The sequence below is a fragment of the Salminus brasiliensis genome, chromosome 3, assembly GCF_030463535.1.
Source record: "Salminus brasiliensis chromosome 3, fSalBra1.hap2, whole genome shotgun sequence".
Lineage (NCBI taxonomy): Eukaryota > Metazoa > Chordata > Actinopteri > Characiformes > Bryconidae > Salminus > Salminus brasiliensis.
This window is the reverse complement of record NC_132880.1, coordinates 32,413,470-32,485,558: the sequence shown is the minus strand read 5'-3', so window position 1 is coordinate 32,485,558 and position 72,089 is coordinate 32,413,470. Positions and strand designations below refer to the sequence as shown.

General features: G+C 40.7%; 1 long non-coding RNA gene across 1 annotated transcript; it reads left to right on the top strand.

The window, feature by feature from the left end:
• The first annotated feature begins 37,378 nt into the window (after positions 1-37,378).
• On the top strand, positions 37,379-71,264 carry LOC140552015 (uncharacterized). Its single transcript, XR_011979294.1, has 3 exons — positions 37,379-37,434; positions 55,236-55,379; positions 71,199-71,264. It is a non-coding gene; the product is annotated as an uncharacterized lncRNA (long non-coding RNA).
• The last annotated feature ends 825 nt before the right edge of the window (positions 71,265-72,089 follow it).

Genomic DNA, 72,089 nt, shown 5'->3' with positions numbered 1-72,089 from the left:
CCAGAGACCACCACACACCTTCAAAGGTCTTGTGAAGTCCATGCCTCGAATGGAAGATGCCGCTGCATGAGCATGATCAAGCTATAAAAACCTGTGGGGTGTGCAACAGGATTTATAGATTGAGAAGAGGTGGTACAGTGCAGTGAATGTCTGTGTTGGATGTGTGAAAATGTGTTGAGCTCTCTCTGAACTTCAGAGTGATTGCATTTGGGTAGACTGGGATTTCTGCCACTGCTGGTAGACCTGTATAACCATACTCTTAATACACCTGCAAATTCAGCTACTTTCTTCACACTATGGCCTTTGGCACGCCCAATCTGTGGATACACCCCACAGGTATTTACAGCCCTGTCATCTTCGTGCAGGCGCCTACCACCTTAAACATACACATTACTACCACCTTAAACATACTAGTAACAGATGGTGCATAACAGTGTATTTTTCTATGGCAGCATGCACATGAGAGTTCCTGTGTGTGTGAGGACATTATTATAATATAATTAGTTTGTGTGAGCATTACTATGACTATGTGCATGTGTATTGTGTATTGTGTGTGTGTATGTGTGTGTGTGTGTGTGTGTGTGTGTGTAAGGGTCTCAAAAGGGCAATGGATTTCATTGTATTTTATGGTCCTGTTTCTCACCCAGTAATTAAAGTGGAGTGCTTCTAATGGGAAACACAATTTAGTGGAGAGTTAATGCATAAGAATGCACATGCTCTCTGCATACACACACACGCACACACATGCCTGCGGGCTTCCTTCCTGGAGCTGCACTGACCTCTCAGCCATATGGCAGGAATTAATATGTGGAGATGTATTTCATCTCCCCTTCACACTGTAGGACAGGCCAGGGTGGGCAGCACATGTTGAACTTCACCGCTGTCGTTCAAGACCTTGAAGAAAGCAGAAAGGGGGGCTTCAACACAGTTTTCCCACAAAACTTTAAACCACCTGTATCCATGCATCCATGTTTTTATGGTCCAGTATATAAACAGCATGGTATTGAAGTCCACCATGTTGTATAAAGGCTAAACAAAGCTGCCATGTAAAGGAATGGCTTGGTGAAAAATCTCATTTAGATCATTTTATACTTACCCCAGACAAAACTGATCAGTCAAGACATGTCTGATGTCCAGGTTTTGCTTCTTTAGCTTTAACCTGAAGCTGGGAGGCTAACACTAGGCACTTTCCTAAAACAACATGCCAAGACTTGCTTAAATGATGTATTCAACAATGTCCCACATGTGTAGTGTTCTAATGCTTGCTACTCTACTTTAGCCCTGGAGTTAAAGGCTAATGCAGCGAACAAACAGTAGAAGATAATAGTCACCCAAAGTCATTTCCATAAATACAAGACCACACACACTTGTTCTAACCAGCTCAAACTGCTGGTTTGCTCATTAAGGTTGCACAGACTTGTAAGTGTGGTTTAGGGTGAAGTATGAATTACAGTGAACGCTTAAAATGAGCAAAACGTATAAAAGCTAATGTGAAAACAGCTAGTTAGTTGTTGTTTACCTCCTTACTGTGATATCTCTAGGATGTAATTATTCCCATCTGGGCCTTTTAAGCTGTGAGTAGGCCTCCACTAAAATGCAATTCTGGCTACGCCCTGCTCTGAGTATCTTACTACGACTGTGTGGATGAATGTGCCTACATGCACAAAACAACACAAACTATTGGTATGATGTGATAATATATGATGAGACCTAGTTGCTTTGTTTAACATTCCCTAGTTTGGGCAAAAATTGTGTTGCTCTAACACACTTTTTGAATTTGCAATCACTTGCCAGATTTAAATCATGTAAATTTGAAGTTTAAAAAGCACAACAACACGTACATGATTTCCAATTTACATCCTGTCAACAAAGGTTTTTTATTGAAATTGTCCTGCTCCGGGAGACAGTTTCAGTATACAGTGTAGGTAACTGTAGAGGTTCTGCAATAGTGAGGAACAATAGATTCCTGTTCTTGCATTCCTCTAATGACTCTATAAGAAAATGCTACTGACAACTTAACCCCTCAAATTGACCCCTAATAATAAAGAATAACCCCACCAGCCTGTACAGTTTGCTGTAGAGTATACTAGCCAACATGGCTGTCTATTAGCTAATGTAACAGAATTAGCAGCTTGTATTCTCCTCCTAGCATTTTGAGCTTTCCGATGACGTTGCATAAGCAATAGTTCATAAAGATATGATGCCACTTCACATTCTAGCCTTCACCCTCAGAGCACTGGTACCATGATGCGATGGTTAGAGTCCTAGATAGTTGGTGAGAATTGGAAAATAACTAAATTTGATGAAAAAACTGGGGAAAATCTATTTTTATTGTGTTTCCCACAGAGAGCATTTCCAGTGGTCACAGACAATGACATCTAGTTATACAACCAGGGTTTATTCAGTCTTGTGGCCATGTTTGACTAGCCATGTGTGCACACTGTCTTATGGCTGGAGAACGGCTAGGCTAATAACGGTTCTGATGATAACTGCGTTTGAGAAAAATGAATGTAAAATCTGATTAACCAGAAATGTATTTTTATGGTTTACCAAACATGAACAATGCTGTGAATGATGAAGATCACAATGTAAACATTTTTATTTAATGTCATAATTAGCATAATTTGGATAATTTAATTCCTTTCATGCTACAGTAAGCTAATTCAAATATTCAGACACATATACATACACCCCTCCCCCCTATGCACATTATTGACTTTTCATTTCCTTATGTAAGTCTTTGACGACATATTACAATACATTTCATTTTCAATTATTCAACCCTTCATTAAAAAGCCTTTATTCTCATAAGGGTCAGTCAGCCCCTCAACAATGGCAAAATTTTACATTCATGCACATGTCCAGTTGATACACCCAGCTTCTTTGAACAGGCAGTCTATATAAATGCACCATTAGTCCAGCCGAGTTGCCCGAGGCTGTAGCTGTGTGTAGTGTGATGCTGAATGGAATGAGTGGAGATCCAGGCTGGAGTTAGCCGCATTTCTATCAATAGCTGATGTAGGGCAATGTAGGGCAATCCATCACTCACTATATGGATCTAATGGACAGCTCTAATGTACAGCTGAATGGAGCCGTTCTACCAGACTGTGAGTGACCTGATGCTCTAAATGGCACTAAATGGTCTGACAATGGCCACCTTCAAAGACCACTCTGCATTTAAAAGGAAATTCCAAATGCATTGTTGGGGAGAAAGCAAGCGAGTAGATACAACCTACACACACATGCCTGTTTTTTACTAACACTGTCACCCTCGGGTAGCTCATTATGGACTAGGATTTCTTAAGAAGCCTGCGGTGTAAAAACATCATTGCAAGACTGAGTTGCTGTACATCCCTGAAACTACTGGCCTTCACCGGGATCTTGCCATCTCCTTTGAGGACTCCCTGGTCACTCCATCTGCAGAAGCCTTTGTGTAGATGTGGATGAATAGCTATCATGCTTGAATCATGTTGCAAAACTTACTCTGTCATGCAGATGTTTTCTCTACAAGAGTTGAAAAAGTCTTCCACTTACTGGAGAGGTCACGAGATACCTGTTCAGTCCCTCCTGATTTCAAAACTTGACTAATGCAATTCCCTCCTGACTAGTCTTCCATTGCATACCATCAGGCCCCTGCAACTGGTCCAGATCACGGCATCACAACTTGTCTTCAATCTTTCAAAGTTCAGTCATGTAATTCCTGCTGTGTTCTCTTCACTGGCTTCCTGTATCTGCCCACATCAGATTCAAAATCGCTGGCCTACAAAGCAAAAAATGTTCCCTCCATACCTGATGGTAAAGAAAAAAAAAAATTGACCTGCCTTCCTTCAAGATGGAGAACAAGTGTCTAGACTCTTCTGTTCTTGTGGTTAAACAAACTTTTCTTGGATGTCTGAACGGCCATTTGCTGACACTTTTTGTTTTGGTGAAGTAACTGTCTCTACTGTCCAGGGAAAGCTTGCTGTGAAAATCTGATTGCATTCAAGAATGTTGGATGATCACTCATCCCAACTCTCCAACCCAGAAATGTTTAATGGAGCACCATCATTCCAGAGAACACTCCACTGAAAAATCCATTGCTCCACAGCTCAATGCTGGGGGCTATATTCCCCTCTATGCCAACAGGTTCATGTTTGACAGTACTTCTTTACCAGGACTAGACAGGCTGTGTATGTGCATTTGCACTTCTGATTCAGGAATGGGTGAAATGCATTCGTTAGAAGGGATGTTAGAGGGGCAAAGTGTTGTAGATGTCGAATAGTATGGAATTCATAATACATTGGTATCTCTCCTAATCCTCCAAATTCATCTTTTAGCATACTCACACTAGATAGGGATTCATTCAGCAAACAGTAAACTGTTAAAATTGTTCCAAACCTTTAATTAAGCTCATATTAATAGAAAGAAATTTTATTCCAAAAATGGCTGTTTGGAAATATGGAGCATTTTTATTGGTCCGTTCATCTTGAAATGTTCCCACAATGTAAAGAAGAGATAGTTTGGTCAAACAATGTAGAATTCTATCTACTGTGTGGATTTGTTCCTATCTTTGCTAAAAACATAAATCTCCAATATTGTGCCTTTACAGGAGAAGGCAAACATGTTCTTAACTCTGAATGGACGTTAATGTGAAATAAGTGTTTATTCCAGAGCATTTAGAGCATTTATATGTCCATTCATCCAGAATTATTTACACAGTGTAAAGAGCAGCTACAGGGCTTAAGAAAACTAAAAACGGCCAAAAATGGAGATACATTTTTTTTCATTGGACAGCAGCAATATGCAGTTGTACTGGGGATTGGGTGGAAATACTTTCAAGGAGAGCTTCGGAAAAGGTTAATAATGATAAGAATGATACTGTGCCTCTATTGTAAAACCCTTTTCTTCAGATAACCCAGCTTAGAGTCATGCTACAGCACTTCTGGAGCACATTGGGTTAAAGGGCCTTGCTCAAGGGCCCAACAGTGGCAGCTTAGAGAACCTGGGTATCGAACCCTGTTTCCATGTGATCAATAACCCAGCACTCTAACCACTGAGCCACCACTACTACACAGTGTGTTAAGCTATCAGACCACAATTGATTGTTTATTTGTGTTTGTTTGTTTTTTACTGCTTGTGTTTTTAAATACCACATACATACAGTGTATATTTCTCACTCTAAAGATAGATATAAGCACATGTTCTGCAGCTCTTTTTTTATACACATAAAACACACACCAGCCTCACGTGCACATACACACTATACTCAGATATGTACATGTGCCACACATCCACTGCTTTCAGCATTTGCTCATGTTTTATTCTCTCTCTCTCTGGTATAATATCATTAATGGAAAAATGCTGGAAGCTAAAGCCTCCTGCAGCACGCATCCTCGCTACATGTCCCTAAGACTGGAAAGAATTCAGTTCCAGTAGCCCGGGAGGAAAAGAGTGCTTCTAAATACACTCCGGATCTGAAGCCATGTATCCATCTCTCTCTCTCTCTCTCTCTCTCTCTCTCTCTCTCTCTCTCTCACGCACACATACATACACACAGGATTACTAACGATCAATATCTCTCTCAGGGTGATCGTGTGGATGCCAATCCGCCTCCGTTTTCTCATACCACAAGCTCCCGTCTACAGCAGAATAATCTACCAGGCTCCAACGCCATGCATCAGCTGTTGCCATGGCCACCAGTGAACGTTCCGGAGGTTGCCAGAGCAACTAATCAGGAGTCACATTGCATCCGCCGTCACCTGGCAGATTTTGACAGAGGCAGAAAAAAAAGACAGATAGAGAAATGGAGAAGAAATAAAAATAAGGGATAGCGGGCAGGGAGATATGCACAGCGCCTCGCAACTGTGAAACCAACACAAGAGGAGCCTGTTTACAAACCAACTCTCACTCCAGCAACGCACACACACACAAATGTTGGACGACAAATGCTTGAAATATAGTGTGGCGTGTGTGAATTAGCAATGAGTAAACACTTCAGCAGTACAACATGCACACAGAATCAGTCATAGCTGCACTAGTGGACCACAATGCCAGTCACTACCGCATATTAGCACATAGACTGTTACAACTGCATATTAACTACATAGACTGTTACAACTGCTTATAACCACATAGACTGTTACAACTGCTTATAACCACATAGACTGTTACAACTGCATATTAACTACATAGACTGTTACAACTGCTTATAACCACATAGACTGTTACAACTGCTTATTAACTACATAGACTGTTACAACTGCTTATAACCACATAGACTGTTACAACCGCTTATTAGCATAGACTGCTACAACTGCATATTAGCACATAGACTGTTACAACTGAATATTAGCACATAGACTGTTACAACTGAATATTAGCACATAGACTGTTACAACTGCTTATTAGCATAGACTGTTACAACTGCATATTAACTACCTAGACTGTTACAACTGCATATTAACTACATAGACTGTTACAACTGCATATTAGCACATAGACTGTTACAACTGTGTATTAACACATAGACTGTTACAACTGTGTATTAACTACCTAGACTGTTACAACTGCATATTAACTACATAGACTGTTACAACTGCATATTAGCACATAGACTGTTACAACTGTGTATTAACACATAGACTGTTACAACTCTGTATTAACTACCTAGACTGTCACAACTGCATATAAGCACATATACTGTTACAATTGGGTATTACTACATAGACTGTTACAACTGCATATTAACACATAGACAGTTACAACTGCTTATTAGCATAGACTGTTACAACTGCATATTTACACATACACTATAATGACAGTATATTAATATATACATCTTTATAAATGCATATTAGCATATATACTGCTACAACAGTGTAATAATATATACATAGTCAAGTCATAGTCAAGTTGAACTGACAATCATTTAGTAGTTTAGTAGTTCAACACGAGGCAACATCTGCCTGAAAAATCATGTGTATCCGGACGGAAGTTCTGTGGAAAGCAGTAGATAATTTGGCCTACACGGTAGAAGGTAGAAATGCACAGACATTATCCAGCTAGTTGGAAAAAAATCAGCTTCTGTAAAAAAGAGAATTACCCCAAGATCTCATGCAAATGTAATCCCATCTGTTCACCTACTGCTCAAAAATTAAATGTTGCGCTCAGGCAGGAAAGGGTTAGAAATACTGCTTATATTTATAATTATGGTAATTTGTCTAACTACTTTCAAACTTGTGGAAATGGAGGGACTATGTAAAAAAATCGCTGTAATTCATAAACAGGTAATATAGTATTTTCGTGTTGGAATTAAAGCTGAAGGTCTACACTTCATTCACATCTTGTTTAATTTAAAATCCGCTGAGTGTATCACTGTCCAAATATTTATGGCACTGATTGTATATAGGTACAATGGAATATTAATGTATATTATCACGAGGGTATTTTATTACATTTACTATTATAGCTTTATGTAACTGATTGTTGTTTTTCTTCATACAGTACTACATTTACCTTTACAGCTTACAACACACACACACACACACACACACACACACACACTAATGTCACCTGCTGCAGCCCAACAGACGATAATCAGTATACTATCTGTGTTCTCCTCTCTCTGTGCCGTTCTCTTCTCTCTCGCTCTCTCTCTCACCTCCCCTTTTTTTGTAAATGCCAAACAAGGTCTATGTGAGTAGAACACACTACCACTCTTCACGTTCTAATTGGCCTATTAGTGGCATGGTACTCGGTACAAGGTTGACACTGATAAACAACTCGGCATGACTGTGTGTGTGTGTTTGTGTATTTGTGTGTATGTTGGCTTCAGAACTTTAGAAATGCAGAAAGGGAGAAGAGGGGAGTGAGGGAGTGAGAGAATACGAGGGACTAAAAAAAAAGTCAGTAGAGTGAGAGTGGAGGCTGCCATTTTGTGCCTCATCAGAGGAGGTGCCACTCAAAGCTGTGAAGAAGAAAGCGAGAGGGTGAACAAGCGTTTCCATGGCAATGGCATCAGCTTTTCTTCTGCGGGCTTGTGTCTTGTAAGCCACCAGAGTTCCCCTTTATATCTAGACCTCTCTCTCACACACATACACATACTAACACACCATGTAGTGTTAAACAATGCAACTGATTGTCTCATATCAATGCATTTTGAGGCCTGGTACATACTGAACACATAGATAATGCAGCAGACCTGAAGACCTGAGTGACATTTGTTGTTACAGAAGTTTGTGTCACAGCATCTGAGAAACTGCAAGGCTTGTATGGTGCTCTGGGCAGCAGTGGTAAATACCTACTGACATATCTGAGGAGGGACAAACCACACACTGGAGACAGGATGTTGGGCACCCAAGGCAACAAAGCAACATAGGCTATCCAATCTGGTCTGACCCTGACAGAAGGGCTACTGCACCATATGGGGCTGTGTAACCGCAGACTATTCAGAACGCCCATGCTAACCCCTGTCCACCATCAAAAGTGCCTACAAGGATGAGCAGTGACCCACCTAATGAGGGCTGACATCTATGTGCCACCACAACAATGTCCACCATCTGAGAGCACAAACGCACAAGACAGTTCTGAGAGAACATAGTGCAGAGGCAATTTTCTGATGACCTTTGGATTTGGAATTTCAGAAATGTGGAAAGGATCATTTGAAAAGCTGCGCGTCATGATTGGACCTCCCATAGGGTCTGTCGTTTTGCCAGCAAGGCATTTCTGAATGGAAAACCAACTATAGCCTCTCTCTCTCCATTGCTCCCTATCCTCTCTCCATTCCATCAACTCATTGTCTCTCTCTCTCTGTCTCTCTCTCCACCGTATCCTATCCTCTTCACTCAATCACCTCATAGTCTCTCTCTCTCACTCTAGTGAAGCTGCACTCATGTATTAGGAAAGGTCTCAGAAGGATGCTGCTGCTGACTGACCCACGTCTCGGCTGACCTGCTCCATGGCCTTTTGACCCAGGCTGTGTCCAGACAGTTCAGACATGGCCCCATCGCCTCCTCCCTCTCTCCTGGCCTATATTTCATATTTAATCTGGCCAAAGAGAAAGGATTTCTTGTCCTACTCCCCAGTAATCTTGTCAAGACAGATGGTGCCTGTGTGACCCAGATTGGCAGAGCAGGGCCGACTCCAGACTGAGAGAGAAAATCCTCCACAGGTCCCACTCTCACCAGGACACACACACCACACCGAGCAAATAATGCCCAGCAAACACACATCCTGCAGCCAGAGATGGAAGTCAAAGAGAAAAAAAGAGCAATGTAAACAAGCAGAAGCAGAACTGCAGGCCAGGAGGACATTTCAGCCTCAGCGGCCATATTAAACATTAAACACTGACCGCTGATTACAGCTATATTTAACACTGAGCCCCATCGTGAAGAGTAGGATTCCCCACTTTCTCTTTTTTATACTCTACCATCTCCCTCTCTGTGTACTGCACCTTATCCTGTCTCCATCATCTTGTACTGTCTCTCTCTCTCACTCTCTCTCTCTCTCTCTCTCTGTCTCGTGTCATATTGTCCCTCTATCAGTGTCTCATTCTTTCTCTATATATTATCTTATGCTGTCAACACAGGAAAGCTTGAAGACATGAGATATCCACCAAGAACTGAGTTTAAGCAAAACAAAGGAAAGCTGACATGGCTTAGACAACATATGGAAGCTACAGAGGTTGAAGTAAATGTAGATGTAGACCCTAGTCTAAACATATGTTGTAAATATTGTAGCAAATTGATATTTCAAATATGCTAAAAAACATTAACGAGACGCTAATCATATGTTACAAGTAAACAATAATATATAGTGAAGTTTAACCTACACCTTAATCTACATCTAAACCTAATCTTAACCTACACCATAATCTAAACCTACACCTAATCTTAACCTTACTTTAACCTACATCTTAATCTACAACTACACCTAAGCGTAATCTACACCTTAATCAACACCTACACCTAATCTTAACCTACACATTAATCTACACTTAAACCTAATCTTAACCTTACTTTAACCTACATCCTAATCTACACCTACACCTAATCTTAACCTTACTTTAACCTACATCTTAATCTACACCTACACCTAATCTTAACCTTACTTTAACCTACATCTTAACCTACACCTACACCTAATCTTAACCTTACTTTAACCTACATCTTAATCTACACCTAATCTTAACCTTACTTTAACCTACATCTTAATCTACAACTACACCTAAACATAACCTACACCTTCATCTACACCTACACCTAATCTTAACCTTACTTTAACCTACATCTTAATCTACAACTACACCTAAACATAACCTACACCTTCATCTACACCTACACCTAATCTTAACCTTACTTTAACCTACATCTTAATCTACAACTACACTTAAGCGTAACCTACACCTTAATCTACACCTACACCTAATCTTAACCTACACCTTAATCTACACCTAAACCTAATCTTAACCTTACGTTAACCTACATCTTAATCTACACCTACACCTAATCTCAACCTTATGTTAACCTAAATCCTAATCTACACCTGAACCTAATCTTAACCTACACCTTAATCTACACCTAAACCTAATCTTATCCTTAATTCTTTATCCAACATTAACCACAGTGAAATGAAGAATCCTTACTTGTTCTTCTTCGAGTACATGACAGACAGGTTGCGTGAGTGTTTCTGTGAATGTTGCTCAACAGCGCCACCAGCGAATGGTTGGAAAAGCAACCGAATAGGTTGGACTGGAACAATCGACCCATATGGATGTTTCTATGTGAGATCATGTTTTTCAGTCTCTCTCTCTCTCTCTCTCTCTCTCTCCCTCTCTCTCTCTCTCTCTCTCTCTCTGCTTGGATCCTAGCAACAGTAGTAAAACCACCAGTAAAAGGCTGCCAGTGGTACACAGCCTGGAACACAGCAGATATGGAGAGATACATGATAAATATAATTGCCTTTCTTAATCACCTCATGGATAGATTGAGATTTGTGTATACTCCAATATGTGTGTGTGTGTATGGGTTCAAGGACTCAGTGGCTTGGCAAACACACGCAGTGGAATGGATTAGCTTATTACGAATACACGGCAGAGTGATTGGGAGATCGATTGCTTGTGTCTAGTGAGAGAAGGGCTAGAGTTTATTACCTCTGTCATCCATTATCTGCACTCTTCAATGGGCAAACTTTACACACATACACACACAGACTACAGTGGACACAAGAAAAGTGTGGAAGTAGTACAGATACATACACTATATAGACAGAAGGAATAGGACATCTGCTCATTCATTGTTTCTTCTGAAATCAAGGGTATTTAAAAAATACTGTATCCTGCTTTTGCTGGGGTAACTGTCTGTACTGTCCAGTCAAGGCTTTCTACTAGATTTTGGAGCACTGCTGTGAGGATTTGATCGGTCAGGATTTACATTTACATTTACGACATTTAGCAGACGCTCTTATCCAAAGCGACTAACAAAGTGCTTTGCTATTTACCCAAGAAAAACCTTGTTAGAATAGACTAATAGTTCAAAGATACCTCTAAGCTTAGACATAACTAAACACAAGACAATAAGGTGACCATAGTACTCTATTCGTCCAAGTATTCTCGGAAGAGGTGGGTCTTCAGTTTGCGTTTGAAGACACCGAGCGACTCTGCCGTTCGGACACCCAGGGGAAGCTCGTTCCACCCCTTCGGTGCCAGGACAGAAAAAAGCCTGGACGCTTGTCTTTGCGCAGATTTTGAGAGATGACGGGTCGAGCCGAGCCGTACTTGAAGCTTGAAGGGCTCTTGGTGCGGATCGGCTTTTGACCATTGCCATCAAGTATGGAGGGGCTGGTCCGTTCTTGGCTTTGTGAGCCAGCATCAGGGTTTTGAATCTGATGCGGGAAGCAGCTACAGGAAGCCAGTGAAGAGAACATAGCAGTGGAGTGACATGGCTAAATTTTGGGACATTGAAGACGCCCCGCGCCGCTGCATTCTGGATGAGTTGCAGGGGCCTGATGGTGCGCAGAGGGAAACCAGCCAGAAGAGAGTTGCAGTAGTCAAGTCTGTAAGTGACAAGAGACTGAACGAGCACCTGGGCACCCTCTCTAGAGAGGAAGGGTTGAATTATCCGGATGTTGTACAGGAGCAATCTACAGGACCGAGTTACGTTTGCAACATGACTTGAGAACGATAACTGATCATCCATGACTACACCAAGGCTTCGAGCTTCTGTAGAAGGAGTGACCAGTGAGTTCTCAAAGGTGATGGCAAGATTGTTTTTTGGTCCAGCAGTTCCCGGGATGTACAGCAGCTCCATCTTGCTGGGGTTGAGTTTGAGGTGGTGAGCCGCCATCCAAGAAGAGACGTCAGCGAGGCATGCTGAGATGCGGGCAGAAACCTGTGTGTCAGACGGTGGGAAAAAGAGCATGAGTTGAGTGTCATCGGCATAACAGTGGTGAGAGAATCCATGAGAGGATATCATTTTACCACTTTACCATGTTAGATGATCAACACCCCACCACATCCCTAACTCCCCAGCTCATCCCAAATGTACTGGATGGAGCACCATCATTCCAACATTCCCAGTTTCACTGCACCACAGCACAATGTTGAAGAGCTTAATGCCCCTCTATCCTACGCCTGGCATTAGGTTCATGTTTATCTGCTCCAGGGAGTCCTATTCTATTGGCAGTGCTACACAGGCTGTGTGTGCATTTGCACATCTGTGTCAGCAATGGTGCAATGTAAAGTAGCTGAATGCATTCATTAGAAGGGGTGTGTGCCTGTATTTACATATAGCAGTGTGTGGTGTGAGAGCAGGTTAATATGCTCTCAAGGAGCAGGTTCTGCTGAATATGTGAATGAAGCTCTACGCAAAAGCCTGCTCTGCCATCTAAATGCCTAGAGCAATATGGCTTCACAAACACCAACACACCCACACAGAAACAGACACACACGTACACGGTCAGCCAGTCTCTCTCTCGACTGGCCCTTATTATGTGGGTCACTCAGGAGTTGCTTTACTCCTGTTGCTTTACGCCGGCTAGCCGGTCTTCATGTCTGGAGCTGTGCTGTGGCCCTACTGACTGCAGCTCATTCCTGCTCTACTCTAACCCTTTTACTCAGAAATACACTCCCCTCCTCTCCACTCCCTTTGTTTAATTTTTAAAGCTGCTTTAATGTGGTGTGTATCAGGTGAGTTATCACTGGATCCCTTTCAGCACCGCCATCCAGACTGAGCCTGAACACTCATATCTCCCTGTCACTTTCTCCCACTCATCACTTCCTCTCTATACCTTACCCCTTACAATTCTAAGGGATTTTTCACTCATGCATTTTATGGAGCGAATAAATTGGACCCTGGTGCGTTGTCATCCTTGGTGCGCTTCATTTGGGCAGGTGTAAATACAGCAGTCACACTCGGACATGGACCAAAACCACTGCATCAAGACCCTTGAGAAGAGGTGGTCCAGTCCTAAAGAAACAGCGGTTTGTTAGGGGTGAGAACATGAGCTGACCTCAATCCAAACCAACAATCAGTTGTACTACACAGGTTTGAGCTGAACATCTCCCATAGCCAGGTGTTAACCTAGTATGTTGCCCAGATAATCACTACAGCTATTTCTAAAAATCTCTGTCATTTCTGCCATTGCTCCATATTAAACTGCACAGATACAAGCACTAGTCCAGAACACAGGGCCTTCTTCCTTCTTCCTGTATTCCTGTATTCCTGTGAATTTCCCCACTGCGGGACTAATAAAGGACTATCTTATCTTATCTTATCTTATCTTATCTTATCTTATCTTATCTTTCTTGCTTCCGTACCCAGACAGGTCTTACCAATTAGAACCTTCTTATATGGTTTGCTGTGATGCATTTTGGTGTGATTGATGTTTTCTCTGTCTAAAAACAGGCCAAACTATAGGTAATACACCCCAAGTCTCATTCCATAGCAGATTTAAGTTGTAAAAATGCACCGAATTGACCCACAGCTGTGCTACAGTCCAGAACTGTACACCGGCAAGAATACACCAGCAAATTCCCCATTCTCACTAAACTGCATGGACAGCTGACCTGTAGGCATGAATAGACGGTCAAACTCTCAGTGGTAGAGTCAATCAAAATTTCCATTTCAGCTTGAGAAACCTGCATTAATCCGTGTTCAGTGAGAGGGCAGCCTTGAAGCTGAAGCTTTAGCATTAGCTAGAAAACAGTACTATATATGACCTCTTTGTCTAGAGTGTACCATGACTGTGCTGAGCACTGTTCAACACCACTAATAACATCCGGTCAACAGTGGCTGTATGTTCATTGACCAGCAATGAATGGAGTAGGGGGGGCAACAGAAAAGCTACTGCCTGTAATTGTACTTCTATATACAGTGAGTCCAAGAAGTATTTGATCCCTTGCTGATTTTCTTCGTTGGCCCACTAATAAAGACATGATCATTCTATACTTTTAATGGTAGATGTATTCTTACATGGAGAGACAGAATATTAAAAAGAAAATCCAGAAAATAAATCTAAGGAATATATATTAATTGATTTGTATTTCATGGAGTGAAATAAGTATTTGATCCCTTAGTATTCATTAGCAGTTCTGGCTTTTACAGACCAGTTAGACACTCCCAATCAACTTGTTACCTGACCTGAAGCCACCTGTTCTCACTAATCACTTGTGTGAAAAACACCTGTCCACAGAATCAGACAGATCACACAGATTTCAAGTCTCCAACATGGGTAAAACCAAAGAGCTGTCACAGGACCTCAGAGTCAGAATTGTTGACCTTCACAAAGCTGGAATGGGCTACAAAAAGATTAGTAAGGTGTTGGATGTGAAAGTAACAACTATTGGTGCAATTATCAGAAAGTTTAAAGAGTATAACATGACAATCAACAGGTGCTCCAAAGAAGATTTCGCCTCGTGGGGTGGCAATGATGCTGAGAACAGTCAGAAATCGTCCTGCAACCACTCGGCAGGAGTTAGCAAATGACCTGAAGGCAGCTGGGACCACAGTTTGCAAGGAAACAATTGGCAACACTTTGCGCAACAATGGATTCACATCCTGCAGTGCCCGAAAGGTACCCCTGCTGAAGAGAGCACATGTGGAGGCGCGCCTCAAGTATGCCAATGATCATTTGAAAGATGAACCAAGTTATTGGGAGAAGGTTTTGTGGTCAGACGAGACCAAAATTGAACTTTTTGGCCTCAACTCCACCCGCCATGTGTGGAGGAAGAAAAATGCTGCCTATGACCCCAAGAACACTGTGCCCACCGTCAAGCATGGAGGTGGAAGCATAATGTTTTGGGGGTGTTTCTCTGCCAAGGGTACAGGGCTACTTCACCGCATCACTGGGAAGATGGATGGAGCCATGTACCGCACAATCCTGAGGGACAACCTCCTCCCCTCTGCCAGGGATCTGAAAATGGGCCGTGGTTGGGTCTTCCAACATGATAACGACCCTAAACATACAGCAAAGGCAACAAAGGATTGGCTCAAGAAAAATCACATTAAGGTCATGGAGTGGCCCAGCCAGTCGCCAGACCTCAATCCGATCGAAAATCTATGGAGGGAGCTGAAGGTCAGAGTTGCCAAGCGACAGCCCACCAACCTTCATGATTTAGAGAGGATCTGCAAAGAAGAGTGGGCCAAAATTCCCCCTGGTGTGTGTGCTAAACTTGTGGTTAACTACAACAAACGTCTCACCGCTGTGCTTGCAAACAAAGGCTTTGCCACTAAGTATTGAGTGTGTTTGGCAAGAGGGATCAAATACTTATTTTCCTCATTGAAATACAAATTAATTAAAATATATTCTTTAAAATTATATTCTGGATTTTTGTCTTGATATTCTGTCTCTCCATGTTAGAATATATCTACCATTAAAAGTGCAGAAGGATAGTGTCTTTATTAGTGGGCAAACAAAGAAAATCAGCAAGGGATCAAATACTTCTTGGACTCACTGTAGTAGTGGACCTACTGTATAAAGTATGTAGTTCTCATAATGTAGCCCATTAATCTAAGTACGATGTAAGAGTTTCTAATAAAGTGGCTGTGGAGTGAATATTCTCTTCTCCATTACCCTTGCTCTCTCTCTCTCCTTCACACCTGCTTCTTCCTCCCACATCTCTTTGTGTCTCTCTGTAGTTTTGGTGGAGAGTGTGTGAGCATGTGTGTGTGGTGTGTATGTTTAACAGATGCTGGGCCATGCGGGATGCCCTAATCACAGGGGTGCGTCTATCGCCTAATTACCATGATTTAGTGCCATCAGTGTCTCATAGTGTCACTGCTGATGCCAGGCAGGCACACAGACCTGGCATTGCCAGCGGGTTCAGCTGCCTACGCCTGATCCACCCTCCACCCAGGCAGTGCAGCAAACACACCTCCAATCAACTTATACCCTCACTTACAGGCAGCAAGGATAGATCGATAGATAGATCTCATCTCAAAGGAGTTCAGTAGGGCCTCAATACTCTAACTAATCTCAGAACTGTTGAATTGAGTCCAGTGCACCTTAAAGTAGTTCAGAGGAGATGAATCACTCCAAATCAGCACAAATGTTTTCAATGGAGCTTCATTGCTTTAACTCATCCCAAAAGGTTTCAGTGAAGCATCATCTCTCCAACATATCTTAAAGGTGTTCAATGAAGCTTCGTAGTTCCAGCACATCCTAGAGATGAAGGAAATCTGCAATCAAGATGCAAACCACCCAAGAACCCAAGAACAGAAAGGCCACATAGAGAGAAACATCATGGAGAAACATTATCTGTTAAACATGGTGGAAACACTGTTATGGAACGGCCATGTATGACTGCCATCTCTTTAAATGCTGCAAAAGTGACTGGATGGGGTTTAACAGTATGGATGGATTATAACCCAAAACATGCAGCAAAAGCAACCAAAGAACTTATTAAGACAGAAGAAGAAACAAAATGTGATTGAATGGCAACATCAATTACCTGTCCTCAACCCAGTTGAGCACACTTGAAGATCAAACTGAAGGCAGAAAGACCAACCTGCAGCAACAGAACCGAAAGCGGCTGCAGTGAAGGCCTGGCAAAGCATCTTAAGGGAGGAATCTTAGCATTTGGTAATGTTCATGGGTTGCAGACTTCAGGCCCTCATTGACTGCAAAGGATTTGCATCCAAGTGTACTCCTTTATTATTGTTAGCTTTTTCCATGACGTCCATGAGCTTGTGAAATGAAGGGACTACGTAAAAAGTTAATGCAATATTATTGTTAAACCCTTTAAATTAAAGCTGAAAATCCTGATTGCTTGGAGGTGGTATGAATGACAGAATGACAAAATGACACAAATTGTGTCCATGTCCAAAAACTTACAGACCTATACACTAGATGCACAAAGAATGTTGATCTATTGGATCTATTGATCCCAAGAGGAAATTGAGTAGCACTATGAAAGACAGCATTGAATAGGCCCGCTCAATCAGGACAGCCACAATAATCATATACTAGCAGATTTTCTACTGAGTAGGTGTGAAATCTGAATGGCCTATCAAGACATAAAGCATTTACAAGACTGAGCAGTAAAGAAAAGCAGGACATGAATCAGAATATGTGTATTTCATGTGTAAGGGCAGCTAATAGCCAATGCCAGTAAAACACACATCCAGCTTTCTCAGAGTTCAAGGAGTTAAATCATTTCATTCTCAAGTTTGTGATCCTGAATACTAACTGATCCTGACGTGGCCGACAGGACGAGTGTAGATATCTGTCTGCTATCCGTATTCTGGGCCTGCACAGTGGAGTGAAAACAGCAGCACATTCAATTACTGTGTCAGAGATTACACCACACACCCTGGGCTTTAAAATAATGATCCGACTGCGAGGTGTGTATGCGGATGTGCAATTTAAAAGATGCAGAGTAGGAGAAGGAAAAAAGTGGGGAACAACGGAGATAGAGCGGAAAAAACAGCAATTTTAGAAACATAAGTTAGTAAGGGGAGCACAGGGTGAGAAATAGAGGGGCAGAGCGAGAGAGAGAGATGTGTAGAGTAGATGAAAGAGTGTAGCCAGAGGGAAGAGGAGGCCGGCAGGCTGACCTGTAATTGATCAGGGAGGCCCACAGAGCCTCTGCCCATAATTACAGCACAGAGGTGTACAGCAGACCCTACAGGAGCGAGCAAGAGGGAGAGAAAGAGAAGGAAATGCTCTCTTTCTCTTTGATTATCATGGAGCATGAAAATTTCCTTTCCATCAGAAACAACCCACCACACGGGTGTGCGGATTCTTTCTGTAATCTTCATATACATTTCATAGTATCAGCCAAGTAGTCAATAACTATACCAATAAGAAGTGTTCCTAAATGTCCGTTCCAAACAGTCCACCTCTCTAAAAGCACATGTCCTGTCCACCCTGACTCCCTCTCCGCCCATCGCACCAGCACTACAGTCGTTTTTTGTGGTGGCAGAATTAGACCCTAACACGGACACCATAATCAAGCACACAGATATAAATGGCTCAATTATCGCTGCTGCTTTTGGTCCGAGCGCAATAATCAACCCACTGAGAGGCAGTAAATAAACGAAAAGTATTTTCTTTATCCGTCCACAAGACAGGCTTTGAAAAACAAGCGAGCGGGTGCCAAGTGAGCAGAGTTTTTAGTGAGAATTAAAGGGCAGCGGCAAGCCTACTTGGCCAGGCCCTGATGCTGCATTTGGGTAATTGGGCCATCGCTCTGAGAGCCTGCAGCATTGACGCCAGTCCAAAGAACAACAGAACAAGCCCTCCACTCATTCGCATGGCTCTGTTCTCAGAAAAGAAAGCATGTTAAACTCAGAGATGAATTCCTTTTTTTTCTTTCTTTCAGTGTTGGCTTGTTGTTGAAGTAAACTGGGACATGTCAGACTAGAACTATTTCAGTGTTGTGTAACGTTATCTCAACCAGGCTGCGTTTACTTTGCCCATTACTGTCTAAAGACAAAGCGGTGGAAAATGTAACCTTCCTAGGACCCTCATTTGGAATACACACCATGAAGGGTTTTCTTTAAATGTTTATGAATGGTTCGCTATTGGTGGAAAGAGGAGATATTGCTCAAGGAGATATTTTATTAAGATTGGAATGTAACAAGAACTTATTGGCTATACAACATGATTTTGTAAAAAGAAAAAAATCTATCTTATCCTACATCAAATCCAAAAAAGTGCAAAACATGCAGATTCAAAGCAGGAAATAAAGGGCTTAGAATCTAAATAAAATGAATAAAAAATCTAATAATATGGCTTATTTTTTAAATGTACTTACATTTACAGGTACCACAGAATGCAAGTAGTAAGTATTGCATGTTGTTTGATATAAATAGTACATTTATATATTTATTATATATAAATAATATAAATAGTAAGCATGTAACTGGTTGAGGCTTGGATGCCCATTTACAACCTTGTTATTTTTGCCTCATAATGAAACTGGCTGATTTTCCAGTTACGGGGGTATGTGGAAAAAATTATGAATTCTGCTTTCACTGACTGATTTATGTCACACTGACAGCTCAATGTAGCATAGCCTAGCTGTGCCTAGCTTAGTGTAACGAGCAAACCTATTTTTGTCTTACTGGATAGTGTTGGTGTCCTCTCTGGGTCCTCACAGTGTGCAGTCTGCTAGCTGAAGAGATTGTGGGTGGTTCGCCAAGCATTAGCTTTTAATCGTTTCAGGATCCAGAGTCATCCTTGAACCAGATAACAGCATCAGTGCATTCTTTAGTTTTTGAGGGGTTAGTTTTGTTTGTTTTTGGCCTTTTAGACTCATTTTCCAGATTTTCCCATAGTAGCTGTTGCATTTAGCCCTGCAAAGGCTTTCGTGGTGGGCTGGATGTTGGTGAATTTTGGGGACATAAATAAAATGAGCCAAGACTGTTATGAAACAGTTCTAGAGTTCTGGAATCAGCTCCTTTTAAACACTTTTTACTTAGGCTTGGGAATGAAGACACTACTGAGGTTTGAGTTTTACGGTTGGTCACTTCCATGTACTAAACTCTCATCGGTCAACTGTCCACAGGTAAAATGACCAAAGTTTTCTATTCTATGGCTCCTCCACACAGCGAAGCAAAACAACATCAATACCTCTAGATCTGTCTAAATGGGCGAATAGATATGCTGCAAGGAATTTTTTAAAACATTTAATCAATCATAAGAAAGAAACTCTTAAAACTCTTCCTGTGAATGCTGAAGCTCACAGACACATGCACACACACTTGGGCAGATGCTTTGTTAAACACTTTGGAGCAAAAGCGACAGCATAGACGTGACATTTTGACACATTGAGGCATTTCCGACTGAGGTGTTTCTACCATCACATCCAGTCAGTGACATGAACTCTGAAACACAGCCTCGGTGTCTGAACATTCACATCTGATTTAATAAGGGAGTAAATAGGAAATCTGGGCATCACTCTGCCAGGGACTACTCTGTGTGTGAGTTTCTGTGCTTGTATTTATACATGTTTAGGACAAAAATATTTAGATTTCAAAAAAAATTTTGAAATCCAAGAAAAACAGTCCACGAAATGACCAAAATGATTTTCTATAAAAGCTCAATGATTTTGTTGTGAAGAAGACATGGGACATTTGTCTTTTTGGTTACTGAGGTTAAGGCATCAGCTTTTAGTCTTTTCAGGATCCAGAGTTGTCCTTGCACCAGATTACAGCCTCAGTCTGTCTAGCATTAGGTTTTAGCTGTTCCAGAGACATAAACACACCAGATAATAGCATCTGTGCATGCTTCAGTCAGCTAGCGTTTTTTGGTTTTTGGTTTTGCCATTTTAGCCTCATTTGTCAGATTTCCCCAAAGTGGCTGTTGCATTTAGCCTCCAAAGGCTTTCAGTAGTGGGCTGAGTGTTGGTGAATTTTGGGGACATTAACAAAATAAAATACCAATTTCCAATAAAATGAAAATTTCGATTTCAGAAAAAATTTTTAAATCCAAGAAAAATTGTCCAACCCAACAAAATGAGCAAAATGCTTTCTATAAAAGCCCCATGATTTTGTTTTGAAGAAGACACGGGACATTTGTCTTTTTGGTTATTACATTTGTGGACGCCACCTAAAGCTGAAAGCTTACAAGCTCACATGCTTTTTTCAGTTTCATGGCACAACTTTTTTACAGACCAATCACACACTTAGTGGCATAGTGTCTTCATCAGTGGAGTTCATCCAGCTGCCATGTGTGCGACATGGCGAGCAAAGCCTCTGCGCCAACATCTGCCGTTGGTTGTTTTCTCTGCAATTGCGTTACATTGTTCACAGAAGCCAGGTGAAAGTCGTCTCTGGAAGAAGTTTAGAGTTCAGCTGCATCATGATGCAAAAAACTCAAATCTGCAAAGGGCAACTTTTCAGGAGAAATCAAATATATAAGTTATTCCAGATGCCAGATTGACACTACATTAAAACATGAAAAACGACAAAGATGAGCGGTACATACAACAAGGTTACTGGTATGACTGGTATAAGAGGTGGGCCAATGAAATGTTATAAATCTCCCCCCCAGGACTCTTCTTGGTGTAGTGCAGCAGAGTAATCCAGACCAGTAATTGAACCCCATTCTCCAACATGATGTTGTAGCTCACTGGCATGTAGTGTGGTTGAGATGAGATACAAGATACAATTAGATACAAGATTTTTGCATGAAAGCGACTATACTTATGATATGTAAAATACAAATGAGCCATATGATGATTGCATGTTGATACTTATGGTGCAATGTGAAACAAATAGAGGATGTACAATTTTTGTATATTGCATCCTTATGAAATATTCACACATAGGAAATGGCAGCAGCTGTGTTTTAATGATGTAGTGATTAGTAATATGCATAGCGGGGAAAGGGGAGAGAGACAGACAGAGAGTGAGTGAAACAGTGAAGAAAAGAAAGAAGTAAAAGAAAGAGAACCAGTGGGCTTGGTGGGAGGGGGGGGCACTCACACTGTTAAACAGAAGGCTATAACATCTTGTAATGTCTTTATATACAAACATGAGTCATGGCTCTTCTATAGTAAAATGATGGAAAAAAAAATAAACTGACCACAAGCTTTGAGTGGATGGTAATATAAATCAGCATGTATGTGTGTGTGTGTGTGTGTGTGTAATGATGATCTGAAGTTTGTGGTAGAGCAGTGTGGGCTCAGCTTCAGTAGCCTGGTTTAAAACAGACAGACAGAAGAAGCTGAGCAGATTTCAGGCCTTCTTTCAATGAGTGATTCACACACACACAACCAAAAGGAGAGGAATCCGCAATCACACACTGTCAGAGCATTAACATCAAACACAGGGTTTAGAAAGCCCCTGTAGACCCCCATGCGTACATTCAAGAGGAAGTGATACAGCCGTTCATGAGAGAGCTGGGAAAAGGCTGATGGGAAACCAAAGGGGGAGGGGGTGCACACTCATTTCTGAGAGGGTAAGTGGGAAAGAATCATGGATTTTCCAGGGAAAGACAAATCACACTTCATGAGACTAATGGAATGCCGATGGGTAGTCAAAGAAAGAGATCGAGAGAGAGAGAGGAAGAGAGAGAGAGAAGAAGAGAGAGAGAGAGGAAGAGCGAGAGAGAGAAGAACAGAGAGAGAGAGAGAGAGAGAGAGAGAGAGAGAGAGAGAGAGAGAGAGAGAGAGGAAGGGGTGGATGATAGGGACATAGATGGATGAGAGACATGTGAATAGAAAGAAGCAAATGGGGGTTTATCGAGAGAAGGAGGGAGAGAGAGAGAGGCAGATGTAGACATAGATAGATATATAGATAGATAGATAGATAGATTAGATAGATAGATAGATAGATAGATAGATAGATAGATAGATAGATAGATAGATAGATAGATAGATGCATTCATTCAAACATCTGGACATGTAGAGTGTAGCTAGATATACTGTAGATAGATAGACCGACAGATAGATAGACTGATTGATTGATTTATAGACAGACATACATAGACAGAGAGAGATACAGATAGATAGATAGATAGATAGATAGATAGATAGATAAAGAAGGGTAAAGAAGGGTTGAGAGAACATGTAGAGAAATGGAGAGAGAAAATAAGTAGAAAAAAGAAACAAAATGGACAGATAGAGACAGAACAGCATAGCAGTTGGCCAAGAGACATGTGGATGAGAAGATTAGGTGAGAAAGATGAGAAGAAGCAAACTGGGGTTCACTAGAGAAAGAGAGGGGGGGGAGGGGCGAGGGGGGGATGGATGATGGAGACAGAACAGATGGAAGAAAGACAGCAAATTAGGGTTCACTAGAATGGCAAAGGAGAATGTGGGAGAAAAATAGAAATGACGAGAGAGAAAACGAGAGAGAGAGGTTGGGGTGAGGCAAAATGGACGATAGAGACGTAACAGATGGGCGAGAGACGTTTGGTTGAAAAGTAAGAATGAGGAGAAGCAAATTGGGGTTCACTAGAAAAAGAATGGCATAGAAGGAGAAGATAGAGAGGGAGAGTGTGTGTGGGGTGGGGGGATAGATGGAAATGACAAGAGAAAGAGAGATGGAGTGAAATGGAGGGGGTAACGCAGAGGTGGGAGGCTGGAGAATGGGTGTTTCCATGGTGATACTTTCCTCCTCTCCCACATGCACCACACATAGACTGTGGTTTGAATGCTTTGGCTCCAAACCGTGTGAAGCAGCCGCCATTTTCCTTCTCCATATCTTCCTCCCTCCCTCTCTCTTTCTCTCACTCTTTTTTTCCTCTCTATCTCTCTCATGCTGGAGTGGTGGGACAATGAATAAATCAGCAGCAGCTATATAAATAAACGTACACATGAAGACCCCCATCCAATCCCAACATGCCTTTTGTGACCCATATAGTTTATTCTCATGTGTTAGCATCTCCCTTGATGATTCTGATGCACACACACACACACATACATACCCATGCTTGTGCATGTCCACGCAGATGGGCCAACACACAGACATGTTGTCGAAGTAAAAACAAATAAATAAACAGATAAATAAATAGAAACAGGTCAATTCTATGCAGAAGAGCAAATAAACGCTATAGCAAGGCTGGGTATCGTTATCAGTACCCAGCCTTCAAATGGAGGCAGACTGATCCCTCCCTTCTCTGGGGTCCACTCTCTGCCCAAACTGAAGCCGACGTGAGCTGCATCCTAAAGAGCGCGCACACGTGCACACACTGCAGACACGTACAGAAAGCACCAGCATGGAGGAGAGGAGTGGTCCCCCATGGTGGAACAGCCATGCCCCGTGATGCTAGCGCACGTAGAAATGCCAGCTATTGAGAGTAATAAGGCAAAAATGCTGTTTATTGACATGTAGGCTGGTAAAGTGTGTGTGCGTGTGTGTGTGGGAGAGAGAGAGAGAGAGAGAGAGACGACGTGCAGGGTGTGATGTTTCATGAAGAAGCGTGACATGCATGGAGAAGAGGTGCCCAAATCCTCCGTGGCTGAAAAAGGGTGGAGGCCGGCATGCCTCAGCTTTTCTAGGCCCACGCTGCCACCTGGTGTTTGCACTGAGATTACAGCCAGCCAACAGTCCTGTTAGCCCTCTGAGAGGCTAGTGAAGCTGATCTACCATTGTGTAAATAAGACTGTCAAGTTTACAGTTTCTTCTCCTTATCCCGGCCTAGACAATCAGCCATGACATGTTTTGAGATGGGAGTTTCTATTTATTCATACCCCACTTAGAATAGATTACACAGGGAAATCATTCTGCCGTGGCAGTTTTTGGCAAAGTTCTATTGTAGAAATGTTTTCTCATTCTGTTCAGATAACCTCTAATAGGTTATTAACATCAGTAATGAGTAAGAAATTCATTCGTTATTGTATATCCATACCCTTATTCTTAATGCTCTTGTGGTACTGTTTTGTTGATTGACCGGGGGGATGGGTTCTTTTACAGTTTTGGTTCCTCTCAGTTGGAACTTGGTTCTTTTTCATATGTGTAGATCGTTCCTACTTTTCAGTCTTGTTTTTTTCTACATGCATGTTGAGAGTTCCTACTTCTGAGTCTTGGTTTCTTTATATGCATGTAGAGAGTTTCTACCTCCGGTGGTTGGTTTGGCGCAACAGATAACACCACTACCTGTGGGCTACCATACCATGTGAGAGACTGGGGTTCGATTCCCAGTCTGGGTGGCTGCGCTACACCAATAAGAGTCCTTGGGCAAGACTCCTAACACTACATTGGCCCACTTCTGTAATACGAGTAACATTGTAAGTCGCTCTGGATAAGAGCGTCAGCTAAATGCCATAAATGTAAATGTAAATGTACCTCTGAGTCTTGGTTTCTCTCTACAGGCATGTACAGAGTTTCTACTTCTGAGTCTTGATTTCTCTATATGCATGTAGAGAGTTTCTACTTCTGAGTCTTGGTTTCTCTATATGCATGTAGAGAGTTTCTACTTCTGAGTCTTGGTTTCTCTATATGCATTTAGAGAGTTTCTACTTCTGAGTCTTGGTTTCTCTATATGCATGTAGAGAGTTTCTACTTCTGAGTCTTGGTTTCTCTATATGCATGTAGAGAGTTTCTACCTCTGAGCCTTGGTTTCTCTATATGCATGTAGAGAGTTCCTACCTCTGAGACTTGGTTTCTCTATATGCATTTAGAGAGTTTCTACTTCTGAGTCTTGGTTTCTCTATATGCATGTAGAGAGTTTCTACTTCTGAGACTTGGTTTCTCTATATGCATGTAGAGAGTTTCTACCTCTGAGTCTTGGTTCCTTTATATGCATGTAAAGAGTTTCTACTTCTGAGTCTTGGTTTCTCTATTTGCATGTAGAGAGTTTCTACTTCTGAGTCTTGGTTTCTCTATATGCATGTAGAGAGTTTCTACCTCTGAGTCTTGGTTCCTTTATATGCATGTAGAGAGTTTCTACCTCTGAGCCTTGGTTTCTCTATTTGCATGTTGCGAGTTTCTACCTCCGAGTCTTGGTTTCTCTATATGCATGTAGAGAGTTTCTACTTCTGAGTCTTGGTTTCTCTATATGCATGTAGAGAGTTTCTACCTCTGAGCCTTGGTTTCTCTATATGCATGTAGAGAGTTCCTACCTCTGAGACTTGGTTTCTCTATATGCATGTACAGAGTTTCTACTTCTGAGTCTTGGTTTCTCTATATGCATGTAGAGAGTTTCTACCTCTGAGCCTTGGTTTCTCTGTATGTATGTAGAGAGTTTCTACCTCTGAGTCTTGGTTCCTTTATATGCATGTAAAGAGTTTCTACTTCTGAGTCTTGGTTTCTCTATTTGCATGTTGCGAGTTTCTACCTCCGAGTCTTGGTTTCTCTATATGCATGTAGAGAGTTTCTACTTCTGAGTCTTGGTTTCTCTATTTGCATGTTGAGAGTTTCTACTTCTGAGTCTTGGTGTCTCTATATGCATGTAGAGAGTTCCTACTTCTGTGTCTTGGTTTCTCTCTTTGCATGTGGAGAGTTTCTACTTCTGAGTCTTGGTATCTCTATTTGCATGTTGAGAGTTTCTACTTTTGAGTCTTGGTGTCTCTATATGCATGTAGAGAGTTCCTACTTCTGTTTCTTGGTTTCTCTATATGCATGTAGAGAGTTTCTACTTCTGAGTCTTGATTTCTCTATTTGCATGTAGAGAGTTTCTACTTCTGAGTCTTGGTATCTCTATTTGCATGTAGAGAGTTTCTACTTCTGAGTCTTGGTATCTCTATTTGCATGTAGAGAGTTTCTACCTCAGAGTCTTGGTTTCTCTCTACAGGAATGTACAGAGTTTCTACTTCTGAGTCTTGATTTCTCACGACATGTGTGTGGAAAGTTGTTATTTCTGAGTTGTGGTTTCTGTACAAGCATGTAGAGAGTTGCTATGTCTGATTCTTGCAGATTGGACTGTGTGTGAAGAGGCAACAGATGGACTTCACAAATGTACTGATACCGTGATGTCATACTTCAGCCTCTGCATGGATAGCTACATTTCAACCAAAGCACAAGTAAAATACAGTAATAACAAGCCATGGTTTTCAGACAGCAGAGTCAAACAGCTTACCAAAGAAAGGAGGCAGCATTAAGGAGTAAGGACAAAATGATCTACAAAGAGGCCTGAAACAGGCTGGTGAAAGCAGCAAAGAGATAATACTCAGACAAGCTGAAAAGCCACATCGCTGCTAACAACCCAATTAAAGTTTGACTAACAACCCAACTAATCCAAGTCCCTTTCTCTGGAACAACCACCAGCTTTATTGCACTAAACTACTACAGGTCAATTTGCCCTGACCTCTGTAGGCAGGTCAAAATGTCTAAACTGTCAATGCCAGATCTCATCAGCTTGTGAATCCCAGATCCCAGATGTTCAGGGAATACTATGTGCAATACCTTAGGTACCCCCCTTACCCTACTGAACATCCAGGGCTCTGTGGTTTCCATTGTGGAGAACTCAAGTTCCTGGGCAACAACATATCCAGAGACCCAATGTAGGAGGGGAGTGCGGTCTTCATATCCAAGAGAGACCAGCATAGGATGTTCTTCCTAAAGCAGTGAAGAAAATTCAACCTTCTACAGTGGTGGTACCTGGTGGTGCAGTTCTACACAGGCCATTCATTGAGGCCATTTTCACAACATCCAGTTTGGATCATCCTCTTCACCAAAACAAGCTAAACTCCAGTGCATAATCAGGAGAGCAGAGCTGATCATTGGGTGTACTTTACCAAGGCTTCAGGACTATCTATAACAACAGGGTCATTAAGCACAATGGTAAGTTTATTGCTGACCCCTACCACCCTAGGAATCAACTCTTCCAGCCACTTATTTTTGGTGGAATATGTCCTGTTATGTGCTTGTCCTATGGGGTGCTGGGCCATTGAAAACAGGGTGAAAGAAGAATAACAAAGTATGAAGAGAAACAGAGATGTAGTTCTACAGTTATTGTAATCATAGAACTACAAAGTGCTCCTACATGGTATCAAAATAAACGTTTTAACTTTTTTTTACAGATTGATCAAAACATAATTTATCATATGTGTATATATAATAAAATAATTCCTCATGCAATTCATACCATCTCCCCTAACAAAGAAAATGAGAGTGCAATTTGCAGTGTCAAAAAGAAAAGAGATGAAAAGAGCTAAAAGAATCTCCAGTGAGCCTTTTGATGGAACTGTGCATTGCTGTGACTATGAAAGCCATGTAAAGAGCTTGAGAAAATCTTCAGGTACAATACTGGCTGTAATGTTTTCCTTTCCTTTCCCTTTCATCTGTTGAATGGTTGTGCTTTTGTTCTGAGCCTTCAGGCTGGAGTCAGGGATCTATGAAGGTCCTTGGTTCAGCTCTGCTGAGCTGGGCTGTCTCCTGTGGACGAGGCCTTCACCCAGTGGCAGCTGGAGAGTGATGAAGGCCTAATCATTGTAAATATAAGACGCACTGTTGCTCAGCTCAGCCCAGGGGGCGTCTGGAGCTTAAAAAAAAGTGATTCATCATTAGAGGAGAGTTCGTCATTTTGAAGGATTGATGGGTATTGTATCCAGTGGTGAACCGTGACTAATAGACTAAGCTAAAAACAATTCACTGGAACATTTTTTTCTAGACTATACACAGAACAATACAGGGTTTATATGTGTGTTTGAGCTTGAATTTAGCAGTTTTACAAGGAGTCTTTCAGTAAAGTGAAGCTGTTGCTGTTGTGTGTTGGTGGTGGTAGATGAATTGGGCCTGTATGTACATAAACTGAGGGGAAAATGTTACATGATGTGCACATTGAGGTCCTACAAACATTTTTTAGTATAGGTACCACCGAGAGTGGTTCTGAGTGGCTCAAAGGTCTAAAGCACTTCCACTATGGCCCAGAGGGCATGAATTCAAATCCCGAAACCATACCGCCTTGCCATCAGTGGCAGGAGTCAGAATGAGCACAATTGGCTGTGCTCTCTGGGTGGGAAAATGATTCTCTCTTCCTGCACCACTTTTAAAGCAATGTTGACAGGCACAGGCATCTATTAGCTGTCAGGACTGTACAAGTTTGATGAAAATTTTCTGTTTGAAAAAATCAATGCCTTTTCTTGCCAACCAGACAGTATTTGAAGAGTTCAAACACAAACATCATTCTACTAAATTAAAAAGCCTTAAATTAAAAGCCTCAGTGTTCCCCCACTGATTAAAAAAGGGCTGATATTGCCAGAAAATGTTTTACAGGATTTTAGACCATCTACAATTGCTACCTTTCTGCAGTGCTACAGAAAAAGGACAGGGTACCTGTACCGGGAATTGGACTGCACTTCAGCTAGGACTTTAAATTAGAGGCTCAGAGAAAGGCAAGATTACTTCAAACAAGAAAAACTTTTCATAGGAACTCTCAACTACACTAGCCTTTGCTGATAGTGGGATTCAGATGGTCCAAGCTGGTCTTTGATGGTTAATATTTTGGAAAGCTAGTCATCCAGGTAAAATCATACTCTATGCTTAATGCGAAATGATGACTTAAGGACACATGGATGAAGAGAATGTTTTCATGCAGCCATTAGCTAATGGTACACTGGGAAAAAAAGTTAGATGGCCTACTAATTCAACTAATTCAATGATTTAAGTGTCAAATGCATGCAAACTAATCAAAGGAGTTACATAAACAAAACGTTTGCTAAAACAAGTAAACTAAAAGAAAGTAAAAATTTGTTTTGATGCAACTTTATACATGAGCCCTTTCTGAATCACAAACCACAATCACAGGGTAAAAATATGATTTCACCTGAAATTGAAAAACTAGCATTTACTACCTTCCACCACTAGAGGGAGAAGCATTACTACTATCAACCCAGAGAGAAAGAGGGAATGCTGGCCATCGATTACATCTTAATGCAGGTAAACAAAACAAAACCAAAAAATAAACCCCTCAGAAAAGATTCCCTGAGGTTATAAAAAAATAAATCATACATTGTCTAACAGATTGTTCACGGGGCAAAACACTGCTAAATTAATGATCCAAATGACTCTTTGGTGAGAATTAGTCTACTGAAGATAGTCAGGGACATTAAAGAGATGCTCTGGAAGGACAATTCCGATAACACAATCCATTTAAAAGAGATTAGCCCAACAGTCTAATGATTTACTTTTTGTTTACGACTAGTTAACAAGCTGTCTGAACGTTTGTAAAACCCATGGCTCAAGATAACTTCAAATTGAATCTAAACAAAGCGGGTAGCCTACCCATAAATCTAGTGGGCCTTGGGGCGCCCCTAACTCTAGATAATCTGATAACATCTCTTTACATTATTCATCCCCCCAGAGCAGTGCTTTTCAGTGGCCAGAGGACCAAGGTGACACGGCTGGCTGAAAGGCAGTGATGGCAGCTGTGTTTCTGCAGGCTGGATCAGATGGCACTGAGGCCCAGAGTGAAGCAGAGGCTTCAGCAAAGTCACCTCGCTCTCATTAATCACAGCCAGCAACCTGGCCTCTGTTCAACGGACACAGCTTTGGTCTTACGAGAGCTTATTACAACAATCAAGTTCATTCACAATGGCCCAGTCATCATTAGACTGTGCGTCTGTAGAGCGGCCTTTAGGCTACTGTATTAGCCACACACTTTATAAATATGCAAAGAAGGAGAGAGACATACAGTTACACTATATGTCCAAAGGTTTGTAGACATCTGCTCATCTGATGTTTTTTTTTTTTTTAATCAAGAGTACCCAGGAGTCCCAGCCTCCTCTCTTCTGGGAAGACTGTTTTTTTTTTTTTTGACAAGATTTTGGAACATTGCTGTTAAGCTTCGATTGCATTTAGCAAAAAGAACATTAGTGAGGTCAGATCATGAAGGATCAGCGTTGGATGATCAGTTCTGGATCACAAACACCATTGTATCTCATCCTAAAGGGTGAGGGGTTGCATGGAGCTCTATGACTCCAGAGAATGTAGCTCCACTGCTACTTAGTCCAGTGCTTGGGTCTTTATACCCCTTTAGGTCTCTTGAATGATCCGCAGAAGTGTAGATTTAGTGGCGGAGAAAAATCTAAGTTGCCAACAGCCTACATGTAGCATTATAGATTTTCTTTAAATGTCAATAGCAGACTGAAAAACCAGCAGTATCACTATCAGCGATGTGGCATTTGACATTTTCCTGGATGCAATTCATCATCCGTCTCTGAAACTCAGTTTCTTTGCATGTTAAATATGATGATAAAGCATCCAACAACCCATCCAACAATCCCAACATTCAACAGGTCAGAAGGACATGCTCCGCCCGCACCCAGTGCTACTTAGCCAGGAAACTGTCCTGCTCACATACAGTCAATATTTCTCAGTTGACTTGGTAATTCAGAATTTATTTCTTGCAGTCATGGATGCATAATTCATGAATGCTTCAGAAAGATGAAATGTGAAATGAGAGCTAGCAATAACAACACCAGTCTAATGTCAAGACGCAAAAAACACTGCATTCCTTTCACATAATAATAAACACTTTCATGGTAAGACAGTAAAGCATGTGTGTGTATATAAGCTGGTTGTTTAGTAAACACATGCATGTGTGTCTTCATGCCTACAGAGTTCGGCGTAAGATGGAGAGATTGCACATTGTGATTTTCATGCTGCTTGGAAATCTAAGGCCCCATCAGAACAGATGAACATCTGTAACTGGAAAAAAAACATCTGCAGCTTTCATTGTCTGTCTTCAGTGTCAAATCTCTGCAACTCCAGTTTATTCATTTATTTATTTATTTACATGTACATACATGCATACAGTATATGTACATCATTTGAAGATTTTACTTGACCGTAGCTTTTCTTCTGATACTGCTGATCACAATATGTTCATTGGCTCACAAGGACAGGTCCTGAAGTGGTTTGATTCAAATCTTATGTTTTTTATACCCGTAAGCAGTCCAGAGCACCATCTCTGGTCCCTCTGAAATCAGTGGTCTGGGGTCCACTGCAGGTGGGGAAACTTTCTGCTCTCGTTGTCATGTGTGGGGTTGTGTGATTGGCTCATTTTGTCACATTTTGACTGCTTCAACTTATTGCCTCCATGGTTAAAAACCTTCTAATATGAGAACGGCTCCTTGTCTGCAGGTTCCTGTTCCTGCATGGTGAAATGCACTACTGTGCCCTACTATTTAGCAAACATGCGCTCAGAAAAGTGATTCTAGAAATGCATAATTCATTCACAATTCAATGAAATTCCTCTGAGCAAACCAGCAATAATCAATCCTTCTCCCAAACTAGCCCAGAATCCGTACTGGATGCAGACTCACATATTTATGAGAAGTGTGAAAATGCCCTTAAGCAGAGGGCATTTTCAGTAAATATTGGCCACTCCTCCATAGCCCAAATGACATGTGGTGTCCCACAAGGGTCAATGTTAGGGCCCATATATTTCACAACTAGGGCAAATTATTTGGAAGCTTAATGTTAGTTTTCACTGTTATGTGGGGGACATACATCTCTACCCTTCTGTAAAACATAAGGATAACTGTTTGTGTAACACAACAGATGTCTTAAAGATGTTAAAAATTTGATTGCTGCCTGCAAATGTCTTTTAGTTAAATGAAGGTGTGAGAATTGATTGTATTTGGCTCTGTTCATCTTATCAGTAGTGTCTAATGTCAAAAACCATTCACTCCATTAGTGGGGAACCATTGCTTGCCCACTATTACTTTGTAGTAGGGCATTAACTCCACAAGAAGTTATCCTTGCAGTGGAGGAGGACACTTTTAATGAGTGCTTGCAAAAGAGGAAGCATCTACAACCTATTACAGATGTAACACATAGCATAGACGACAATATACATGTCATGGATGTCGATGTAGATCACTTATATTTTATCATTTACATTCACAGTATTTAGCAGAAGCTCTTATCCAGAGCGACTCCCAACCAGGCTTTGTTATCCACACAGAGATCCCCAGCGATTGCAGATAGGTTAGCCTAAAATAACCTTGTGATTAGACACTGCCAGAACAAGAGCAGTGCTGATAGCAAACCTGAAAGATAAGAAAATACATTGCATAAATGCAATTCTAGACTTTTTTAAAAAGTACAAGATTTCTGTGGGTTTTAAAAGAGATAGTTCTTCCGCCAGTGTTTAGAGACAGCAAGGGATCTGATGTTCAAAAAAAAAGCAAGTGGAGGTTCATTCCACCACCTAGAGTCACCAGCTTTTCGAAGAGTTCAAGGAGCTCTGGGTATTGACTGACCTCTGACCATTGCCATCAGGTAGAGGGGGTGGAGGTCTGCTTCTGGCCAGCATCAAGGTTTTAAGTCTTCTGGCAAAGAGTGACATGACTGGATTCTGGATAATCTGCATGGCTGAGTCTGAAAATGATCTAGTCATCCAGAATTACAAAAAGGGCTTTTGAGCATCTTCAGGCAAGATCATTGGGAGATTGCAGTCTCGATCCCTGGTGATGCTACACCCAGTGGGGAGTCTGTGATAGCATCACTGGCCTCATTTTCTCTGAGTGGGTAAGATGGCCCTTCTCTTCCCATCTACTTTGTTTTTCAGACTTCATATAAAGTTTCATTATGACAAAGTTTTTTTGTTTGGTTAGAAAGGATGATTGCATCCACTACACACTATAGTGTTGGGTCCTGTGAATAACAGGTCGTAGCAGGCATTGAAGTTTGCAGTATGAGCTGTTATTCTCTCAATTTGCACAGGGCGATCTTGGATGGCTACAGTCTGCAAGGTTGTTATGAGATTCACAGGCAAAGGGAGTCAGAGATATGGGCTCTGTTTTTATTACATGTGTTTTTAATTACGCATGCAAATTGCACTAACAGTCTTATACAAAAGTTTGGCCACCCCTGGTAAAATGACACATTCATCATTGGTCAGTTTCTAACCACAGGACAACATCCTATTTTGGATATTATTCTCAGCACAGCAGTGACACTGACATGGTAAAGTCCATGCATGGTAGTGTGTAGTGCACTGTGTATCCGGCACAGTTTTTACACATATCATTGTGATTGCAAGGTTAAGAGTGGGTCCATCACACAACAATATCCAGCTAAGTGCAGCTATGTGATCAATAACTGCATTCACAGATGGGCTACAGCCTATAAATGCACACCAGCAGGGTGGTGCTCCAAGGTAAGGGTTTCTAAAAAAGTGTCTGGCAAGCGCAATACAGCAATAGATTTGTTTATGCATTTGTGTGAGTATAGCCTTGATCAGCTGTTCTGAATGTGTTCACATCATTAATGCAGTAGCTGGAGTTGCGTATGGTGCAGAAAGTGCTAATCATGAGCCTCTGGCAGTGTGAGAATCAGCAGGTGAGACATGGAGCTGAGAATGAAACTAATGTACCACTAGTGGCAATGACAAGATATATGTTTACAGTTAGCTCATCATTTTTCCAGTGTAGACACTAAAGCAGGCCTGGCTTAAAGCAAGGTGTAAGGCTAAGCCCAGGGATAGGATTAGGTAATGGTTGAAGGTTAAGATCGGTTTGGAGTTAAGGTTAGGGTTTTAACACAGCAAGAAGGGGTTAGGGGTGTACAAAGATATTGATATATTGAAGTATCACAATATTATGTTTTGTTAATTAATTAATGTTTTGATTATAGATTTTTAAGAATGCAAGAATTGGTGTTTTTTTTTTGTTTGTTTGTTTGTTTGTTTTTTGCGTTTAAACCCAGAGCGCTAGATAGCAGTGTTATAAACTACCTTCCATTGTTCTGATTGGATAAAAAGTCAACTTTTCTTTTACTCAGATTTTATTCATACGATGGGGTGTTTCCTAAAATGTTACTTTAAAGAACTGCAATAAATTGTCTTGTATACAGTATTGCATTATATAAAAATATACAACAGTTCCGGCTAATGAGCTGATTGGTTGGTCATTGGTTAAGCGTTCTAACTGTGCTGTTATTTTGTCATAATAGCATTTTTTTTTTACAAAACTGTATCACTCCACTAAACACCATTGCTATAAATTATATAATGAAACCAAGAAGTAATGTAAAAAGCCTTAAGCACAAGAAAGCAAGAACAAGAATGACCTAAAACAACACTAAAATGATTGGATTAAGGCAAGAAAACACAATAACAAACAACAATCAAACATTGTGTGTTGGAAACAGAGTTGAACTTCCTTAAAAAGCCTATAGTCCGCCAATGAGCCGAAAGTGTACAAACTTCTATTACCAAAGAATAGCCCCACCAGTTTGTACAGAAGTCCATGTAGTTACTGAGTAATACACCTTAGTGTGTAATAAGCCTTTCTGCATTAAGGGATTAATTGGTTAGTTTATGTAAGGAGCTGAAGAAGGAACTGCAGGCTGGAGTTCAGTACTGTAATGTAGCAATAAAGTAGAAGGAGATGCTAACATTAAAACACATGAAATGCTACGTTCACGGCTCAGCTTATTCATTTCTGACTTTATTTATTTCCTGAACTGTTAAACTATTTTACTTATAATAGCACACTCCACCATAACCCCCATACAGCCCCAACTAGATGTTCGCCTTTTTGATTAACTGTATTAACTGAACATCACATTAATTTAAGACATTATGATCACATCTTGCACACCTAACTCAATCTTCCAGACAGCAAAAATAAAAAAAGCTAATTTTTTATTTCCCGTTTGCTCGATTTTGTGAACTTTTGCAGACGATATGAACTCAATAGCTGTCCATCAAGTTTTGCAGTTTCTACCACTGAAAAGGTGTGCCCGAGCAACTAGTACCTTTTAACAAACATCAAAACGATTCACTTGTTCTTTACTACATCCCCCTAAAGCAGCATAAACCAACAGCAACATCCAGACTGTGTACGACAGCATTCACAACATTTCAGCATCTGAACATTAGAGGTATAACTGCTCATATTTACAAAATGATATGTTGCCTTCCCATTGTCGCTGGTTACATCATTTTTGTGAGGAAAAGAGAATACCAATGTCACTTGAAGATATTCTAAACCTTTGTCCTAAAACACAGCAATAAAACACTGCTTTACTCCAGTGTATAGTTTTTTTTTTTTTACATTTTTGTGTCATTTATTTATTTACAGCACAAGTAGTGTTTACAGCCTGGGGGATCAGGTTGAGGGCTAGGGGAAATTAAGGTCACTTTAAGTGGAGTTGTGAAATGTTTCTCGAAGGGGAGGAACATGCCTAAGGCTCCTCCTCCTCTCAAATTTATGTCATAAATTCTACCTCCACCTTCTTTGTACATTTCAAAGCCTCTGTAGTGCACCACCCTGTTACCTTCTGTAAACTCAGTCATATTTCATAGTGCAAGCCCCACTTGTCAAAGGGGGGTCTGGCCTTCTAGCTCCAGTCCAAAGTTCTCTGACTTCCCTCCCTTTCTTACAGTTTCCTCCCTTGTTATCATATGCTAATGGCATGATGCTAACTCACAAATAGACAATTTTTAAAAATCAGTTAGAGGTTATGTATCTACAACACATCTAAAGACTGCTGTCTATATAAAGAGAGCATGATATTCTATAATGACTTTCCAGTAAAAACACTTCACGTAATGACATCATTTCCTGCAAAAGAGCTTTATTGCATAACATCTTGTAGTGTTGTCATAACTTGTAGTGTATGTCACAAATTCTGTATCAGTGACTTTCCTTCTCAATATACTATGCAGGACATTGTGTTCAGTTTATTTTGTTCTTCTATAAATCAGATCTGCTAGGCAAGAGTTCCTGCCTCTCTCAGCTGATTGATGATTTTCCACTTAGAAAGACTACAGCATTTTCTGGACCCCTCTCTGTAAGAGCTGAAAATTGGCAGCATTTCTTTTAAAAAATGTTCCTCTCATCCTAAGTCTGAAAATTTTGTTCTCATTACAGTCATGCCAATAAAGCTTCTTTGAATCTTGAGAGAGAAAGAGAGAGAGAGAGAGAGAGAGAGAGAGAGAGAGAGAGAGAGAGAGAGAGAGATAAAGAGTGAGAGCAAGAGAGGCAGACAGAGAGATAAGTGAGAGCAAACAAGAGTGAGAGAAACAGGTAAAAAGCGAGAGCAATAGAGAAATAGAGAGAGAGAGAGAGAGAGAGAGAGAGAGAGAGAGAGAGAGAGCAATAAAGATAGAGAGAGAGATAGAGCTATAGCAAGAGAGAGAGACAGACAGACAGAGGGAAAAGTGAGATCAAAAGAGTGAGACAGAGGAAGGCAGGAAAGATGTGAGAGCAGGAGAGAATGAGTGTGAGAGTGAGAAAGACTGAGAGAGAGAAAAAAAATTAGAGCAACAAAGATATAGAGAAGGAGAGTGAGACAGAGGGAAGAGTGTGTGTGAGAGAGAGAGAGAGAGAGAGAGAGAGAGAGAGAGAGAGTTTGTGTTGTGGTTCTTTAAGACGTAGGTGGGGAGTTGCTGTGTGCTTCATGCCCTACCTCTACCTCATCTCTCTTTAATTGCCTTTGTGTCACTGTCAGTTTGGCTCAAAACAGGGCCGGAGGGGAGTGTGTATGTGTGTGTGTGTGTGTGTGTGTGTGTGTGTGTGTGTGTGTGTGTGTGTGAGAGAGTGTGGAGGAAGGGGGTGGGGGGGTCTGTCAGAAACTTTGGGAGCAAAAAGACAAGCACCAGGGACAGCAGAAGGTGAGTGTGTCAAAAACTTCTCAAAGAATCTTCTCTCCATCTAATGATCTCCGTAACTCTACCTCCCATTAACTCAGCTCATCAACCCAGTGAGCTTTATTATGACGATAGTAAATTACTGCGCCACTAAAGGATTACTAATCTGTTTATAGTACATGATTCAGCTAAATATTACCCACAGTTTCCGTTTTCACAGCCTCCATCGACAAACTGTTGGTAATGTTAAATCACTTGAGAGAGAAAGAAAGAGAGACATACAGAGAGAGAGAGAGTTAGTGTTCTTGGTTCTTTAAGGTGTTGGTGGAGGGTCTCGTCCCTCTTTGAATTGCCTTTGTGAGACAGAGACAGAGTGAGAGCAAAAAAGATATGTAGAGATATTAAAAAGATATGGACATGCTCTTCTAATGTGGCTCTAATATAGGTGTATATTGCTGCTGTTAACGTAACGTGAATATAGCAGTTGCTCTTTGCATTGTGTCAACATTTAATGTTAAATGAACCAATAGAAATGCTCCAAAATAACTTAGAATTAAATATTTTGACTTTTAAAGTTTAAAGGTTTTTTTCTTCTACTGTGAAGTTGTGATTTTGGAGATAGAATGTACTGTATATTTTATAAATTATGAAATATGTACTGTATATTTTATAGTACATGTCCCATAATTGATCAAATATACAGTGCATGTTCTGTTAATGTTATACTATACAGTACATATTGTGTATTTTTTTTATATACAGTGCATTTTGTGCATAAATGTCATAACATACAGTACATAATCTATAAATATTATCGGTACGATATATATTCCAAATGTACAGTACATATTCTGTATTTTTTTATATACAGTAAATTTTCTGTCATTTTTTAAATATACAGTGCATATTCTGTAAATGAGAATATGCATCTCTGTGTCCACCTTACCGGCCATACAGTGACCATGCAGTCTGCCTTCTTTGCGCAGCCAGGACTCTTTATACCTGCTCTTTTCTATGGCCAGGCTGTGGCCGCTGAGCTGGGAGTCAGTCAGTATATCTGCAAGTTTATCTTTTCGCCTAAGAATCCAGCAGCATTCTAGTTCAGTTTGATTTCATTGTTTAGTAGCTCCCCCTATTGTCAGGAAGTGCCCTGCAAGCCGCCACTAAAGGACACACTTTTCATATGCATTTCACAAGCACAGTACTTACAGTACAGTTACAGTACTGTCATCTGAAGTGAAAGGAGCATGTGGACCGATGCAGTAGAGCAGCACCTAAACACTAATGATAAAATCCCTCACTGGTGTATTTGAATGCAACTGCGGCAAACACACCACCTTCACTACAATTCCTAACAGATCAGGTCAAAAATAGACCACATTTCCCAGCTGCCACTTTCTCCTCGTTTGCTCTTTCATACTGTAACCCCAGATGAGAAGAGCTGCTATTTCACTTCATTTAAACTTCTGCATGACTAATAGCTCAGCCTGAGCAGAGCTGAAGGTACTGAACGCTCTGCAATATCTTGGGCAATGTTCCCATTAATGCTAATTAAGTATTTATAGACAAATTAAACTGAACCAATGTGCCGTGCAGTCAATGTTCAACAATCAGAGTGAACACAATTTGATTAAACATGTACTCTGACTCTGGCTACAGGGAAGATTAAAGGAAGGCAGACACAGTTAGCATGAGCGAGAGAGACAGAATTAGCACCAGCAGCTTTGAGATTTTGAGTTTTCATTTATTTATTTATTTATTTATTTATTTATTTATTTATTTATTTATTTCGTTGTTTTATTGTGTATGTGTGTGTGTGTGGTGTAGGCAGAGGTGAGTACAGCAGTGTAAAGCCACAATTTACAAGTTTACAAGTGGAGGAGTAGTGGATAACTGACATGTTAGTGCTTGATTAAGTACTAGTAGGTTAGTAAGCGCTTACCTATTAGTTAAAGGAGCTCTAAATATGTAGTTACTACAATAACTGAAGACTGGATACTTATTAATTAAAACTGAATCAACATAGAAGATTATTATAGTGAGAAGTTACCAAAACTTCTATTACCAAAGAACAACCCTATCAGTTTGTACAGAAGTCTCTATAGTTACTGAATAATACACCTTAGTGTGTAATAAACCTTGGAGTGTTTTTAGGGGGTTTTAAAAGGGGTTCTTGAAGGGTTTTAAAGACAGTGATTCTATATAGAACTATGACAAAGCAACGATAAATGTGAATGCTTAAGCCTGATTAAATGGTTAAATGGTTCATTCAAATAAGGACAGCTTTTTTAATAAAACCTCACAAGTCGTTCTGTATGGGTCCCACTATTGCGATGAAACCCTTTTTCAGTACTACAGAGGACCCCTTTTGCTTAGTGTAGGCACATCAAATCCAAAATTCACCTCATTAAGAAAGATAATGTAAGAACTTACATGAAATACTCTGTGCTTGCGTGTTGGTGTACATGTTTTGAGTAGCAGCTGAGGGAACACAAGGCTGCAGGGTCAGCATTGACTGTGAATTAATTGGACACGACCGAGTGCACAGATCAGGCCGCACGTCTGCATTCAAAATTCATTACAGTGAATAGGGCTTACATTAGTGTTTGGTAGACTGTTCGCTAAAAGAGACTGAGCCTGAACAACCACAGGCAAGGAGGTCATTATTACAAGGCCAATCAAACAGTGCTATCTTATTTCAGGCACAATTTAGATTAGAACTGCCAGGAAATAACACAGATAAGTAAGAAATAGTAAGGAACTCAACCTGATAATGGTAGTCAGAATGTAGAAAATGCTCTAAAAGCAAAATGAGATTTCGGAAGTAATTTTTATATTAAATTGATGGAGGATGATTGACCTATTGGAATGAGGCATTCATCAGATAAACTGTTAGAGGTGCACCAAATCCAGCACTATTGTTGGGCTCATTAGCGCTTTACAAATGGGCTGTTTCTTTAATGAGACTGGGGGCAAACTGTTGATACTGCTGAGCTTCAAATGGCAAAGCACAGTCTCTCTGGAGAGCTGTAAAGTGCACAGCAGTTTAACACTTTGCTTTTATTTCACAGTCCTTGGTACAACTCGGAAAAAACTCTGGGTTACCCCTTAGGAATCACAGTTATTGCCAGGGATAGCAAAATCAGGGAGTAATTTGCTATTAATAATTCCTTAATCACACAGACATGTTAAAAACAACACATTATATCTTTAATCTAGACACATGCAGTACTGTCTGTGTGTCTCATTAAGAACAACACAATTTGAGGCACATTTAATACATAGCATGTTTCAGTGTCAAGTTCAAGAAAACATATTCTATGCTAGTTTAAAGACAAAACATGCTCAAACCAGCGGCATGGCCAGAATTTCATTCCAGGAGGCTGGTTAGAGCGTGAGGAGGCCAGCTAAGTAGGACTATGTGTTAGAGACATCACTGTAGTGAGGCTGACAACCACCAATTAGCCAACAGGCCTGCGCCATTGTAGCTTCCACAACCAGAGAGGAAAAATAATGAGATTTTAAATGCATGATTTCTGACCTCTCATTTAGCCACATTTAAAAGCCTAGTTACCGTCGCTGACAAAAAGCTGACCAAAGGTGCAACAGTACTTGGGTTAGGAAAACAACTCTATATGCAAGGAGAACTATTTACACAAGCAAAACCACTATTCTATCCTGCCTTCTATTTAAAATCAGAGTAATAATACCGCATGACTGAAATTAGGAGCACACTGCTGTTCATGTGTTGTATTTTTCTCAGCAGCAGTTTGTGACAATCCCTGGAACTCCTGAATTTTCAGCTTTGTTAGCTGGAACAGTTACAGAAGTGGTTACAATAGAAATAAACGTAGAAATAAACATTTTTATTTATTTCCATATAGCTGTGTCTCTGCTTTATACTAATTTACTAATATGATGCAACAAATGAAATTAGGGTTGCAACAAGATTTTAACAGTATGATGACCGTCTCAGGAAATACTGTGGTTTTACAGTATCACAGTCCAGAGTATACAGTATTTCACAGTTCTTCTTAATTAATATTAATATAAGGTGCAATGCCCCTAAAAGAATGAAAACTAGTTTTCAAATAGCTAAAAAGGATATTTATAATATGGTATAGTATATATCAAATAATTGTATCTATTTTATATTGGAAGTATATGTAAAAAGTCTCCCTTTTGATTTAAATAAATAAATGACAGCTACACATGAGGTGGAGCTTTTTAAAACTATTTTGTATCTATCTATCTAACGATTATTTTCATTTTGGATTAATCTGCTGATTATTTTCCCCATCAATCTACTAACTGCTTTACAAACCTCTGATAATAGTCAAATATGTACACAACTATGATTATTATTTTTTAATACCAGTATTAAGCAAATGCACACTGTATGATAACCATCAGTGTTCATACCATGGTATACCTAAAACTAGTATACCGCTGCAACCCTACTTTTAACTCTTAGAAAATAGATGCCAATAAAATATAAAAAAACATAAAAACAATATAAGTAAATAAAACATGTCTTGAACCTGATGCTTAACATGTATATTTTGTGATTGTTTGGTTTTTAACTATTTTTATATGTGTCAGCCCCTCGGTATCGCGCCCTCCCCTGGGGCGATTCCAAACTGCCGCCCACAGGTCCAAATAAGGACTTCCGCCTCATTTGGTTCATGTGTTCGCTTCTTTTCATGTGTTTCGGTTCATGATTCAGGTTAATTTATGTTCATGTTTGATTCAGTGTGTCGAGTCATGTTGATTGTGTTCATGCGTTTCACCTGAGGCTGGGGGTACTTCGCTTAGTTCGAGGCCGAGAATTGCATGTTTGGAATCTTGAGGTAGCCTGAGAGGTTCCTGTTTCTGCTCATGGGGTGTTAAGGCCAGCTTCTTCTTGACTTTCTCGTTCGCAAGCAGGCCACCCGGCCATTCAAGGGCTCAGCGAGGCTCGCTCGCTCTCAGCCAAGATATACCCACGACTCTCGTTCTAGCTAGGCGACCCAAGCTCACGCAGCAGTTCCAGGTTGGGTCTGCCTAGCCGTTCTTGCCTAGTAGCTGTCCCCCAGCTAAACCCCCAGTCTCAGGTGTATTTTGTTTTGTACCCTCTTGTTTGTCCAGTTTGTGTTGTGTTTGCCTTTATGCCCGGTAGCTGCTGCTTCTTTTGCCTTATTTTGCCCCCTTGTATTATCTTGAGTTTTGTTATTAAACAACTTGCATTGGACCCATCTCTGCGAGTGTTCATCCCTCTGTGTGTGGCCTAACCCGCCATGACAATATGTAAAAGCAGTACATTTCATTACACGTTTTGTCTGTGGGGGGGGCAGGATACCCTTTATAGTTGCCTTTACTTGAAACCAATAGTGAAAAAGTCAGACTTAAACTTGCCAATACATACTGTAAATCTAATGTAATTTATTGTGTAAATAATGACATAATTATTTGTATGAGAACCTAATTACATTTAAATACAAAAGCAAAATGACAGTAATGCCTCTAGACTTCAGAGGGTTCATAACCATGCCCTGCACACTCTACAACTGTCAGAATGAAGTAGCATAGAGGAGGGCTCAGTTATCACTCTGGCAGCTGACATTAAGAGGAAAATAATACTTTTTGGCCCAGTCCAAATCCACACTTCCAGCAATACTGTTTGAGAGCCAATAGTGTCTACTTAAACCTTCATTTGATTTTGTCCATTCACTATTCATTACTTCCCCCTCTCTCTATCGCTCTGGGCTCTATAGGTGCTGAGGGCAGCTCCGAGTGCAGAGCTGTGCACTGGGAGATAATAGACTTTTAATGGCCAGAGCTGAGGAAGAGGCCACTGATTTACTATCAAGGCAGAGCTGTGCCAGCCAATAGCTCTGCTTGACAATGGGCTTTATCAACCAAGCCACCGAAAAGCTCATTTAGAGCTGAGCTGGGATGCGCCAGGCCGATAGCAGCGCTGAATTACGAGAGCCGGCCGCTTCTGTTTATTTCTCAGAGTCTTTTGTTTGTCTGGTTTTGTCTCTCTGTGCCAACTCTGCGTCCATCACAGAATGACCTTGTGCTGCTTTAGTGTACAATGGATCACACTGAAGAAATCCTGGTATTGAAAAAAAAGCTCAGGCTAATTTCAGATAGTAGAGGCTGCTGTACACAAATATGATTAAAATGGTGCTCCACACAGCACTGAACACAATAGAAAAGGGGACAATATGTAGTGTGTGGATGGGCTAATGGTTCAAACTTTAGCTCATCTTAGTGAGAGTGAGAGAGAGAAACTACAGAGACTACAGTGGGAAAGGGGAAATATGAGGGAGAGGTAAAAAAAGTGATAGGGGAAACCAAGTGAGTGGCCATGGCCTAATGAAAGTAGCTGTCACTAAACACTTTCACTAATCATTCACAAATAACACAATCAATCATAGCGCCGTGTGAGTACTGCAGGACAGTAATGCCTTTGAAGTTAGGTTTGTAAAAGTAACATTTACATTAGCATTTTTTACCTGAAGATAGCTTCTAAATCATGTTGATGGTACACTGAGTTGTAGTAGGGAGAATGTCATCTCTGTCATTGCCACTCTGGGCTTGGAATGCTGCTACAGCACACTACTGTAACTTTGGTGGAGCTGCACAAGTAATCCAGTAATATTTCTCTACAGCAGGGGTCTCAAACTACTGAACCGCAGGCCACATCTGCCACATCTGCCACATAGAAATGCTTTGCTTCTATAAAGTGGATTTGCTTTGAATTTTTTTCTCTTCTTGCTGGAAAAAAATGAGTTTTTTTTATATGATATTAATATTGATTTTAAGAACTCTGTTTTAGTGCTATTGGTACAGACCACCAAATTTCTGGTATCATCACATCCCTACTTGGGAGTTGGCAAAAGGAGAAACCAAAAGACAACCAGAAACAGAATCCAAAAAGAGCAAAATCTAAGCAATAAAAAGAGCATGACAAACACAGTCAAAGTTCCAAGGAGACAAGCAGGATACTGCAGTTTATTCACTGACTGGTCAGTGGTAATATTTTGCACAAGGCAGTTGTACTAACAGACATGTTTAAATATGTACACTGCTCAAAAAAATAAAGGGAGCACTCAAATAACACATCCTAGATCTGAATGAATGAAATATTCTCATTGAGTACTTTGTTCTGTACAAAGTTGAATGTGCTGACAACAAAATCACACAAAAATCATCAATGGAAATCAAATTTATTAACCAATGGAGGCCTGGATTTGGAGTCACACACAAAATTAAAGTGGAAAAACACACTACAAGCTGATCCAACTTTGAAGTACTGTCCTTAAAACAAGTCAAAATGAGGCTCAGTATTGTGTGTGGCCTCCACATGCCTGTATGACCTCCCTACAATGCCTGGGCATGCTCCTGATGAGGTAGCGGATGGTCTCCTGAGGGATCTCCTCCCAGACCTGGTCTAAAGCATCCGCCAACTCCTGGACAGTCTGTGGTGCAACATGACGTTGGTGGATGGAGTGAGACATGATGTCCCAGATGTGCTCAATCGGATTCAGTTCTGGGGAATGGGCGGGCCAGTCCATAGCTTCAGTGCTTTCATCTTGCAGGAACTGCAGACACACTCCAGCCACATGAGGTCTAGCATTGTCCTGCATTAGCAGGAACCCAGGGCCAACCGCACCAGCATTTGGTCTCACAAGGGGTCTGAGGATCTCATCTTGGTACCTAATGGCAGTCAGGCTACCTCTGGCGAGCACTAGGGGGGCTGTGCGGCCCTTCAAAGAAATGCCACTCCACACCATTACTGACCCACTGCCAAACCAGTCATGCTGAAGGATGTTGGAGGCAGCAGATCGCTCTCCACGGTTTCTCCAGACTCTGTCACGTCTGTCACATGTGCTCAGTGTGAACTTGCTTTCATCTGTGAGGAGCACAGGGCACCAATGGCAAATTTGCCAATCCTGGTGTTCTCTGGTAAATGCCAAGAGTCCTGCACGGTGTTGGGCTGTGAGCACAACCCCCATCTGTGGATGTCAGGCCCTCATACCATCCTCATGGAGTCAGTTTCTAACCGTTTGTGCAGACACATGCACATTTGTGGCCTGCTGGAGGTCATTTTGCAGGGCTCTGGCAGTGCTCCTCCAGTTCCTCTTTGCACAAAGGTGGAGGTAGCAGTCCTGCTGCTGGGTTGTTGCCCTCCTATGGCCTCCTCCATGTCTCCTGGTGTACTGGCCTGTCTCCTGGTAGCGCCTCCAACCTCTGGATACTACGCTGACAGACACAGCAAACCTTGCCACTGCTCGCATTGATGTGCCATCCTGGATGAGCTGCACTACCTGAGCCACTTGTGTGGGTTGTAGAGTCCGTCTCATGCTACCACGAGTATGAAAGCACCACCAACATATAAAAGTGATCAAAACATCAGCCAGAAAGCATAGGTACTGAGAAGTGATCTGTGGTCCCCACCTGCAGAACCACTTCTTTATTGAGTGTGTCTTGCTAATTGCCAATAATTTCCACCTGTTGTCTATTTCATTTACACAACAGCATATGAAATTGATTGTCAGTCAGTGTTGCTTTCTAAGTGGACAGTTTGATTTCACAGAAGTTTGATTTACTTGGAATTATATTGTGTTGTTTAAGTGTTCCCTTTCTTCCCAACACGAAGGACATGTGGTTGTCATTTCGGTAACTAAGGGATTCCAGAAATTTCAGCCTGGTGGAGTAACTGGGTCGTAGTAGGAGGTACTGGAAATGTGACAATCGCACTTATTTAACAAAGTAATAAGCTAAAAAGACTTTCTTAAGCCTAAGATACGTCATCATCTGAGAAATTGTGAAATGTGCTGCTGTTTTGCCATATTTCATAAGTGGCATGTGATTCTACAGACCCGGGTGGTTTCTAGACTGCTGGTCTCACACAGAGTTAATAGTCCAGCCTATGTGCTTGCTGATTTAGTTTGACTGAATACTGAAAAAAGCTGTCAAACCAAGCACAGTCACTTTGAATATACTATATACAAATTTTGTTTTTCTGATTTTCAGTCCCTAAAGTTCTTCTCCCTGTTCGGATTCTTCTTTCACTTCGGCCTGTTTTACATCTTCTCTCACTCCACCTACCTGTTATATATCTACTTATCTTTTTTTTGTTTACTGCTCTGCTTTTCTTCTCACTCTTGCATCTCTGGCTGCCCACTCCCTTCTGTGAGAAAATAATAATACTTAGTTGAGTCACTTATTAGTTGTTTTCACACGGCCGGTTTATGATAGCTACATAACACAAGGTTAAAAGAAAAAAGAGCAATTTTTAATCACTTAATGCCTTTTCCTTCTGCAATTCAATTAAAAGACCTAACAGCAGTGGGTGACTTAATAGTTCGATTTAACAGTCTAGTGCTCTACTGCTGTTTTGGTAAGACACATGTAAGGCTTCAGGTGGCTTAACATCTTGTCTGCTCCATCACTTGTGGTTAAATACTTGACCATGTGCAGCTAGCTCTGTACTGAAATCATTAGCTTGACCTGAATGCGATTAAGGCATGATTTGAGGCTCAGTGGGCTCCACTCCAATTGTTAGTGTGGTTGGTGTGGCGCAACAGATAACACCACTACCTGCCACTGAGCTACCACACCATGTGGGAGACTGGGGTTCGATTCCCGGTCTGGGTGACTGTGCTGCATTACACCAATAAGAGTCCTTGGGCAAGACTCCTAACACTACACTGGCCCACCTCTGTAATACGATTAACCTTGTAAGTCGCTCTGGATAAGAGCGTCTGCTAAATGTAAATGTAAATGTTACTTTTGCTAGCTCACGTCACTGAAAAACACCCAGTTCTGTCTTACTGAAGTAGAAGGAGGTAATCCTGCAGCTGGGATTTACCAAACTACTCACCATGCCACACACAAATCAAGACAAAGTGCAAGTGGGTTCATGCATTGCAGCAAAAATGCCTCAATCAAAGAATGGAGAGCACCGAGTACTTGTGTACAGAGAAATGCTGGGTCACCCATGTGGTTCTATTGCAGTATTTTCCTATGGTGACATACCTCTGTTAAAAGTGGTTTGTGGGGTTTGTAGCAAATGACGATGTCGCAAAGCAGTTTTACAGGAATCCAGCAATAAGACAAAAGATCAACAAAATATTAAACATGATAAACCTAAAATCCCCAGTGAGCTAGCCAAAGGTGTCAGGGGCAAAGAAAAAGTCTCTCAGACCTTGGGAGGAGCCAAGACTCAAAAGCATGTCAAAACTACTTATAAATTATTGATCAAAAGTCACTGATCCACCACATAAGATCTCGGTTCTTCTGTTCAGGTGAATTGTGAATGTAAGCTTACCACCACATGAAGTAAGTGTTTTTAGTTTGAATGGACTAAGCATGTTTTACAGTGTAGAAGCCAATGACAATACCCTACAATAATAGAATAGCAGTATAGGTGTGTGTATGTATATGTGTGCCTGTGGGATTGAGCAAGTGGGAAGCACTCTAATGGAGTTCTTTCCTTATCCTTTCATTTCTTTAACATAATTTTTCTCTATATCCCACGGTGACAAAAACACCAATATGAGAGCAGTCACAAACCTCAGCATTCCACTGCATGAGTGGAGTTTACCAATAAAGCTGTAAAGTGTCAATATAAGCACAAATGCAATAGCTGTATGAAGTGGGTGAAACTGAATCTGCCGTGCCCTGCAGCTGGCTTTAGATTTATTCTCTGGAGCGAAAAGCACCAGTACTTGACATGGCTAAAATAAAAGAACACCTTCAAAGCAAAGAATCTGTGGCTACACACCAAATCAAGAGCTGCTCCAAAGATGAAGGAGATAAGAGGAGCCAGAGAAGAAAGAAGGACATCGGAAAGTCTGCCTCTCTTTTATTGGATTTGGTCACTTCCTTTCTATTTCCAACCAAATGATTTGTAATACTGTGGAGGTAAATCAAGTGATATTGGATGGAGGTCAGAGGTAGACTTTAAGAGTGAATGGCTATTCATTCTGAAGACACTTCTGGTCAAAGGACAGTTTAGCTTCATAGGTCTGTCTTGTTGTGTTGTAATTAATGTCGAGTTTAACCGGCAGGCTGAACAGTCAAGGGTATTAAAAAGATCCTGCTTTTGTTAAAGTCACTGTCTTTTCTCTCCAGGAAAGGCTTTCCACTACATTTTGGAGCATTGCTGTGTAGATCTGATTGCATTCAGCAACAAGAGCATTAGTATGGTCAGGATATTGGATGATCATCACCCTACCTCATCCCCAACTCCCTGACTCATCCACAGCTCAATGCTAGGGGCCTGCTCTAGCCCACGCTTGGCATAAGGCATGGTGCCAATTGTTTCATGTTTATCTGCTTCAGAGAGTCCTATTCTATTGGCAATACTTCACAGGGCTGAACACTAAGCTGTGTGTGGGGGTGTGTGCATTAGCACATCTGTGTCAGCAATGGGTGCAACTTAAAGTAGCTGAGTGCATTTATTAGAAGGGGTGTCCACAGACATTTGGACCAGTAGTGGACAGCTAGATTAATATATTTTTGTTTTGGTAGTTTAGACTACTGCTGAAACAAAACCTAGAATTGCTGTCTATTCTTTTCTATTTAAGAGCAGATGAATATGCCGAAGCTTTCCATGCAGTTTGGAATATGTGCAGTTTGCATTCCAATTTCTGAACCATCTGTCATAAACAGCAGATCTGATCTCCGAACCATGAGAAAATGTCATCTGAAATGCCTCAAACATCTGGTTAGCTATCAGTAGCGGTCCCTAGCATTATCTTGCCTTATTAAATCACACTGCTTTATCTAGTCATTTATGGTTTTCCTCACTACTGTATATGATAGGGTTTGTCCGGTCTGTGTCAGAGCTTCTCCAGTGGGCTTCTTTTCATTGTTGTCTGTAAGGCTGCACACATTATGACCGAAAAGCACAGCTATGCAACCCTGGAGCTTTTACACCTCTTTAGCTGACTATACACAATTATAATGCAGCATCCTGACAGTGTTACAACCTTCTTCTTTAACCTCATTAATATTAGCTTTTACAACAGCTCACCAGCCTCAGCAGAGGAACCTTCAGCCTCATTACACGCACTTCACTGTCATAAAGTCTTTATTAAAAGTATTTATTTAACACAATACACTTCTAACTTAAATGCCTTTCCCTTTAGGGGAGCTCAGGAATAAAAGATGGGGGGGGGGGTATATACACTTGTCATTGGGTACAGTGTGTGTGTGGCCCACTCAGTTGACTTCAATGAGAATTATGCAGAGTGTGTCAGCAATGGATGCATCTTCAATAGGTTAATATGTTAAATTAGAAAAGCTGTCTAGACACGTTTGAGAAATATACTGTAGATTCATGTGGCTGCAACATGCTATAAAACATGAATACCATAATTTGTTATTATACCTTAATGACACCTTACTTTACCCCTGAAGCAATGTGTCACATCTATGCCTCTGTTTGGCCTCACCATGTGAGGCCCTTTGTTTGTGTCTTGTCCTTTCTAGCCCCTTCCTAACCTGTCTCTCTGTCCTAGCCATGCCCCCTTGTTAGCTCTATTATCCATGTATAAGTACCCCTTTGTTTCAGCTTTCCCTTGTTTGGTCTTGTGCATGTTCATGTATCTGTGTTCATCACGGTATGTTCGTTTGGTTTCCATTTGTTCCGTTTGCTGGTCATAGTACTGTTGTAATTTCAGTACTTGTCGTGTTTGTTTGCTTGACCTGTTTGATTTCTTTGTTTGTTTAGTTTGTCAGTCTCAGTACTCTTTATATTTGCTTTACCGGTTTGTTCTGTTTCTGTTTGTTTTGTGTGTTAGTCTCAGTGCTTGCTTTGTTTCTCAGTTTGTGTCTTTGTGGTCTGTTTGTTTGTTCTGTTTTGTTTTCCTTTTCAAGAAATACCTGTGTTTACGTCTGCCTCCGCCTCCAAGCTCCATATGGTGACACAACGTCCTAGCCATTTTAACTGAAAATGCCTCCTCTTAATAAAAACTCAGTCAAGCTTGGAGCTTTTATTGTTTACATACAGGATTTTATTAAACCCTCTACTTTATTATTTAAGGGACATTCAGGGATGAGCAATAAACAAAGATAAACTCTTGCAAAGAAAAGGTAAAATCACTTTGTAATTCAACTTTAGGATTCATAATGAGAAAAACTGCAGACATACTCAATACTTCCTTAAAGCAGCATTATGGACACCATAAAGGACACGCTTTTCATGTGCATTTTACAAGCTAAGAAATGCAAAACCATTACTAACAGTGAAAATAGCATGTGGACTGATTTTTGTACACAACAGGATTTTACACAAATATGCAGCATTACACTGTTCTCGCAAGCATTGTCCTGCCTACTTCACCAAAGTTACATAGTGCAGTTTGCTAGAGAAGCAGTTAATTCCTTTAATTAAATCAGTGTAGCATTACAATACTTTTGTAAGCTGATATTTTAAGGTAAAATGTTTCATAATCCTGCTTTAACATGCACATAGAGATCTATTTTGGTCACAGCCTTACTTCAGGTGAAATAATCTTGCTAGACGGGGGGGGGGTAATTACTTTCTATACATTCAAGCTAAAGGTCATTACTAAATGCAGGTTATGGCTGCTATAGTGAGTGGGCTCTTTAATGGTCTGAAGGACAGCAACCAAATCAAGTAGTAGATAAGAATGCTGTTCTGTGAGCCTTGTGGATAATAAAAATGAACATCAAAATCCCTTAAGAGCAAAGCTCTATGACACTGACAACTTAATTTAAAAGCAGGACCTCAAATTACAGTAGAAACTCTGAACAAGGCCCCAGTGGCATGTAAATAGTGATATGGCTCAATTACTGAGAAAAGCAGTGAATTGTCCTGGCTGGAACAGTCACATTTCAAAAACCATTCAATAAACTGTACATTTATATCCTGTTTCTTGAATGCCGCCTAAAGCATTGTCAGAAATGTCATAAATAGCTGTAATAGAAATACGTTTGTATATAATAGTAACTCAAAGGGCAGTTGTGTGGATGGTTGTGTACTTTCTTAGATCTAATTCTGTAGTTATTTCATATGAAATAGAGGGATCTCACATTTAGTACAACTAGCTTCAGATCACAGGTGCTGGCATTGCAAATAAGATTGTTTCTTGTGTTTCTTTCTTTTGTTTGAGGCTCCTTGTATTTTTTTGTTTGGCTCTAGGAACAGATATAGTCTCTAAAGACACCATCTGTTGGATATCCACTGGTCTCAAAGCACAATAGCAGCAAGCAGATAATCAGTTTAGCCATGTTGTGTGCTTTCCAGTCTTGACTATGACAACAGATTGTCAATATGAAATACGATACACAGGCCTGTCCTCAAAATGAGACCCAATTATCCATAAAACACCCAAACTTTTTTTACCTCGTCATCCACTAATAAGACAGGAAGCCTTTGCAGATTAGCAACCATAACCTGCTGTACGTTTAAAAATCATGCCAAACAGGATATTACTGCCACTGACGTGACAGATGAAGGTCATTAGAGCCACCATCAGAAAAGAATCTTGGAAAACTTACAATTAGCACTGCTCTTTCATCAGGCTCCCTGACTCCCAGTATGCAGTTGACTGTGGTTTCAGAAGTCTCCAAAGAAGAGGCTTTTTACACGTCTTAAAATAGAGCACTTTTCAAAGGCTTCTCAGTGGGTGTCTCACTGAGTGGGGAAAACCTGTAGAACATGCAAAGTGAGGAGGAGTGGTGCTCATGCGGAGTAGCCTTAGCACAGACACTTTAGTGAAAATACCCTCTACGAAATTCAGCTCATTATGTTTACTCATGTAGTGTTTACATAAAGACCAACAGAAAGTTAGGTTTTATTTAGAAATTAATGCAGTTAATGTGGATAGAGTTGGTTATGGTCCACTTTACAAGTGGTTTAGATAAGGTTATGGCTATGGTTCATTTGTTTGAAGTGGTGAAATGGGTGAAATGAGAGTTTGTATAAATATGGTCTAGATGAAAGAGTTCATTCAGATGTAGTTTAGATACGGTTGACGTTATAGTTATAGTTATAGTTTAGATATGGCCAAGATTAGTTTGAAAAAGGATCTAGGTTAGAGTTAGTTTGAATATAATATATGTGACAGTTTGGATATTATATAGGTGACAGTTTGGAAGTAAGGCGCATACATATTATGCATAGTGCAGTGCATATTTGTCATACCAACACCAGTAATACATCTGAATATCTGGTATAATACTATGCTATATGATCATAGAGTTAGGTTTATTGTAAGTTTGGGTAATGGTATAAGTGATAGTTTGGATATGGTCTAGGTTAGAGTTAGTTTGGATATGATCTAGGTTAGAGTTAGTTTGAGAATGGTCTAGATTAGAGTTAGTTTGGATATAGTCTAGATTAGAGTTAGTTTGGATATGGTCTAGATTAGAGTTAGTTTGGATATGGTCTAGGTTAGAGTTAGTTTGAGAATGGTCTAGATTAGAGTTAGTTTGGATATGGTCTAGATTAGAGCTAGTTTGAATATGGTCTAGATTAGAGTTAGTTTGAGAATGGTCTAGATTAGAGTTAGTTTGGATATAGTCTAGATTAGAGTTAGTTTGGATATGGTCTAGGTTAGAGTTAGTTTGAGAATAGCCTAGATTAGAAGGTTGGATTTAGTATGAATATGACTAAGGCTACAGTTACTTTAAATGTATGCCTAGATTATAATTAGTTTGGATATAGTCTAGATTAGAGTTAGTTTGGATATGGTCTAGATTAGAATTAGTTTGGATATTGTCTAGGTTAAAGTTAGTTTGGATATTGTCTAGGTTAGAGTTAGTTTGGATATAGTCTAGATTAGAGTTAGTTTGGATATGGTCTAGGTAAGAGTTAGTTTGGATATGGTCTAGATTAGAATTAGTTTGGATATAGTCTAGATTAGAGTTAGTTTAGATAGTCTACATTAGAGTTAGTTTGAGTATGGTCTAGATTAGAGTTAGTTTTAAGTTAGGTTTTAATTTGATTGAGTTTTGAGTTTGTGGTTGAAGTTAGGTAGTTTGGATATCATCAAGCTTAGTTGATTTTAATATGGTTGAGGTTGGATTTAGTATGAATATGACTAAGGCTACAGTTACTTTAAATGTATGCCTAGATTAGAATTAGTTTGGATATAGTCTAGATTAGAGTTAGTTTGGATATGGTCTAAATTAGAGTTAGTTTGAATATAGTCTAGATTAGAGTTAGTTTGGATATGGTCTAGGTTAGAGTTAGTTTGGATATGGTCTAGATTAGAATTAGTTTGGATATAGTCTAGATTAGAGTTAGTTTAGATAGTCTACATTAGAGTTAGTTTGGATATGGTCTAGATTAGAATTAGTTTGGATATAGTCTAGATTAGAGTTAGTTTGGATATGGTCTAGGTTAGAGTTAGTTTGGATATGGTCTAGATTAGAATTAGTTTGGATATAGTCTAGATTAGAGTTAGTTTAGATAGTCTACATTAGAGTTAGTTTGAGTATGGTCTAGATTAGAGTTAGTTTGAGTATGGTCTAGATTAGAGTTAGTTTGGATATGATCTAGGTTAGAGTTAGTTTGGAAATGGTCTAGGTTACAGCTAGTTTGAGAATGGTCTAGATTAGAGTTAGTTTGGATATAGTCTAGATTAGAGTTAGTTTGGATATGGTCTAGATTAGAATTAGTTTGGATATGGTTTAGGTTAAAGTTAGTTTGGATATGGTCTAGGTTAGAGTTAGTTTGGATATGGTCTAGGTTAGAGTTAGTTTGAGTATGGTCTAGATTAGAGTTAGTTTGAGAATGGCCTAGATTAGAATTAGTTTGGATATTGTCTAGGTTAGAGTTAGTTTGGATATGGTCTAGATTAGAATTAGTTTGGATATTGTCTAGGTTAGAGTTAGTTTGGATATGGTCTAGATTAGAATTAGTTTGGATATATTCTAGATTAGAGTTTAGAGACAATTTGGATATGGTTGAAGTTATAGTTTGTTTAGATATCGTCAAGATTAGTTGGTTTTAATTTGATTGAGTTTTGAGTTTGTGGTTGAAGTTAGGTAGTTTGGATATCATCAAGCTTAGTTGATTTTAATATGGTTGAGGTTGGATTTAGTATGAATATGACTAAGGCTACAGTTACTTTAAATGTGGCTGAGGTTAGAGTTTGTTTGCAAATAGTCATGGTTAGATATGGTTGAGGTTACAGTTGGTTTGTTTGTTAGAAAAATGCTTGTTACCTACACAGATTGTCTTAATAAATCATATCTATTGAAAAGCATGTGGCAGTGTAAGAGTAAGCTTTGATGTTTGCTGAGACATTGCCCTGAGCATGTTGGAAAATTTCATTTTTGACTTTTGTTCTGATAGTTTCACAATGGTATCATGATTGAGTCAGTATACAGGGTGCTATGTAACCACATATACTTACTGTATATGTATTTAGATTCAATTACAATCATCAAATTCAAATACAGCTTGTTAAAATTGACATAAACTGATAAGCTAGACATACGTTTTTTAATTTAATTTCTAGGCTTTAATTCTGAAAAATACTAAAATAATCTAATTAAATCTAATTGAGGTCAAATTAGCACGGAAAACTATGGTAACCATACTGAGTCGCGGTGGGATTAGAGATGTACACCCATGATGATAAATGCCTACTGCTTTTTCTGTTCAACTTCCCGACTGCGCACATTAGTGAAAACGAGGTCTCTGTTGTCCTTCCTAGAACTGCAGTGCCAGCCAGGATGATGAAGGCGGAGGGTAAAATGGTCCCCACGTCCCACCATTTTTGTCCGTGTTTATTAAAAGAAATGATTATTATTTCAGAATCTGATTACGCCACATGGATGTTGTGTTCCAGATGGCCCTGCTGGTCTCCATGGATACAGGGTGCTATGTAACCAGGGGCTTAGACTGTTGAAGGCAGTTTCACACCTTGCACATGAGATGGACACAAGCTACAGTCAGGAGAAAGCAGGGTGCAGAGGCACACCTCAAACAACAGGTACACACCCGCACACACACTCCCCAACAGACATGCAATATGGAGAAGAAAAATTAACCAGACTGATTAATTAAATGGATACTCCTTCAAATACTGCAATATCCATCTCCAAATGGTCAATATGTCGAGCATACCATCGATTAGCATGGGTAGTTATTATTTACTTAAAATGAAACAAGAAATCCCTAAGCAGTGCATTTGCATTCTTTGTATTCCACGTCAATCACATGATATTGGCTAAGGGAATTTAAGTTGGTTAAATCTCTTTATACGGAATGCCCTGCAACAACTTCACATAAAAGACAGTGAAATATGGGAATATATGCGATGGTATGGACATGCAGCAGACTTGTGCTGAGTTTAAACTGAGTTGTATTGCTTGTGATTGCTCGGATAATACAGTCACTTTTTTAACCATGGATATACATACCTAGGTGACACGCTGGGTCCTGCCAGGCATGCCAACAGCGCCGCCATCTAAGGGTGGTCATCTCGAACATTCTATGACAGATGTAATACAAAAAATACACTGAACTACAGCTCTGTGCCACCCACCATCCTTTAAGATCTATGGAAGACAAGCATCCAGGCTTATTTCTGTCCTAGCACCTAAGTATTGTAACAAACTTCCTCTGGGTATTCAAATAGCATACTGATGACCCATGCTGTAAATGTAAAAGTAAATGTAAGTTTGCAGACAAAGGAGAACGGAATTACTTGGAATTCACATATAAGAGTGCTCTATTGAGGGATTCTGTTTAGAGGGTTGAATCACTGCACTCGAATCACTGCACTCGTCAAAAAAAAGTGGTATTTTGTGTTATAATGTGGAGAAGGCACTTGTTCTAATAGTTGTGTTGAGCTTTTTAAATTGGTCTTATTTGATTCATTTATTGTAAACAGCTAAAAGTTTCTACATTTTGCAGCTGTTACAAGGTGAATGTAGTGATTAACACTACATGTCTGTGTATTGTTCTGTATATGGATTTTGACCATGTGGTTGATGAAGCACCTATTTGGTGAAATTTGTTGGGGTTTTTTGTTTGTTTTAAACAGCTGTTGTTTATTTACATTTACATTTATGGCATTTAGCAGATGCTCTTATCCAGCAGACTTACAAAAGTGCTTTGCTATTTACCCACAAATAACCTCAGCTAGTTTAAATAGGCAAAAAAATCAAAGATACCTCTAAGTTTAGACTCTACTAAACACAAGTCAGTAAGGAGACCACTCTGCTATTCGCCCAAGTATTCTCAGAAGAGGTGGGTCTTCAGTCAGTGTTTGAGCGACTCTGCCGTTCGGACACCCAGGGGAAGCTCGTTCCACCACTTTGGTGCCAGGACAGAAAAAAGCCTGGGCGCTTGACTTCCATGGATTTTGAGGGATGGCGGGTCGAGCCGAGCCGTACTTGAAGCTCGAAGGGCTCTTGGTGTAGATCGGCTTTTGACCATTGCCATCAAGTAAAGAGGGGCTGGTCCTTTCTGGGCTTTGTAGGCCAGCGTCAGGGTTTTGAATCTGATGCGGGAAGCAGCTACGGGAAGCCAGTGAAGAGAACGCAGCAGTGGAGTAACATGGCTGAATTTAGGAACGTTAAAGACGACCCGCGCCGCTGCATTTTGGATAAGTTGCAGGGGCCTGATGGTACGCAGAGGGAGACCAGTCAGAAGAGAGGTTTATGAGGGACAATGTATGTTAATTGACATAAAAATAAATGTACAAAAGTTAGCCAACTGTTTTTTCCCACTGTATGAGACTAAGGTTACCTTCTTTCTTCTGTATTCTCTTTACTTGGGATCCGAACACCACCTTGTTAAGCAACAGATAAATAAAATATTATAAGTCTAAATATATATTTCACCCAGCTACTTGATGCTGTTATATTTGCTGGTAATAAGGTTCTTATAAGTTATGGCCAATGTAATCATGAGAACTCATGAATATATATAACATATTTTCATTATATTATGTTATATATATAACATAATAACATATTTCATACACATTTATTCTTGACCACTTCAACACGGCAGATGTGCAAACCTTTTTGTCTCAGACAGAGAACAATAGACAACACAACATCTAAGTATGTATATGTATGGTTTTAATCCCTGTCCCATGACTGATGGGTGAGTGTTAAAACTGCTCCCTACGCAGTAGTGAGTGCTTTCACTACAAATGATTTGGAATCTCTCTCAAAATGTCTTGAATTTCCTGTGTAATTCACTTCATGGGGAATACTGAGGTGATGGGAATGCACTTCTAGTCTGTCACAGGGATGACAGTGTAGTTATCCACTATGTAACACCACCTTTTTTACTCCAGTAAAAGTGCTAAAACTACAGTCACTGTTGTTGTTTTTTTTGAGTGACCTTAATGTTAAACTCCACAGATGATGTAATTCAGCTGCAGAACTGAAATAATGGGACTTGGGGGAAGTTTTGGCTATGTTGGCTAACTTAAAAACACAGTTGCTGTATACATTTATCTATCCCTGACTGAATTATTAACAGCGTTTGCTATATGTTCTTAGAACTGCATTTCCGAGCCCTAACTGTGAATGAACAAGCACAAGTCAATTAAAATCAAGCAGCTTGCGCTGTTAACGCGGAGATACTGCCTGTCTCTTCAAATCTCTCCAAAACAAGCCAGCACATACCTTCATATACACACATACATCCAGTTCACTCTTACCTTTCATAAGCCAGAACTAATTACAAAGAAGTGAAACTGATTAGTTGGCAAAATTCTCCCCAAAGGCTCGGGAGATAGCAGGTGCTTTTTAGGGCCCTTTGAGCTCCGTATGAAGGCAATCACTGCTAATCGTGCACCCTACATTCTAATCAGCGTAGGCTGTCCTGCGCTGGCCCTGTTCACTGCCCTGAGCCATGCACCCACATTTGTATGCTTATAAGGTGCATAAGCACTAAAGAACCATATATTGCTTGTCTGTCCTCCATGGTCGTAATTAGGTTTTAAAGCTCCATGAGGATGGATCTCAACCTTGGGACACACTTCACTGATCACATTAATGCAGTGAAGGGCAGAGGGATAAAGGAATACAGGAAAAGAGAGAACAAAAGGGAGATTTTTTGGACTACAAGGGCAAAGCAGAGGTGGTGGTTATTACATATTAAATGACTCCTGTACTTCGGAACTCTCAAAAGATGTATATGAGAGAAAACAGCGCATTTGACATTTAAATGCTTTCCAACATCATGTTTGTATATGATTAAACACATGTTGTTCTACAGTGTGGAAAATGATGTCCTGGCCACTGGAAAAAGTGAAATTATCTTAAATGTAGTCAATATTCACTCTCCGGGCACTTCAATAGTTCACCTTCTTATTCATGTAATTTTCTAATCAGCCAATTGTGTGGCTGCAGTGCAATCACACAACCATCAACCACAAGAACATCAACCATCAGCATGAAGGAAAAAAATGTGATCTCAGAGATTTTGAGCTTGGCATGATCATTGATGCTAGACTAGCTGTTTTTTGTAAATGGAAAGCATTTCAGTCGTATCTGTGCCTAATTGCTAGGCTAACTACTAGGCCAACTATTAAGTGACCGCTATGTGTGCAGCTTCACAAAATAGCTATATGTCCATATAAGTCAGCACCAGACCCCTCAAGCAAAGGCTTAGCCCCCCTCTCCGTAAATCTCTACTGACGCCACTGTGTGAAATTGCTTTGGGAGAGGTTGCACCTAAAAGAAATAGCAGGAATTGTGTGATGCAACCATGTTAACATGGACCAGAATCCCAAAGTAAGATCTGAAGATGTTTTCAGAGCACGAGGGGGCCCTACCCAAGATTAGTCTTGCTAAAATATTTCACACTGAGGGTAATCCTGTATTGCTGAAATGATTAAAATCACTGTAAGAGTATTATAAGATTATTAAACAATTTCTTTGTATCTGGTTGTTTTAGTACTCTGCTGCAGACAGTTTTGCTTGTTGCAGGAAATAGAGCTTATTACAAGTGGAATGGAACAGGATAATGTATGAAACTGAAATGGCTTAAAACAAGCAAAAACTATAAATCAAAATACATTTAAAATATTATTGCAATGATCAGAAAACTAGACGTCACAACATCACTGTCCAAAAAAAACTCCAAAATGTTTTTTTCTAACTTTTCCTAACTCTGAATTTAAGTTGTAAAACATGATTTTATTCTGTCTTTTGAAAAATTTCTATTGGTCCATTTATCATGAAAGATTCACGCAATGTAAAGAACAGCTGCTCTAATCAAATGACGTAGAAAAATAAAGCTGCTTCTCCGGCAAGTTTGAATCCCGAGCCATGCTGCTTTACCATCAGCGGCCGGAGTCCGAGAGAGCACAATTGTTCATTCTCTCTCCGGACGGGTAGATGGTGCTCTCTCCCCTCATCACTCTTGCAGCTATGTTGGCCAGCACAGGCATCTGTTAGCCGGTGTGGTAGAGATGCCCAGCAATGCAGTTGGCTGACTTCACCAATGTATCAGAGGAGACATGTGTTAAGTCTTTACCCTCCGAGTGTAATTGGGAACTGTGTAGGGGTGGGTTAATTGTCAGTACCAAATTAGGAGGAAAGTTCAACAAACTAATGAACAGTTAGGACATATTGAGTTAATATGAGTTATGATAGCTCTGACACAATATTTTCACCTTTCCACCAGTGTTGTTATATCCAATGTATGTTTCGCCATACCTGTAAAAACACAACATAAACAGACACAGTGTTTTAGAAATCATAGTATTTGACTTGCAGCACAGTCTTTAGTGAAATACAGATTCGGATGAATTCTCTTTGCTAATGAATAGCACTAGCAGCCCTGAATTACTATGTTTACCTTGCTGTACTGCAGATAGAAAGACTTCAAAGTAACAAATCAATACTCAAACAGTCTCATATTCTGTTCAATCTGCTGTTTCCCCTCCTGCTCTTTCTGAGTTACAGTTCAGTTAATGACTTCTCATGTTTTCACCTGAATGCTGAAAATGATTATGTACATTAGTTTACAGAGCCAATAATGTAATGAGATAATAAACTACATTTGTCTCAGTTACAGAAACAGAGAGAGAGAGAGAGAGAGAGACAGAAAAAAAGAGAAATAAAGTGAGAAGGAGTTCAACAGGAAAAAAATGAAAGAATGTGAGACAGAAAGAGAGAAGAACAATGAGATCCAGTACAATGTGTGTTTACCCCTGGTTTGGCCCATTGTATTAGCTCCACTTACCATAGAGGAGCACTCTGTAGTTCTATAATTACAGACTATAGTCCATCTGTTTCTCTGCACACTCTGTTAGCCTCCTTTCACCCAGTTCTTCACTGGTCAGGACCCCACAGGACCAACACAAAGCAGGTAATATTTGGGTGGTGGGTCATTCTCAGCACTGCAGTGACACTCATTTGGTAGTGGTGTGTTAGTGTGTGTTGGGCTGGTACAAGGTGGTGGATCAGACACAGTGGTGCTGCTGGAGTTTTTAGACACCTCAGTGTCACTTCTGGACTGTAAAAAGTCCACCAACCAACCTGGGCCTACTGAGGAAGGACTAGAGGATGACCACCACAAAATGTGCAGCAGCAGATGAGCTTACCTGAGTCTCTGAGTTTACCACTACAAGGTGGACCGACTAGGTAGGTGTGTCAAATAGAGTGGACAGCGAGTGGACACAGTGTTTAAAAACTCCAGCGGCACTGCTGTGTCTGATCCACTCATACCAGCGCAACACAGACTAACACGCCACCACCATGTCACTTAGTGTCACTGCAGTGCTGGGAATGACCCACCACCCAAATAAAATTGAGAGAGATTGATCCTCTCTTATAGTGTGTAGTAGTGTTTCTGAGCAGGAATGAACTCTCTAGCACTCTCTAAAGCAAGTTTCAGCTGGAAATCAATCCCCATCCCACTCCTAAGGAATTCACACACACACACACACACACACACACACACACACACATCCTTCCTCAGTGTCAGCTTATCAACCTGCCCCCAGTGGCCACACTGCCGTGCAGGAGCTACTGGACTCCTAACTTATCTGTTCATCATCACTTGGAGCTCTTACACTTCAGACACATTATTTGTTATTCTGCCCAAATGCTCCATCAAACCATGTGCAGATAAAAATAACCAGGGAGCAGTAAGACAGTGACAGTACCTGCAATTAAAGCCTTGTAGCGCCCAACAGGGTAATAATTTCCCAATGATGGAATAAACCTTGAAACATCAAACATTTCTGCACCATTCTGACAAAAATATAATAAAAACCAATAATGTAATAAATTGCCTAATAATGTAATACAATGCTTTAATGGTTGCATTAACATGTTTACCAAGAAACATGATATAATTGGTTATGTATTACATTTTCAAGCCAGGCTGGATGTGTATATTTGGCAAAGCAGAGTCGCCAGTGGATGGGAGCTCTTTTTATGAATGACGTTGTGCAAATGAAAAGAAAAGAAGAGAGGGAAAAAGAGATGAATACAGAGTGGAAAAAGAAAGAAAAATGAAGATAGAAGAGGTAGGAAATAGGAGGAAAGAGAAGACGAGAAAAGAGGAAAAGAGATGAAAAAAGGAGAGGATAGAAGAGGTTAGAAAAGAATGAGAAAGCAGGGGAAGGTGTCCATATTTTGAAATGTTCCATAAAACACAACTCAAACACGTCTGTTACTCATCCAGACTATTTTCAGTGCATTCTGCTTTACAACTGACGTGACACAGTCACTGCTCCAAGTCTGGCATTCCTATAAAGGAGATGAGAGGCTTGGAGAGATGGGAAAAGGAGAGGAGAGCAGAGGAGAGCTGTCCTTCTCCAGCACAGACGGCGCTGTGGCCAGCAGCACAGATGGGGAGTTTAGAGAGTGCTCTGAAACTGCAGGACAGGGCATATGCCCATTTCTCATTAGAGACAGACAATCTGTGCTTGCTCACTTATTAACAGCACCACTTCAGCTGCATGTCCCCTACACACATGTGCAGATACACACTGTGTTAGCCTCAGTCTTTACTATGATTAAGATTTTGCCGACGATAATAGAGAGGAACAGAAACTGTAGCTATTAGTCTGATCCCAACTGCAGGTAATTTCATAATGACGCAGCAAAAGAAAGGACCCGAGTGAGACACCTGCTCTAATTAGGACACTTTCCCGCCCTTTGGCGAACTAAGAGCACACTGTGCAGCTAATGAGTCATGTAGCTCATTACACATCTGCTCTTAAGACTTAGCTTAAACATACAGTATATGGACAAAAGTATTGGGACACCTATTAGAATTGGGACACTGAATTCATTGTTTCTTCCGAAATCAAGGGCATTTGGGAGCATTGCCGTGAGGATATGGTCAATATAACAAGAGCGTCACCATCACCATCCCACCTCATCCCAAAAGTATTGAAAGGAGCACCAGCAGTCCAGAGAACATTCAAAAGCTTGGGGTCTTTACTTGGCATTAGGCAGGAAGTTAATAGGTTAGTCTCCTAACAGCTGTCAGCTGAGGAGTGGAGCTGGGGGGGGTGCTTAGCAATGACATGGCCTGTCCAAAAGTAACCACAGAGATCAAGGCCCGAGGTCTGGGGTAACTGATAGATCCAGAAGAGGGAGCCATCGTGATAGGCAGATTATGGGCATTAGGCGGACTGGAAAACAGATGAGCTACAGTCTGTAACTGTACATCAACAAAGTTCACTTATATGGTAGGCGTACATGATAAAGTGGTCAAAGAGTGTAGGTACAAGGTATGGATGATTCTCATAAACTGGGATCTCAGTAAATACATACAGAGTGTCAGAACATAGTGGATAGTGGGTCAGCACTGTAATTAATAGGCTATAAAAGTGAATGGCAGGGAGATAAAAGCAATGAAAGAAGGGAGATTTTGGATAAAATGCTAAAAGTCTGCTTGGGGTTCCTGGCATGGGGAGAGAGGCGTTAGAGAACCAGAGAGAGCATCTGTTCTCCACAGAAAGCAGGTTCAGCTCGGGACAATGACAGAGGGACCATGCAGCAGTTGTCTGCTCTCTACCTCCTACCCTAGGCTTCATGAATAAATGATGGGTCCAGTTCAGGTCACTCTTCCCCACAAGATCCATTCCCTAATCTACAGACAAAGCAGCTCCCAACTGAATAAACCCGCCGTTTAGTGCTTAAATCCACCATCTCACAGTAGGCCTCCTGGAATGTGAGTAAAAAAGGATAAGCCCTGCTTGCTGAGTCATTTTCAGTTAGGTGCACTTATTGTGGAATAGCTTTGTGTCTTCTCCAGTCATCTAATGAATGACTCAATTAATGTGGGGAATCTCATCATCTCAGTAATGGCGAAATTCAGGCGAGAACATTTGCGTGGTAATGAGAAACAGGTGCTGTTTTTTCTTTCTTTTTTTTTCTTAAGTAGCGCATCATTTGCTCTCCAGGTTGGATTGCCTCTTAAGGCTCTGTGAAGGTACTCCAAGGTCACTGGCAAGCAGCTTCACTGCTTACTGCACTGGATAGCACAAAGCTTAAGGAACCAAATAGCCTCTATAATCTGCTGGCTGCCAGAAATAGTGTTAGAGTCTCTAATATCTGATACAACATCCGTCTGATTACATAAACCACCCTCTGTGTCAAAAAGAAAAATAAAAAAAGCAAGAGAAAAAAAATGCGTCAGAAACTCTGACTAATCAAGGTGGTAACCAACCTTAGCAGAGTGGGTGGCTTCCTCCAGCAAAGCTGTTTGCTGTTTCTGAAGTCAACACTTTCCAGCTCCAGTGTACATCGCCAATCAACTGTTTGGCAATGTACATTTATTACGTTTTTGGGCAAAATATTTGTGTCTCCAAGTTTTTGATTTTTTTTTTTTACATAATTTGACTGTTGTTCTTGAGTTCCTGTACTTGCATAACATTCATAAATATACCACTAAAGTGCAGTCAAAGAAATTTCTAACATTTGCACAAGGATGTTTAAAGGATGATTCATTCCTGTCTTTCCTGTCCACTGGTGGCACTGTTTTGCCAAATACACATAACCCAGCTTGCCATGTACTCGAAGAACAATTGAGAAAACAGCAGTGCCCCAGTTTTTCTGCTTCTCTCTGTTACTGAGCTTCTACAAAAGGAATTTATGGACTACTATGGTTATGTTTAGGGTTAGGATGGTGAAGGTTAAGGTTATTCTCACCTTCTCTATTTCATGTTCCCTTTATCTTCTTCTTCTTCAATACACTTTTCATTAAATGTTCCCCCTAGTTCGCTGGCTGTCCAGTCTGTTGGTGTTCGTACTCTGGCCTGGCTCTGTAAAATGGGAAACAAAGAAAGAGGCTTAGGTTGTGCCACACAACACTACTCCAGCTAATCAGCAGCAGGGGCATTCGTGTTTGTGGACAGGATGGAGGACGGGGGGCAGGCAGGGGGGAAACTGTATCTGACTATGTGTTGAACTACATGCTTTGTCAGGGAGAAATGGCTATGGTGGACGAGGCCGATAGCCGGTGCATTTTGGAAGCCATGTTTGCTGTTTTGGTCCAGTGGTCCAGTGTTGTTGGCAATGCATGTGCATGAATTATGTGGGCAGAGCTTCTGAGGAATCATTGAAAGGAGGAGTGTATTTGTTTTGCTGTTTTGTTCAAATATTAACTTTCAATAGAAATCAGTGTAAAAGATTCCATTCCAAGGTATTTTGGAGCTAATATAATAGAAGTGTCTAAAATGTAGAAATGCTGCAGAATAATTTGGAATGACATTTTTTGGAATCTTTTTACATCAACTTCCATTAAAAGGTAAGAAGGTTTTCTTCTTTTTTAAATTAAAGTTGCCATTTTCAAAGATACATGTGTTTTTGCATGGGAACAACAATAATATTAAAGACAATTTGATGGCATGCACTAAGAACTAATCTAGAGATTATAACATTGGAGAAATTAATGCTAGACACTCACAGGTTAAAGTTAAGGCAAATTGTTTATTGTTACAGGGGGAATACAAAGAATTAACAATGTAAACAGGACAGGTGAAAACATATAGCAAACAAACTAAAAAAGAATACTAACAGGAAAAAGGTAAAGCGGTACACAAGACAGGCAAACTGATAATATCTCTTAGTATGTAACTGGTAAGGGTTAGCAATCCTTTGCAGAACAAATAGGCAGGTATATCTACACACAGAGAAATGAGTCACAGCTGAACTGGGTTAATTCTCTTTTCCATTGTGCGTTTTCTCATGCAACGCTAGCATGCCAGCTACGGGCCTCGTCCAACATTAGTACAGAGGCTTTAGCACACTGGCTACGGGCCTCATACAACATCTGTACCACATCATTAGCAAGCTGGCTACAGAGCTCATCCAACATTGCTACCATGACATAAGTATGCAGCTAACTAACATTACCCTCGCTTTAATTATTACGAGACACCATGCACTTCCTGGTCCTGATTTAGCAACACAGCAAATACTGGGTCTAACTGGTCTGCAACACTATGGAATGGTGTGAAGCAGTGCGACGGGCCCTAGCAAACATTTGGCCCTGCAGTGGAAAAGAGGCCTCTGAGCATGGAAACGGTCCACGATTTGATGGCTGAGAGCATGTGGGTGTGTTCTCCAGGAGCTTCTGGAAGCATTACACAGATGTTCATATTTCATACACCAATGTTCAGCAGCTGTTCATCTTTTCCTTTTTGGTGGAGAACAACACAAAATGACTTGATCTTGAGCCAACAAGACAATGCAAACCCCCACACTGCTCACCAGGTGATGGAGTGGGTTGAGGAATAGGGAGGTTCAGGTGATGTGATGAACAACACATCACATGTCTTTGTGTATTACATGTGCAGAGTGGGGAGTAGACGTTGGAGAGCTGCAGAGATGAGCAGTGAGAATGAGAGCAGATGAAAGAGAGTCATGCCAAGAGGAAAATGTGGCAGTGCACTCATTTGAGGGGAAATGTGGGAGAATAATGGAAAAAAATTCCTTTCCTCGCCCAGTGCAGGCAACAAATGTGCTCCCATTTTCCCTAATGAGAACATAGTGGCAGCAGTACAGAGGCTTCTGAGCATGAAAGAGGACTGTGTGTGTGTCTATGGCATATGTCTGATAATAAATGAACAGAAATTCTTACGAGGGAGAGATCTCATGCATCTCTCAGTCATCTGTCTCCATATCTCCCTCCGTACAGGCTGCCTAAACTGCTAAACGGAGACCGACACAGTGACTGAGAGTTAGCTTCAGCTCTCTCTCTCATGAACACAGTAAAGCTGAAGGAAAGAAGTCAATGGGTTCACCAACCAACCTGATTATTTGTCTACTGATCTACTTATCAGCTCACGCTAGACACGAGACCACATACATACACTCACTGAACAATGTATTAGAGACTGAATAAGGCCTAATTTTACTCTCCAAACCGCCTCAGTTCTTCATGCCATGGATTTCACAAGATGTTGGAAACATTTCCTTGAGAGTCTGGTTCATGTTGACTTCATCAAGCAATTCCTGCAGATTCCTAAAGAGCACTTCCTTGCTGTGAATCTCCCATTCTACCACATTCCAATAGTGTCCTTCTAGATCCAATGACTGTGAAGACCACTTAATGAAGCTGAACTTATGAGGCAACTTTTGCTTTGTGACATGGTGCATTATCATCATGCTGGAAGAGGCCATTAGAAGATGGTAAATTGTGGTCATGAAGGGATGCACATGGTCAGCAACAATACTCAAATAGGCTGTGGCACTGAGGTGATGATTGATTGGTAAGAACAGGCCCAGTGTGTGCCCAGACCACACCATTACACCATCTCCACCAGCCTGGACTGTTGAAACAAGACAGGTTGAGCCCATAGATTCATGCTGTTGGTGTTAAATTCTGACCCTACCATCAGTGCTCCTCAGCATAAATTGAGATTCATTAGAACAGGCTACGTTTTTTCAGTCTTCAAATGTCCAAATGGTGAGCTTGTGCCCACTGCAGCCTCAGCTTTCTGTTTTTGGCTGACAGAACTGGAACCTGACATTATTTTCCATTATTGTGGCCCAACTGCCTCAAGGTTCGACATGTTGTGCATTATGAGATGCTTTTCTGCTCACCACAATTGTACAGAGTGGTTATCTGAGTTATCGTAGCCTTTCTATAAGCTTGAACCATTCTGGACACTCTGTTGACCTCTCTCATCAACAAGACCACTCACTGAATGTTTGTTCATTATTATTCCACTCTGAGAAATCTCCAGAGACTATTGTGCCGAAAACCCCACGAAATCAGCAGTTCTACAAATAGTCAAACCGTGCCCTCTGGCACCAACAGTCATGCCATGTTTAAAATCCCTGAAATCACATTTCCTCCATCATTCTGATGGTTGATGTGAATGTTACCTGAAGCAACTGGCCTGTGTCTGCAAGATTTAATTAAAAACCGCATTACTGTCCACTGTCCAATACTTACGGACCTTACTGTATAGTATATGCATTAGCCAAATAGCCAAAAGCTGAAAACGGTAAGAAAGCATTGCTCCCTGTCAGCATGAATAAGTTTTAGGCAGGCCCACTGCAGGTCTGAGTGGTGGCCTGAATAACCAGGGGAGACAGCAAAGAATGAGAGCAGTAAAAGAATGAGAGCAGTAACCAAGATCGCTCACAGAGATCTGCACATTCTGCCTACTACACATTTCTCTAAATTATTCTCCTGCAGGCTGATCGACCAGTAGCTCACACTCATTCTGGAACAAAGAAGGGTCATTTTGTGTTAGACTGTGTATGTGTGTGTGTCTGTACACTGCGAAAGGTAGCTTTTCCAAACATTTAATAGAAAATGCCACATTGCTACAGAACATTTTAGGAAGAAAGAAGAAAAACAATATCATACATATAAATATTTTTGACAGAGCTTCCAGTGGTGTAAATTACTTGAGTAACTGTAGTTCGTAAGTGTGTTTAAAGGAGCCCTGGAATGCCAAACTGTATTTACTTTGGCATTATTAAATAATAATGAGAGCTCAGTACTTGGAAGTAACATTTTGAACCTTTTGTGTCCTCTTTCAAAAGCAAAACCCATGTAAATAAAACAGAGTTGTAAAACAATTTAAAAACTGGCTCTTTTTAGGCTCTTGTTATTGTCCCCAAAACATGCATACACCCAATCCACTAGCTGGCTAGAGGCTAAATGCAATGGCTACTTCTAGAGAATATAGAAAAAGATGAGACAAGGTGAAAAGATGTAAATGAAAAGCTTACGCTAGCTTTTTAACCTAATAAAGCACTGCTCGGAGGCTATTTATTTTTTCCCATGAGCCCAGTGAAATCAGTTTGTTTCATTCTGAGGCTAAATAAAAGGGTGGTAAATTAACATAACTGTAAACTTACTGCCCATAATTATGTCAGTTTGTCTTTGTATAGGGTACAGCACTGCAGTTTGATTAACACACAGTTTGTTCATAAGCATAAATCAGGCAGATAAGGCAAATAAGGCTTGGTGATAGACCCAGACACTAGCCTAGGTTAAAATTCTGGTTTACACATGCACATTTTTACCGTTATATACTTAAATGTGTTGCAATGTAGATACTTTTTACTTGCACAGTTACTCTGTACATTTTACACCCCTGGTGCTGCCTTGGGAATAAAGACAAGGTCCCTGTTCTTTAACAAGTGATGACTGTAATAAACTGAGGACATAAGCAGATGCTTCTTTTATAACTTTATATAAGTTTCTCTCAAAGCATAGCAACCTGGCTGCTCTATCTTACGGGTTCTCGGTTTTCCCCGCCCCCCACTCACCTACAGCAACACACTTAGTTCACAAAACCTGTACAAGCTTTGTCTGAATAATACCTTTTGTGACAATGACCAAACGATGCTAATAACAAATAGTTTGGAAATTAAAACTCTTAAGTCGATGAATATTGTGACTTAAGTTCTGCTAACTGCTTCAATGTGGGTCCCATACCTGTAAGTAAAACCGTTTAAAATTTGAAGCCTAAAGCATAGTGTCATGACCTGGTCTACAGTCAGGATGTAACAGACAATGACAGTGGGTTCTCTCTTCAAATTTTCTGCCAGCCCAAACACCAGACACTAATAAAATACACTACACTAACTCTCTGTTAGCAAACCAGGAGAAAATGTGGCTAAAACAAAAAGGCACTCATCCCCTACATTTCCTCAAAGATAGAGTTTGATGAAATGTCATAAAGCAAGCAAGCAGAAAGAGTGGAAAGAGTAAGTGGCTCGAGCAGAATGGTGTAGCAGGTCATTAAAGGGGAGGAGCCCTAAACGACTCTCTCTAGGTCAGTCTTTTCCAGGCTCTTTTATAGTGAGCGTTCCCCTGGTAGTCACTCACAGGACTACACACTATAATAGATACACAAGCAGATACAAGACAGCAGCAGCAGCAGCACAGGAATAACTATTACAACCAAGGGTTGCAAAACCCATACCATTAAGAATGTAGGGCAAATGGTTTATGGCAAAAAAACATCAAGTTACACATTTCTATTGTAAATTCTTTACACAGGGATCACATACACATACAAACACCTTCACAGTATTGGGCTAATTCCCCATACTGAAATTACATAGACAGGCAGAAGGAAGCCTAAATTTCACTAGCATCTCAAATTCACGAATGAGCTCCACAAACTTTAAGATAAGAGACAGAACACACAACAAAAAATGAGCAGAACCAATCTTTTTCCACATGAAAGAAGATCCTACAGAAACGAATGTCAGACTAGCTGACCGAATCAGAACCTTCCACATGAACTGACTGAATCAGGTCTCTTTTCTACTAAAAACACCCTGCATGAAACTGTCAGAACTGACTGAATCAGCTTAGGTCAAGTTGAAGTCCTGCGTTGGCCCAAACAGGATGATCTACCATCAAGGGGGAGGAGCGCTAAAGGAGGAGCCTCTCTCTAGAATGGTGTCCAAACACGTAGTGCCGAATTTTCAGTGCACTGTAACAATCCTACAATGCACTTCAGTATAGTGTAGATATAGATATAGAATACCCATAAACCAGTGAGTAGTTTGGTTTGAAGATGGTTTGTACACAGCGTCTCTGAGGAAGGCGGACGTACAGACGCAATCTGCTGTCGAACAGCAATGAGCTCACACACATATCAGCTTGTCCGAAATCATTTACTACCTTGTCGTATTCTTATCCCTATATTAGTGCTCTATACAGTGATCTGGATGTTCGCACGCAGGGGATGGTGACTAGGGCATGGTATCAGACACAGCTTAGGTCAGTCTTTTCCAGGCTCTTTTATTATGAGAGCTCCTGTGAGACAGACGCAAGCATCAGCAGACACAAACATGAACATTACGACTGGAGGTCGTAACCATAGCCTTGCAAACAATCCTGAGAATGTGGGCTTAGGGTTCTAGGGTTTATGAAATTGGGAAGCTGAAAATGTAAAGGCTTTGACTTTTTAGAATAACGAAGCTCTAATGTGGGTCTCATACCTGTAGGTAAAATCATTGTGACTGGGTCATAACACTATGCTCTCACAACCTCCAGGCCATAACAGATCATTGAGAGTGGGTTCTCTCCCCAGACCCTGAATGTGTGTTTAGGGTTCTAAGGATTAGGTATATCCTGCTCTTCATACCATGGAGGACTGTTTAATGAACATAAAGCTATTGAATGTTGCAGCTAAAGAACCCTAAATCATTAAAGCACCTTTTCACCTAAAGACCTTTTCCATGGTCTTCTATCGTACACTCTCGACGTGGAAAGTAACAGTGAAAGTCAAACATTACTCAAAAACATTACTCCTGCAAAAAAACGGTAGGCTGATTGTTCATGTTCTGCTTTTTTGGCCTTGAATAAAGTGAATGTGTCTGCTACTCCCCAGCCACAGCACTGGAAAAGAGCAGCGACAGCTCACTGGCTGTGCCTGGTTTTTTGTATTAAGTGCAGAACGTCTACATCAAACTCCAGAACACACAGTGCTGCAAATACGGTGAGACACAAACACACAAACACACACACACAAACAAAGAGTGTGGGTGTGAGTGATAACTGAGTCAATAGAACATGCTGCCAGAGTGCCTTTTCTTTCAACGTCAGGGACAGTCAGTGTGACACACTGTCTTTCTTTTACATCTCCAATACATACCCTCACACACACATCCATAAGAGTGCAGATAAAGCTCCACAGCTGATGTCTGCTGTCAGTGGGAGTGCCGCAGTTATTCATCAACTCCTTTTCTGTTTTTCCCCCCCTCCCCTCCCCTCCCTTGCGTTCGCTTCACTCTGCCCGCAGCTCCCTGAATCCCAGACTCAACAGTGAAGGTGCATTTCATCGAAGACAATCTACACCTGCAGGACTGTAATCCACAGGGATTACAAAGCTGTTTAAAATCGCTCTGCTAAAGCCCGTCACAACTGTACCACCCAAACACAACAGCCAAGATACTGCAGATCTAATCCAGCCAGACAGGCAGGAATAAGAACAAGAAAAAGGCTATTTAGCTGGTGTAGCGTAGTGGGATACATTACCTTCCCTGTGACAGCCAAGGGTTTGATTATCTGGTAGACAAGCACATTGTGCTATGCCAATACGGCTGCGTTCACACACCAGGTAAGTGACCCAAATTCGATTGTTTTCTTCATATTTGTCACAGATGTGTTATGTGTGTTGCAGTTAAACGATAAAAACACTGAATCTACATTTCTGAATTGGACCACTTTCATATGTCGGATTGATATTCGACACATATCTGATATGCAAAACTGCAACTTG